At 40.8% G+C, this 60,948-nt stretch overlaps 1 protein-coding gene across 1 annotated transcript; it reads left to right on the forward strand.

Annotated features, from left to right (window-relative positions):
- The first annotated feature begins 30,563 nt into the window (after positions 1-30,563).
- Positions 30,564-51,439, forward strand: FCRL4 (Fc receptor like 4). The gene is made up of 12 exons (XM_069479225.1): positions 30,564-30,594; positions 32,181-32,201; positions 35,754-36,005; positions 37,116-37,370; positions 37,665-37,949; positions 38,745-39,032; positions 44,974-45,084; positions 46,238-46,265; positions 47,765-47,847; positions 48,071-48,139; positions 51,135-51,166; positions 51,266-51,439. Exons 1-12 carry the CDS (start codon positions 30,564-30,566, stop codon positions 51,437-51,439), a joined length of 1,629 nt encoding a protein of 542 aa, XP_069335326.1.
- The last annotated feature ends 9,509 nt before the right edge of the window (positions 51,440-60,948 follow it).

Here is a 60,948-nt window from a genome sequence, read left to right on the forward strand (position 1 = left end):
TAAGGTTATAAATGTGGACTGAGGGAGAGGAGGGAGTGCAGCAAAAGTTGGTGCCTTCTGGAACAATTTAATGCATGCTGGGTTTGAGACAGATGAGCATCCCTTTTCCACTAATTTGTTTCTTATATATGCCAGACACATTTTAAGCGCCTTCACATTTTAGTTCATTTAATCATGATGGAGAAATTAATATTTCTGCTCAAGATGAGAGCCAATAGGCTTTAGAGCATATGAGTGAGTGTGTTTTCAGGGTGTAGAAAATAGAAACTATGAAGAACCACATGGTTCTAAATTTATTTCTAACATAAGTGGTAGATAAGACGTACTCTGTTGGATGACATCAAGTTTTTGGATCCTAACAGAACTATTGAGGGCATGTCATTCTCTATAAAGTCTTTCTCCCCTCATTAGACTGGAAATTACATGAGGGCAAGGATCATGTCAGCTATGTCCAAAACTATACAACCAGTGAGACACAGTGAATATTCAATAGATAACTGTTGAATGAAGGAGACACAGACACAGAAGCTAAGGACACTTGAACTATTATAATATGATAGCAGGTCTTAAAGTCCCTGGATGGTTTCTTGTTTAGTTTAACTATAATGTCACACTGTATTTAAGCAGGCTTATAAACAAGAGAACAATTTCATTTCCTTGGGACCCACAGCAAAGGAAATGGCTATTAGCAAATAGCAGTATCCTTAGCTTTCCCCTCACAAAATCTTCTAGGAAATGCTCCTTGGAGCCATGTGGACAGCCTCTGTCCTCAGACCTGAATTGTACAGTTAATTTCCAGAAGAACCTTCTTCTGGGTCTCCTAGAGCAGAGCCCCATGCTGCTGTGGCCTTTGCTTCTGGTTCTAGATGGGTGGACACCACGGAGCAGGGCCTGGACGTGGTGGCCCCTCAGCCCTCCCTGAGCACGAGCCACAGATGCTCATAAAAGCCTCTGCTGGGCTCTGCCCTAAGGCAATCTCCAGGCTTAAGGGGGACTGGGCGAGCTCTCCTTGGAATATAAGCCTCTTAAATAATAATTTAGCAGCACATCAAAATAAAAATGATAATATGTATTGAGTGTTCGCTAGTAATTTACATGTGTTAATCATTTTAGTCTTTACACTAAAAACTACCAAGTAGGATTTATATCAAAACTGAAGACTAGAGGTTGCTGTGAGCTAGGCTGACGCCACGGCACTCACTCTAGCCTGGGCAACAAAGCAAGACTCTGTCTCAAAAAAAAAACAAAAAACAAAAAACAAAACAAAACAAAAAAACTGAAGACTATATGGAAATTCACTGTTCTTATATTCAAAATAAACACATCAAAATGCTGAGTAGAAAAATAAGAAAGAAAAAATTTTAAAAAAGAAAAAGAAAAAAAGAAATCCTATGATGACAACAGGTGCCAAAAGTATTAAAATAGGCATTAAAAAACAATATTTATTCCTAAAATAAGTATCACTTAAATTGGAAAAAATAATTACTTAACATGATAAAGAATATGTGTTCTAGGTTGACAGCCAATGTTAAACATGACAGAACAAGACTAAAATCGCCATTCGAATTGGAGCTAGAACCAAGATGCTTGTAATCATCATCATTGGGGATAGTTTTTAGATCCTGGCCAACACACTAAATTAGTAACAAAAATAAAAGGCATACACATTGGAAGGTAAGATTTTAAAATTCATTATTCATTCTTTTCATTCCCACTATAATTATTCATCAATTGCTTGTTTGCTATTGTTGCTATGAACTATACATCCTCTGTTCTTGATCATATAGTCTATGTAGTATAGTTAGAAATGCACAAATATGCATTAATTAGGAAGGCTCAAGATAAATATCCAAAATAGTGAAATTCTTGAATATTATCCATTACCAGTTGGAGATTATAATAAAGAAATTCCACCAAAAATAACAATAAGAGTGAAAAATAGGAATAATTAAGAGATTTTTTTAACCTATAAAAGAAAATATATAAAACCGTACAAAGAAAAAGTCAATGAATGAGGGCTGGGTGCAGTGGCACGTGCCTGTAATACTAGCACTTTGGGAGGCGAGGTAGGAGGATCACTTGAGGACAGTGGTTGGAGGCTAAAGTGACCTATGATGACACCAATGCACTCTAGCTCGGGCAACAGAGAGAGACCTATCTCAAAAAAAAAAAAAAAGACTACTGCAGGAAAAGTCAATGAATAAGGACATATCATTAGTCTGGATAGGAGCACTAAAGTAGAAATGTTATAAAAATGTCAGTTCTCCCCAAATTGATTTGTAGCTTCTGTGTAATTTCAATCAAAGTACCTGTGGAATTTTCCTCAGAACTCAATAAAATGTTCAAAAGCATATGTGGAAAGATATATTGGTGAGAATATCAAAAGAGAGTTTTTTTTTTAAAAGAGCCATGTTGGAAATCTAATTCATATATTTTACAAATAGATTCCATATAAATATAGGTGAATGGAAAATAATAGAAACCTAGAAATATATCTAATTATATATCTAACATAAGATAAATACACATCATCAAATAATAAATGTATACAGATTCTGCTACAAAGTTAGAAATAAACTTCAGATAATTGAGATAACTATATTTTTTAATTCTTCACAACATGATGGAAAAATGAAGTTAAGGCTATTTTAATATAGACTATTTCTTCCTAAACATTAAAGTAGTAGAAAAATCAGAGATTTTATAATATAAAAATTAAAACTTTATCTATTATAATAATAACACAACTATAATAGAAGCTAATGTTGCATTAGGAAAATATTTGCAGCAAGTAAGACAAAGAGTTCAGATATGATATGAAGAATTCGTATAAACTGGCAAAATCATGACAGTGGTACTGGGTAAATGGATAAAGATCACACTTATGTAACACACAAACGCTCTCTCCAGCAGCTGCTTACTTGCCCACACGCCGCACAGAAGACATTGTTTATCCCCAAAACATAGCAGAGTGCCTGGCACCTAGCTGGCACTCAGTATAATAATATTTCTTTATACATGAGTAAATTCATTCAGGAAATGCAGATAGAGGTACAATGTACAGTCATTAAATCTGCAGCAGCAACAACAACCCAAAAAGGCTAGATGCCAATTAACCAACATGGGGAGGTCAGAGGAGACTGGCACAGCCACACGTTGCTGCTGGCAGTGGAAATGATGAAGCTCATTTGGAAAACCAGTTAACAAAAATGACATGTATTCTGACTCAGTAATCCCAGTTCCAGGAATCTATAATAAAGGGGTGAGAGTGGAGAAGATAATATACACAATGACATTCATTATAGTTATTATGATAATACTGAGGAAATAAAAGCAGAATACTAAACTGTATCTTAACACCCATTAAAACCAGGTTAAGATCATACACATTCAAGAAAAATAACTGGAAGGAAACAAATAGTAACACCAGATGAGCTACAGAATTGAGAGTATACATGGACTGTTTTATTTTTTAAAATATAAGAAATATTTATAATATTTAAAAAATGATAAAAGAAAAATGAGACACAAGCTTCATCAAAATAGGCTTAACATTTGGACTCTGACTTATTCCCATTACATCACAAGTTACATAAACCATCTTTTCTTATTCAGTAAAAGGGAGAAGTTGGATATCCTCTTCAATGTTCTTACAACCCTCTAAGTTTCCCACTGTCCTACCACATTGTGTTATAATTGCTTATTCACTTAGTATCTCCTCCACTAGATTTTAAGTTTCTTGAGGGTAGAGGCAGTGTTTCATTCTACTTGGTAACTACAGTATTTAGGCAGATGCCTGCTCAGTAATTAGGTCAGATGGGGCCATGAGGGTTGAGCCTCCCATCACTTATGAAATTAGTGCCCATATAAGAGGGACATCTCTCTCTTTTTCTCTCTCTCTCCTCCCACCATGTGCGTGCACAGCGAGCAGGCAGCCATCTGCAAGCCAGGAAGAGAGCCCTCATCAAACCCATCTATGCCAGCACCCTGGCCTCAGATTTCCAGCCACGAGTAGTGTGAGAAAAAAATCTCTGTAGTTTAGCCTGTCCAGTCTATGGTGTTCTGTTATGGCAGCCTGAGCAGACTAAGTCACCATCCTACCTTATCACTCATAGCAAAGGACAGGAACTCCTACTGCTCAGGAAAAAAAATAACAGCAGAAACTAGTGACTTCAAGTTACTACCACCAAACTTTCAACCGACCTGCCTTTATTTATATCTGCCCTGACTCTCTCCTGTCCCCACAGAAGACAATGCACACCTATTGTCTGCAGTGAGTACCTTCACCCATGGTTCAAGTCCCTTTTCCTCCCCCTGTGTCAGGAGCATGGCTCTCTGATGCATTTCCTCTTTCTCTGGTTTGTTCTCCTGACCCTGCTCACTCCTTTGCTACAGCCCTTAAACACTCCCAGTGCTCTCCCTTCCTAACATGCCCTGGCCTCACACCCCAACTACTGCCCTGTTTCTCCATCTTCCACGTCACAGCCACACTCCTACACTGGCTCTGAGACACTCCTCAGCCTTCCTCCTCCAGCACTCCTCAGTTCGTCACCAGGAGACCAGCAGCCACCCAGCATTTGGCACTGTCGACCCCTTTCTCCTTCCTCAGTTTCCCTGATCTCACACTCTCCTGAGCCTCCCCTGTCCCCTCTGCTGCCCTCCTCAGGCTCCATGGCAATGACTCCTCTTCCTCTACCTCTACCCTAACCTTCAATTATCAGGGGTTTGTGACATCCCCAATAAAGATAGGGTCCCCTGGCAGAATGTGTTGCAAGAGATGAAAGAAACACAGAACTAGTATTTAAAAGAGTGGGGAAATCAGGGGAACACCAGCACTCTGGTGCCAACGTGGCAGTGACTGAAACCCAGCACTTGCTTTTTATTCCCTTTGCCATGTTGCAAAATACAATGATCTCATGCGAAAAAATCATAGGATACAAAGATCAATGGTCTCAGGGTTCCCCCACAAATCACAAAGTGTCCTAGCTAATTTTCTTCTCCTTTCTAGAAGTGAAAAACACATAATTCTTCAGTAGGTACAACACTTTTGATCAAGGTAAACTAATTAATTTTATCCCAAGCTCAGGCTATGTACATGGATATCAATCTTCTAACTTCAGAAGCTGTGACCCATTTGATCAAGGAACAAAGAAACTACATGCTTTCCACTGGGAGACTGGTTTTACATTAACTGAGGCATTGTGGAGAGAAAGGGAGAGAAGGAACTTGGCCCAGTGTTCTAACAATGGAAGCCTTGAGACCCTTCTCCCAGGCTGACATATTGCAATCTACCTTTCTAGCCATGAGCAGTTTTCATGTTAAGCCGCTCTGCGGCTTTTCATGCCTGAGACCCCTTAGGCTCTGAGGTTGGAGCATGCTTTGCTGTACTCCCAGATCGCTGATATAAGTCCCCCAACCAAGCAGTTAACATCTGTCCTTATTTCAGGCTTCTGCTCAGGCAATTCCTTCATCTCCTTTCCTCAGACAGCCTCAGATATAGCATCCCTAAGTCCCAGTGATCTTAATCCCATCATTCAATGTTGGTACTTACAAGCGTCTTGTCATCATCCCATTTTTGTCTTATTTTCCATGTTCTCACTAGGACATCTGCTCCCCTGGCTTCACTGATCACTCACATGCTGCTGATGCCCAGGTCTCTATCTCCTCCCCACACCTCTGCTCAGCATCGCACCTGCACTCGGCTACTGGACGTCTCCACCGGCTCCTCACGTCCATGTGTCCAGGGCTGCATTTACCTTTATCTTCTGACCTACGCCAGTGTTCCCATTTTCAGTCAGTGGCCCTATCCAGAAACCTGGCCCTGTCCTTGGCTCCTGCCTCTCCTGACGCCCAGGGGCAGTGGATGCAGTACCTTCAAGATGTCAGATCCATTGCTTAGTACCTCATATCAAAGATTTAATTTATTGTCACAATCTTAAAGAGGGAAGAAAGAAAGAGGGAAAATTCAGCTGTTTCTAGTGCTTATTGGTGAGGACATTGAAGCAGAACTACCTAAGCCATCACACTTTTTCTATTTCTCCCCACACATTCTGTGGCATCTGGAACTGGCTAACCCTGTCTCACCCCTTTCCCTGGCCCCAGAGCAATGGACATGCCTTCTTGTGTCCTCCACTCTCCCCTTATCACACTATCGCAACATGCCAGGTTCCTTGTTTGTATTACATGGAACTTGGGGAGAAGAAAGACGCATTATTCTCTCACAGGGAGTGAAAGCAGAAGCTATTACTGTGTGTGTTACCTGGCAATAAATTGGTTTTCATTTCATGGGAAAAGTTAAAATAGTTTCAGATGATTTAACTGGGCCTAATAAAAAGTATCAATAATTATCTTCTCCTACACAACAAATTCTTTCCCCTTCTTGTCTCCACCACCACAGTTACCTACCCTTCATGCAAACAGAACAGCTTGCTATTTGCTCAAATTCTTAATCCAAACAAGACAAAACTGTGTCTCTTATGTCTCTTCCCTTCAATTTCCCCAGCTTAGCCTGTAGTTCCACCTGCAACAGTCAGATTCTGAGAGATCAGAGGGAACCAGGCAAAGTTAACATCCCTCATCCCCAGCCTCTGCAAAGGAACACATACACACACACACACAAATACACACACCACAGACACACACACAAACACACACAAATACACACACCACATGCACACACACAAATACACACATGCACACACACCAGCCTCTAGCCATGCCACTATGTATGAATTACAACGAAGGGCATCTCAAACTATGCTGATTACAAACTAAAGGAGGATTCTAAGTAGCTGAGAACACTGTCATCTTCTCGATGGGTTGGGGCACAGAGTTGTCTCTGAATAGTGCAGTATGTGGTCTGAACTCAGCATCTTCCCCTACAGGGTTCCAGAAGCTCAGCCTTGCTCATGGGCAGGGAGCAGGTAGGAACCTTTCCAGGGCACACTGAGATGCATTAGCTACAGCAGGCAGTGATGTCATTAACTACTCTCCAAGCAGTCTGTGCAGGAAGTGCCCCCAGCTTGAATGAAAAAAAAAATGGTTCATATTTTCAATTTGTAACGAATGGTAAGGGGGATGAATGAGGGACTGGAGGGAGCACACAAGCCCATGATCATGGCTACAAAGCCTAACCAGAATCCAGCCACCAGTGCCCTGCCCCACCCTCTAGGCTATTTTGCAGACCTGGGTGGATTAATCTCCCTCTCTGCAGACCCTTTCAAGAACCCCAAAGAGCTCCTAAAGCCTGGAATCCAAACTTTGTAACCTGGTGTTCATGCCCTTCACTAGTATATAGAAGGATGATTTATGTCTTACTGTTTGGTCTTGTATCCTGAAATCTTGCTAAAATCACTTATTAGTTCTAGAAGTTTTCCTAACACAGGCTATTTGTTGTCTACAAATAATGATGAGATTTTTCTCCACTTTCCAATCTGTATACTTTTTATATCTTTTTCTTGCCTTAATGTACTGGGTAGGACTTAAAGTACAATGTTGAATAGGAGTGGTGAAATTGGAGATCTTTATTGTTTCCAATATTAGAGAAAAAGCATTTGGTTTTTCAACGCTAAGTGTGATTTTCACTGAAGATTTTTTAAACATACTCTTTGCCAGATATATCAGTTTTATTGATTTCTTGCTCTTATCTTTGCTATTTCCTTCCTTCTACTTTCTCTGGGTTTCTTTTGCTTTTATTTTTCTCTATCTGAATGTGTGAATTCAAAATTTCAATGAGATATTTTTCTTTTCTAATGTAAGCCTTTAATCCTACAAATTTCCCTGTAAGCCCTGATTCAGCTTCATTCCATAAATTTTTATATATTATATTTTCATTTTCATTCAGTTCAGATATTTTCTAATTTCCTTTTAGACTCCCTCTATGACCCACTGAATATTCAGAAATGCCATTTGTAATTTGTAAGTGTTTGGAGATGCTTCCGTTATTAATTTCTTGTATAATTCCATTATGATCAGAGAATATAAGTTATAATATTTCTAATCATTGAAATCTCTCAAGTTTGTTTTATGACCCAAATTAGGACATACTTTAGTGAACTTTCCATATGCATTGAAAAGAATGTGTTTTCTGCTGTTTTTGGGTAGAGTGTTCTATAGATGTCGGTGAGGTCTAAGTAGTTGATGGTGGTGTTCAGCTATTTGCTCCTGCTGATTTTCCATCTACCAGTTCTATTGCTAGGATTGTTAAAGTTTCTGTGGATTTCTATAATTCTATAATTGTGGATTTCTCTATTTCTCCTTTCAGTATTGTCAGGTTTTACTTCATTTTTTGGACTTCTGTCTTAGGTGCATACACATTTAGGATTGTTATGTCTTTTTGGTGATTTGACTCCAACATTATGTGCTATCTCTCTTTTTTCCTTGTAATTGCCTTTGCCCTGAAGTCACATTCTCTAATATTAATTAACCATTGCAGATTCCTTTGTTTTTTCTTTTGTAATTTTTATTGATATATCATAGTTTCACATATTTTGGGTGCACATGTGATATTTTGATACATGTATATAATGTGTAATGATCAAATCAGGGTAATTGGATTATCCATCACCTCAAGCATTTATCTTTTCTTTGTGTTGGGACGTTACAATTCTTCTCTTCTAGCTATTTTGAAATATAAAATCAGTTATTGTGAACTATAATTTCCCTACTGTACCATTGAATACCAGAACTTACACTCTTGATCTATTTTAGTACCGATAAACCAACCTCTCCTCTTCCCCCGCTCCTCTCCACACGCACTTCCCATCCTCCATTAGTTATCATTCTACTCTCTGCTTCCATGAGATCCACTTCTTTAGCTCCCACATATGACTGAGAATGTGTATATTTGTCTTTCTGTGCCTAACTTATTTCACTTAATACAATAACCTCCAATCTCACCAAGTTGTGGCAAATGATAGGATTTCATTTTTTGTTATGGCCAAATAGTATTCATTGGGTATACACACTACATTTTCTTTAACCATTCAACCATTGGTGGGCACTTAGGTTGATTACATCTCTTGGCTATTGTGAATAGTGCTGCAATAAACATGAGAGTGCAGATATTTCTTCGGTAACTAACTTCCTTTCTTGTGGAGGTATATGCAGTAGTGGGATTGCTGGGTCATATGGTAGTTCAATTTTATTTTTTTGAGGAACTGCCATACTGTTTTTCACAGTGGCTATACTAATTTAGATGACCACCAACAGTGTACAAGAGTTCCCTTTCTCTGCATCCTTGCCAGCAATTTTATTTTTTATCTTTTTCATAATAGCCATTCTAACAATGGGTGAGATAATATCTCATTGTGGTTTTGATATGCACTTCTGTAATTATTAGTGATTTTTTAAATATACTTGTTGGACATTTGTATGTATTCTTATAATAAATGTTTATTCAGATCATTTGTCCATTTTTTTATTTCAAAGTATTACAGGAGTACCAGTGTTTTTGCTACATGGATACCTTGTATAATGCTTAAGACAGGGTTTATGGTGTGCGGGTCACCAGAATAGTGTTCAGTGTACCCAATAGGTAAGTTTTGATTTCTCACCCCACCACACATCCTCCCTACTTCTTGGTTTCTCATATCCTTTATATATCACTTTGTGCCCATGTGTACCCATCATTTAGTTCCCACTTATTAGTGAGAACACGTGGTGCTTGTTTTTCCATTCCTGAGATACTTCACTTAGGATAATGGTCACCAGTTCCATCAAAGTTGCTGCAAATGATATTATTTTATTCCTTTTTATGGTTGAGTAGTAATCCATGGTGTGTGTGTGTGTGTGTTTGTGTACTTATGTGTGTGTGTGTATATATATGTATGTATATCACATTTTCTGTATCTACTCATGAATTGATGGCACTTAGGTTTTTTCCACATCTTTGTAATTGTGAATTGTGCTGTGATAAACATTCAGGTGCAGGTGCAATTTTTATAAAATAACTTCTTCTTTTCCTTTGGACAGATACACAGCAGTGGATTGCTGGATCAGATTGGTAGGTCTACATTTATTTCTTTGAGGAATCTCCGTACTGTTTTCCATAGGAGTTGTACTAATTTGCAGTACCACCAACGGCGTATAAGCATTTCTATCTCTCTGCATCTATGCAAGCATCTATCGGTTTTTTACTTTTTAATAATGGCCAGGTGGTATCTCATTGTATTAATAGTTTTAATTTGCATTTCCCTAATGATTAGTGATGCTGAGCATTTTTTCATATGTTTGTAGGGCATATCTCTATTTTCTTTCAAAAAAATTCTGTTCATGTCTTTTGCCCACTTTTGATGGGGTTGTTTGTTTTTTTCTTGCTGATTTATTTAAGTTCTTTTTAGATTCTGGATATTAGTCTTTTGTCAGATATATAGTTTGCTAATACTGTATCCCATTCTGTAAGTTTTCTATTCAGTCTTTTGAATCTTTCTTTAGCTGTGCAGAAGCCTTTTAATTTAATTAAGTCCCATTTATTTATTTTTATTGTTGCTGTCTTTGCCTTTGGGGTCTTAGTCATAAATTCTTTGCTTAGGCTGATGTCTAGAAGAGTTTTTCCTATGTTTTCTTCTGGAATTCTTAGGTTTCATGACTTAGGTTTAAATCTTTTATTCATCTTGAATTCATTTTTCTATATGGCAAGATAGAGGGGTCCTATTCTATTCTTCTGCATGTGGCTATCCAACTTTCTAAAGCCCTTTATTGAATAGGGTTTTCTTTCTCCAGTGTATGTTGTCGTCTGCTTTGTTGAAGATCAGTTGGGTGCAGCCAGGTGGTTTTATGTCTGAGTTCTCTACTCTGTTCCATTGGTCTGTGTCTCTACTTTTACACCAGCACCAAACAGGTTTTTTTTGCTATAGTCTTGTAGTATAATTTGAAGTCAGGTAATGTGATGGTTCCAGATTTGTTTTTTTGTTGTGGATTTTGTGTGTGTGTGTGTTTTGTTTTGTTTTTTGTTTTTGCTTAAGATTGCTTTGGCTATTTGGGCTCTTTTTTGGTTTCAAATAAAGCTTAGGATTATCTTTTCTAGATCTGTGAAATAAGACATTGATATTTTGATGGGGATTGCATTGAATCTTCCTGGCTTTAGTATCAAGGTGATACTGGCTTCGTCGAATGAGTTAGGGAGGACTGATTCCCTCCTTCTTGTTGTTATGGACTAGTTTCTGCAGGATAGATACCAGTTCTTCTTTGTGGGTCTGGGAGAATTTGGCTATAAATCCATCTGGTCTGGGGCTTTCTTTTTTTTTTTTTTTTTTTTGAAAATCTTTTATGACTGTTTCAATCTCTCTGCTTCATTATTGGTCTGCTCAGGATTTCTATTTTTCCTGATTCAGGCTTGGGAGGTTGTGAGTTTCCAGAAATGTATCCATTCCCTCCAGGTTTTCTGGTCTATTTGCATAGAGGGTTTCATAGTATTCACAGATGATATTTTGTATTTCAGCAGTATCAGTTGTAATGTCTTCTTTTTCTTTTATTATTGAGCTTATTTGAGTCCTTTCTCTTCTATTTCTGGTTAAACTGGCTAGTGGTATATTGATTTTGTTTATCTTTTCAAGAACCAACTTTTTGTTTCATTGATACTTTGTACTGTTTTCTTGGTTTCCATTTTGTTTAGTTCTGCTCCTGAGCCTTGTTATTTCTTTTCTCTTGCTGGCTTTGGGTTTGGTCTGTTCTTCTTTTTCTAGTTCCTTGAGATATGACATTAGATTGTTAATTGTGATCTTTCTCTTTTTGATGTAGGCATTTAAGGCTTTGAACTTTACCCTTAGTACTGTTTTGCTGTATGGCATAGATTTTGAAAGTTTGTGTCTTCATTGTCATTCAGTTTGAGGAAACTTTTGATTTTCGTTTTAATTTCCCATTGACCTAAGGATCATTCAGCAGCAGGTTTTTTAATTTCTATGTTTTTGTTTATATTTGAGTGTTTCTCTTGGTATCGATTTCTAATTTTATTCCACAATGGTCTGAGAAGATACATGGTATAATTTCAATTTTTTTGAATTTGATGAGCCTTGTTTTGTGACCCAAGATATGATCAATCTTGGAAAATGCCCCATGAGCTGATGAGAAGAATGTATGTTCAGTAGTTTGTGGATAGAATGCTCTATTAACGTCTGTTAGGTCCATTAGTTTTAGAGTCCTGTTTAAGTCCAGTGTTTATCCATTTTCTGCTTCAACGATCTGTCCAGTTCTCCCAGTGGAGTTTTGAAGTCCCTGGCAATTAAGATGCTACTGATTATTTCTTTGCTTAGATATAGAAGAATTTGCTTTATGAAAAGTGGAGTTCCTGTGTCAGGTGCCTATAGATTCAAATTTAGGATTCTTATGTCTTCTTTTCATATTGCTCTCTTTACCATTATATAATGACCGTCTTTGCTTTTTTTTCCCCCCCACTGTTGATTTAAAGTCTATTTTATCTGACATGAGAATGGCTGCACCTGGTTCCTTTTGGTTTCCATTTTAATGTAATATTTTTTTCCATCCCTTGACCTTGAGTCTGCGTGAATCCTTTGTGGTTTAGATGTGTTTCTTGGTGGCAGCAAATACCTGGGTTATGTTTTTTCATCCATTCAGCCAGTCTTTGTTTTTTAAGTGGGGTATTCAGACCGTTAGTGTTGAGGGTTAGTATTGATATGTGGGATGCTGATCTGCTCACCATGTTGTATGATAACATTGTTTTGTTTTCCCTCTTCTGATACTGTTTTGTAAGAACTATTAGTTACAACTTTTGGGGTTTTTACATTGGTGGATATCTATTGTGCTGTGTATAATGCACTTTTGAGCATTTCCTGCAGGGCAGGTCTAGTAGTGACAATTCCCTTAGTCGTTGTTTGTCTGGAAAAGTCTTTATTTCTCCATCATTTGTGAAATTTAGTTTTATAGGATTCAACATTCTTGGCTGACAGTTGTTCTGTTTAAGAAGACTAAAAGTGGGGCCCCAATCCCTTCTGGCTTATGAGGTCTCTGCTGAGAAGTCTCCTGTTAGCCTGATGGGTTTTCCTTTGTAATTTAGTTGTTGTTTTCATCTTGTAGCTTGCAGAATTTTCTCCTTCATTTTGACTTTGGCCAGGATGATTAGTATGTGTCTTAAAGATGTCCTATTTGCATTGAATTTTCCTGTTGTTTGATGACTATCTTGCATCTGTATATCTGAATCTCTGGCAATACCAAGGAAGTTCTTCTCCTCAGTAATTCCCTCGAATAGATTTTCCATGCTTTTTCTTTTTCTCCCTCTGTGATACCTGTAATCTGTATATTGGCTCATTTCACATAGTCCCATATTTCTCTGAGTGATTGCTTCATTCTTCTTTATTCTTTTTCCTGCATTCTTCACTGACTGAGTTAACTTGAGAGCCTTGTCTTCAAGATCTGAGATTCTTTCTTCTCCTAGGTCTAGCCTGTTGTTGAAGCTTTCTGCTGTATTTTGTAATTCCCTAAATGACTCTTTTCTTTTTTAAAGTTTGTTATTCCCTTTCTTATGTTGTCTATCTCTTAATGAGTTTTTCATATTTTTCATTTATGTCCTGAAAAAATTTTTTGTTGTTGTTGTTGTTTTGGTTTTCAACTTTCTTCTCAATTCCAGTCATCTTATTTGGCATCCATATTGTGAATTCCAATTCTGACATTTCTATAATTTCCTTCTGGTTGGGGTCCATTGTTGTGGCTCTATTGTGATCCTTTGAGGGTGGAAAACTAGCTTGTTTTTTCATGCTGCCAGAATTCTTGCTGTTTTCTTCTCATCTGAAACTTCTTCTCTCAGCTAAGGGCTGATAAGTTTGTGGTGCACCCGTTCTACTTTGCTGGGAAGTCTCTTACTCAGTGAGAAGGAGGAGAGGTCCCTAGATAATGCTTTTATGTCCTGTGAAGGACTGACCCAGTGGGAGAGGGGTGGATGCACTGAGAGTCTGTAACACAGTCTCTTATGTCATTTCGATCTGCTGTGGTTGTCACAATCTAAGCCAGTGCTGGGGGATATTCATTTGGATTGGTGGGTTACTACCCAAACGACTATTGGAAGCTTGGGCAAGGGGCTGTGCAAGTCCCTCTACTCAGAGGTGGGTGGTGTGACCTTGGCTGGTGCCTGGGCAAGTCATGGGACTGAAGTCAGCAGCAGGGCATCTCTCAAGACCTTGCAGAGAGCCTAGGAGTGTGATGAGTCCTTGGCCAGCGCCTGAGTGGGTTGTGTGACCTAGGCCAGTGCTGGGGGCTCTTCATATGGAATGATGGGTTGGTCCCTAGGCTGCTGTTGGAAGCTTGGGCTGGGGTTGGGTGAGACCCACTGAGGCAGGCATTGTGCTTGATTGCTCTGCCCGAGTCTCCCCAGTGTGGCAGCAGTAGCTGTTTGTGAGGCTATCTAGGCAGTTGCTGCTGGTGTCAGGGCTATGGGCATTCACTCCATTCAGGTCTAGGTATAACTGGTCCACAGCAGAGGTCGGGGGCAGCTTGTGGATAGTGGGTCAATGATGGTGAGCTGTACCATAGATGTGGTTTCACACCATGCCACAGGCACATGGTCCACCTATCTGCTCACAGGGCTGGGAGCATGGCCCACCACATGGAACACAGATCTGTGGGGGCACAGACCTCTGCATGGCATGTCGGGCTTGGGGGCTTGTGCCTCTTGTTGGCACTTGGGGCTGCAGAGGCATGGGCCTCCTCTTGGTGCCTGGGTCAGCAAGGGTGTGGACCTCAGCACGGCAGCACATGGGACCAGTGGGCTTGTTCTATTGGTCAGCTGGCATGGCTGTAGGGACTGGGCTGCTGGATGACTGGGGCTCTCTCCTAACACAAGTCCCACTGAGGCTGCTACTATGGGACTTTTCAAGCTCTGCTCGAGTTCCCTAGTGGGTGGGGTGGCACTTGGCTCCCAGTCACAGGAGTGTGAGAGCATTTGCTCACCCTGTTCTCTCCCCAACCTGGCAAGGGGTGATGTTGGGGCAGTTGCAGCAAAGCTGATGACTGTGCAGACCAGGTGCTCCAGATCTGAGGACTCAGAGTGGCATCAGTCATGGCAACCCAGGAACTAAGGCTGATGGGTCCCTGCTGAGCCTGCTCTCTGATGCAACTTTACTATACAGTCTCCAAGCAGTTCCCCAGTCAGCACAGAGGCCTGCAGTAGTGGTGAGGGCCCCTCACAGCTTGAGTCATGGTGCCTATGCAGGGAGTGTGGGGCCCCGGGGCTGACTCTTTTATCACTTCCCCACATGTAGCCGTCTCCCCCAGGTACCTTCTCATCTTTGCAAGTGGATCTCCCTGTCCCCATCTCCTTCACTCTGAGTGTCTCCTTTTGGTTCTCTGATGATTTGCAATGCTCTCTCCAATAGGGTCCCTCCAGAGGTGGGCATCTACTTGCAGTTATTGATCCTCTCTTGGAAAGTGGCATGTGCAGGCTGCTTCTAGTCCACCTTCTTGGCCCTCCCCATTATTTGTCCATTTTTTTAATTGGATTTTTGTTGTTGTTGAGTTGTTAGTGTTTCTTGTATATTTTGGATATTAATCTCTTGTCAGACAGATAGTTTGCAAATATTTTCTCCCATTCTGTAGGTTACCTCTTCATTTTGTTAATTGTTTCCTTTACTGTGCAGAAGCCTTTTAAATAGATGGAATCCCATTTATCTGCTTTTGATTTTGTTTCCTGTGGTTTTGAGGTCTTACCCCCCCAAAATATGCCCAGATCAATGTTTTCTTCTAGTAGTTTCATAGTTTCAGATCTTACATTTAGTCTTTAATCTATTTGGACTTAATTTTTGTATACGGTGAAAAAAAGCAATCTGGTTTCATTCCTCTGTATATAGTTATCCCATTTCCCCAGCACTTTTATTAAAGAGATTATCCTTTCCCCAATGTATGTTCTTGACACCTTTGTCAAAATGACTTACCTGTAATTGTGTGGATTTACTTATGGATTCTCTATTTTATCCCATTTGTTTATGTATCTTTTTTAATGCCAGTATTATACTGTTTTGTTTATGATAGTTTTATAGTATAATTTGAAATGAGGCCAGGTGCTGAACTCACATTTGTAATCCTACTACTCTGGGAGGCTAAGGCAGGAGGATTTCTTGAGGTCAGGTGTTCAAGACCAGCCTGAGCAAGGGTGAGACCCTGTCTCTTCTAAAAATAGAAAAAATTAGCTTGCCATGGTGTCATACCCCTGTAGTCCTAGCTACTCAGGAAGCTGAGGGAGGAAGATCGCTTGAGCCCAGGAGTTTGAGGTTGCAATGAGCTATGATGATGCCACTTCACTCTAGCCAGGGTGACAGAGTGAGATTCTATCTCAATAGTAATAATAATAATTTGAAATCAGGTAGCGTGTAGCCTCCAGCTTTGCTCTTTTTTCTCAGGATTGCTTTAGCTATTCGGGGTCTTTTATGGTTTTGTATGAATTTAAGGATTGTTTTTTCTATTTCTATGAAGAATGTCATTGGTATTAATATTTTGATAAGGATGGCATTGAATCTGCAGGTCACTTTGGATACTACTGTCATTTAAACAATGTTAATCTTTCCAACCCATGAGTATGGGATATCTTTCCACTTTTTGTGTCCTCTTCAATTTCTTTCATCAGTGTTTTATAGTTTTCCCTGTAGAGATCTTTCACTTTTTTGGTTAAATTGATTCCTAGGTAATTTTTTTATAGCTATTGTCAATGGGATTTCTTGCTTTCTTTTCTTTTCTTTTTTTTTTTTATTTTCTTTCTTTTTTTTTTGTTGAGACAGAGTCTCACTCTGTTGCCCAGGCTAGAGTGCCGTGGCATCAGCCTAGCTCACAGCAATCTCAAACTCCTGGGCTTAAGCAATCATTCTGCCTCAGCCTCCCGAGTAGCTGGGACTACAGGCATGTGCCACCATGCCCTGCTAATTTTTTTCTATATATATTTTTAGCTGTCCAAATCATTTCTTTCTATTTTTAGTAGAGATGGGGTCTCGCTCTTGCTCAGGCTGCTCTCGAACTCCTGACCTCGAGCGATCCTCCTGCCTCGGCCTCCCAGAGTGGGGATTGCTTTCTTGATTTCTTTTTCAAATTGATCGCTGTCAGTGTATAGAAATGCTACTGATTTTCTAAGGTTGATTTTATATCCTGCAACTTTATTAAATTCATTTACAAGGCCTAAGAGTATTTTGGTGGAGTCTTTAGGTTTTGCTAAATATAAAGTCATGTTGTGTACAAACAAGCCTAATTTGACTTCTACCTTTCTAATTTGCATGCCATTTATTTCTTTCTCGTCTAATTGCTCTGGCCAGGATGCCCAGTATGATGTGGAATAAAAATGGTGAAAGTGGGCCTCCCTGTCTTGTTCTAGATCTTAGTGGAAAGGCTTTCAATTTTTCCCCATTCAGTATATTAATTGTGGGCTTGTTATATGGCTTTTATTATGTTGAGGTATGTTACTTTTATATCCAATTTCTTGAGAGTTTTTATCATGAAGGGATGTTTAATTTTATCAAGTGCTTTTTCAGCATCTATTAAAATAGTAATGTATTTTTTGTCCTTGATTCTGTTGATGTGATGTAGTCTTAAGTCTGTTGATGTGATGCCAGTGTGTGGGAATGATAATGGTTTCCTTCTGGCTAAAGTTCCAGAAGTGGACCTAAGGGGGAGGAGAGAAGTGGGGAAGGTACCAAGGGGTGAAGATTGGAGATGTCTCTTCACCACTCCAGTCCTGCTGAGATTCTCAGGACAAGAATAGTGACAAGTGATATTGATTTAACTCATCAGAGTTGATTTCCATTGGCAGAGACCAAAGATATATTTCTTATCGTGTCACAAACACAAAAGGCTAAATCATATTCAAGAGCTAGAAAAATAGATTGTACCTCTTTATGTGAGGTGCTGCAAAGTCACATTATGAGGATATAGATTCAGGGAGAAGAATTTGTGGCCATTTTTACAATCTACAAAAAGTCTTAAAAAGTTGAATATAGACTGGACAAATTAGTAAACAGAGCATAGATGTGCCTCTATTGTGATTTGTGCTAACAATTGAAGGATTATAAAATTTAAGCTCAAGTTCAAGATGATAATGTTTTGCAGTGACAGAGAACTTAAACCCATCATCATATCATTCACCAGCAATCACTCTGTGCTAAAAAGTTAGAAATAGAACACAGCTCAAGGCCGGGTGTGGTGGCTCACACCTGTAATCCTAGCACTCTGGGAGGCCAAGGCGGGAGAATCGCTTGAGCTCAGGAGTTTGAGACCATCCTGAGCAAAAGTGAGACCTCCGTCTACTAAAAATAGAAACAATTAGCCAGGCATGGCAGCACAGTCCTGTAGTCCCATCTACTCAGGAGGCAGAGGCAGAAGGATCGCTTGAGCCCAGGAGTCTGAGGTTGCTGTGAGCCAGGTTGATGCCATGGCACTCTAGCCTGGGGGACAGAGTGAGACTCTGTCTCAAAAAAGGAAAAAAAAAAAAGAACACATCTCAAACTCAGTCATTAAAACCATGAGCTAGATAAGTTTCTGAGAATAGAAGCACAGAAAGGTTAACACTTGACTTGATGAGTAAGATACAGAGTATGGTGATCAGCTAGCTACACGTGAATTTTCGGTGTCTTGCTCATGACATGCTTAACTGAAAGGAAATAACTTGTTCCTATCATCCAATGAACAATCTTGGCTTCAGCTCCTGACCAAAGATTAGACCAAATACTTGGCATTTTAAACAAACAATACAACCCTTTTAAACACTTTGACTCTTTCTCAGATAAGCAGTTTTGAGTAATTACCCAAAATTACGATCCTATTCACTGAAATCAGTTTCCAGAAATAAAAGAGTAAGATTGAACTAAGTATCCCAAATTATGGAATTGAAAAGAGAATTTGGGAAATAAACATCTAAAAATAAACCAGTATGGTTAAATTGGTTTTTAAAATTAACACTGGTAGTGGGGCTGAAGAGTTACAAATAGCAGTAATTGTAGAGTAAAGCAAGACAACACTGAAAAACAATATGGTAATGTAGGAATGCCAGAATGCCACAAATAGCTCTGAAGAAGTTATCCTAAATATAAAAACTATTGTGCAAAGTTTCTAATCACGGTCAGAGTGCCTACATTTGCAAATAGCTGTTTGCCCTTAAAAAACAATAAAATTGAATATTGTAACCATTTAAAGCATGCAAAGCTGAATCTTATGTTGCACGTACAATGTGAAATGTAAGTTCTAACACTGATTTTTTGGTGCAAAAGAAACGACATCAAGTTTTCAGTTCCCAATTAAGAAATAATGAATAATGAAGGAAAAATTAATAATTAATTTTATCTTCATTCCAATTTCTCTTTTTCAAATTTCGGTTTAAAATATAAGCTCCAATACATGCTTGTATTATGTTACATACATATCCAATTTAATAAAATTATTAAATTTTATTGCACTTTGGTAGTTGATTTTTCTAACACCTCACTCTCCTCACTCTACCTTGCCTAGCTGGCTCCCATAGATTTTTGAATTTGCACCCCTGGAAATAGGCTGATTCAGATTAAAACAGATGTCAGGGCACAAATCGATGAAAAGCAATCAAACCAAAGTACATCAGTACAATATGAAATTGTTGTACTCCCATAAAGTAGAGCCATCATCCAGTGTAGTTTTTTAAAAATATGCCCCTCGAAAGCAGACTTCTCTGTTCAATGTTTTTGTGATGTGCAGTTCCAGCTAAAAATGAGGAGTCACAGGTGAAATTCAGAAGCCATTTAATGCATAGTTTAATGTTGTTTACCAGTGGATGGCTGATTTAACTTTAGTACCTAAATTTTAAATTATTTAATATACAGCCTTTCAATAGATTATCTGGTTGAGGAAATCCCAAAATCTAATTAAAAGTTATGATTTAAAAATTTTTACTTTTGGTGATTCTTTTTCAAAATGCTTATTCAATTTTGGCTAACGGAAGTGAAGTAGCAGAAAATCAGTTTCTACATAAAATGAAATTGATGAAAGCATACTATCTCCTTTCCCCTTCCAGATAAGTGCTATGTGCCTCCCTAATTTTTTTCAGTGACCAGAGCAAGAGTACAAATTGAAGACTTTTTTTTTTTTTTGAGACAGAGTCTTGCTCTGTTGCCCAGGCTAGAGTGCAGTGGCATCAGCCTAGCTCACAGCAACCTCCAACTCCTGGGCGAAAGCAATCCTCCTGCCTCAGCCTCCCGAGTAGCTGGGATTATAAGCATGCACCACCACATCCAGCTAGGTTTTTCTATTTTTAGTTGTCCAGCTAATTTCTTTCTATTTTTAGTAGAGATGAGGTCTTGCTCTTGCTGAGGCTGGTCTCGAACTCCTGAGCTCAAGCTATCCTCCTGCCTCAGCCTCCCTGAGTGCTAGGATTACAGATGTGAGCCACCATACCCGGACCAAATCAAAGTCTTTATAATACTCATCTGAGGATTTAAAAGTTTTAAATCAATCTAATAAACTAACAAAATATGTTTTATCCTCCTACTTTGACAAGTATACATTCATAATGACCTGGAAGTCCTGATTCAAATATAAAATTCTTGGATCTGTGGAAGTTTATATGAGAAGGTGACACACAGTAAGGAAAGCAAGCTGCTGGTCTTTGGTCCCAGGCCTGCAGCTTCTTCCTTCCCTCCCCAGTCCCAGCTCCATCCCATACACGATACGGAAAACAAGCCAGCCTGCATATCCCAGCTCCCAACACATCCTGCAAACAGCAGTACTTTGGTAATCCCTCAGATAAAATATAACCACTGGAGCTTCAGCTCCAGTGAGGAGAAAGCAGAAACCAACAAAGCTGGCAAAAAATGTAAGAATTTCTTACCAGCAGGCTCCTGACCGCTCTCTCCACACAATGCAGTTGAACATATGGGAAAGATCATTTTGCCCTTTTTGATTAATGGGAGAAAAAAGATTTGTGTGATTAGTCTTGGTACAGCAACTGTAGTATAGTTTTGGTAATTTGTGATATGAATTCATATTTTTTTATCCCTTTCCTCCTAGAAATAGTGTTTTCTCTGTCTTTCTGTGTTGTTCTGTCAGAAAGAGTAGTACTGGATAAAGTTTTCTCCTGTCTTGTTTTATGTCCTTAAGAGCTTGCCTTGTGGCCTCATGAGAGCCCTTCCTCTTGATCTTCACCGCTAGGGAATGCAAATTGTTGGGTTGTATTCAGTGGCCAGCATAAAAATGGCTGAGAACCTGAGAATTTTTTTGTTCTGAACATGGCAAACTCTCAGGAGTGTTTGTCATAAGAAGTCTCATTCATAAGGGAGTTTTGCTGTCTCAACCTTTGTTGCTATCATAGCCTATTTCTGGGAGAATGAGGGGATCTTTGGGGCTGCTCTTCTTCTAAACAGTTGCCTTATTTGTATTAGTAGAGGAATTGGATTAAAGGAACGGCACATAATAGCTTTAAAAATTCTCTTGAAAAAATTAAAGAGCAAAATCTGACCTAAAAGATAAAAATCCTTTGTGCACTACCCCTGAGGAAATAGCTGTCCCTGAAAGAACAATAATAAGAGCTGGTTTACCCTGTAGCCTAATGGTTAAAATTTTGTCTTTCTATCCCAGTAGCCTGGGTTCACTTCCCACTCAGGGAATAAGTCTGTTTGGTTTGATATTTGTGTAATTTTTGCCATTTATGGATTCTTTTCCTTTCCAGGTACAGTTTTTGATTTCCTGTATTCAGTGGGGACATACTACAGGACTTTTAGAAGTGTATATGTAAATGGTCAGCTCAGAAGCTGAGACCCTGGAGAATATGGCCGGAAAAAATGTGGGTTACACTCAGTTTACAGCTAGCAAGGCTTTTCCTTCTTTGAGCTCTTTTTGTGGCTTTTCTGGATCTTGTAAACACTGTTTCCCACCTCTTTAGAGACATCTCTTGCTTCCTTAAATTATACCTTTGGTTACACCTTACTGGTTTCACTTAGAAGGGTACTTCTAGTTAGAAAGTTCAAAAGCAAAAAAGCTCAGCCATTTGTCACTGCTAAAGTTTGCTCCACTTACTTTTACACCCCGCCCACCCCAGCCCACTTCGTCTTTGCTGGTCTTGGGTACCACAGGGTGGAAAAACCTGGAGGGAACTAAGGTTTTTCTCAGACCCCTTAAGGAACTCAGAAGAAAGGTGCTGCTACTCATCTCATTTTCAGGGTCTTCTGCTTTCTTTATGGAGTCTAAAGTGTCATAAACATATTCCTCTCGGGTATAAAACTCTACTCTCTTTTGTATTGTTATCTGATCTCTTTGGCTTCAGGGGATACCACAAATTACTTTGTATTGTGAAAAAATTTGACCTTAATGTGTATAATGGCTAGATAAGAATGACAATATTAGAAGCAGCTAAATATACTACAGGAAGCTTCTCCTTTCTCTGGCCCTTAGATAGGAAAGGGTGTGATTTAAACACTTAGAGAAATGTCTTTGTAAGGAAGTGAATTGTAAAAGCATTGCGTGACTTGGTCCCCTGTCAGTCCCATAGTGTCTCTCTCTTTCGGAGGCCTGGAATTCAATGCTACTTATCTATATGAATTCAGTCTCCTTATAAAGTCCTATGGTGAATTCCTGTGATTTTATGTTGCCTGGTCATTCATTTGGTCTTCCTCCAACCCACCCAAATTCCTTCTTGAAAGGCTTGGCTTTCCTCTCTGTGCTTTGACATATGATTCCTACCCACTTTTCTCTGAGGCAAAATGAGGGCTTGGGCAACATTGTACAAGTAAGCTCTAACTTGGTCTGTTTTCTGGGACACAGATTAAATCCAGCTGTCTTTTGGGGCTAGTAAGTTTTACCAGTCTCATGGCTAGAGTTTTGAAATCAAGGCTTTAGGCTCCTTATATGTACACGTGTATGCCTTTATGTGTGCCTATGTGTAAATCTTTGTCTATTGTCTACAGTGCTAAATTGGCTTATAAGTGAGTACTCATAAAGTAAACAGCCCAAATGCTTTTCAAGTTCTCATTGCTTAAGCAATCCTTGATAAAAAAAAAAAAAAAAAAAAAAAAAAAAAGATAGTTTTAAAATTATTGGTAAAATAAAATAAGAACATTTTCAAAATTTAATTTAGACATTTTTACCTGAGCCTACTGGTTTAGGCTATTTCTGCTGGATGGTTTAAAGTCATAAAACTGTTGCTTCTGGAGTACTTTTAATACTTGCTTAATTTGTCTGTGAGTTAAAGCTATAAGGGCTGACTGCTGGGCTCTTCCAAAGCCTTACACACATCTTACTCTGAGCTTGTTTTCAGTTTTGAGCCTTTAGATTCTGAGGTCTAACAGAGTGATTGTGGTGAGGGCTCAGAACAACTTCCAGGCCTCCTGTGCTCCTTTGTCCAGTAGTGTCAAATTACTCACTTCCTGGGTCTTTCGCTGAAAATTAGAGTTACTAAGAGTTAATGTCATAATTAATATATGTAATTAAAACTAGTAAATATAAGAGAAACAATTCTATATTTAAAACTATATTTAAAAAGTAAGATTTTTTTCTTTTTTGGTGAGAAAGGTCATAAGAAGACATAGAAATGCGGTTTTTTAAAATGGAAAATAATTTTGCCTAATTTAAAGGTTTTAGAAATTGTTTTAAATTAAATAAATGAAAAAGTGATAAAACTAAATGGATACAAAAGTTGGGGAAAAGTTGGTAAAAATTATAAGAGGTTTATAGAAATCTTACCTCATGGTCAAATTAGTTAAGATTAAATAGATTCATTTACAAGGTTTTATTAAAATTAGCTTTACCATTAATGATACACTAATGCAAAGGTAAAATTTGGTTTTCTCTTTTAAACAAGACTCTTCACTTCTTATTAATAGAGCTAATAAAAGGTTTTAGTTTACCTTTTGAACAAATTCCATAAAAAAAAAAAAAAGAGGGAAGAAAGACAGTTTGTTTCTTTATCAGCTTGTTTTCCAGTTTGTCTTTATTAGGTCTTATGATTGTTTAGGAAACTGAGTCTCCTCTCTATTAAAGAGTAAAGGTTTTGCTTTGTAAAATCTTTGAATTATCACTTTGGTTGAATAAATGACTATTATTTTATAGTAATATACTGTCTTGTTTTATGACAAGTGTTTTAAACCTTTAATATTTGGCAAACTTTCCAAAATCAAAATTCTAAATTCAGCCTTTTTGACTTCAAACTAGCTTTTCTGTAGAGCCACTGAAAATCCAAGAGAGACATATCAGGCTTATTTGATATATTATTAATAAAACCACATAGGAAGCATTATTAAATATGAAATGGTATTTAATTTTCTTTGGGTTATATTTGTATAAACATGTTATTAATATGTGATCTAAAATTGTATGAGATTCCTAAAATTTTGATGTCTTGGTATATATTAATAATAATATGATTATGTTAAATTGTTGTATGCCACAAAAATAAATTTCTTTGTCAATTGTCTCTTTAGCCATGGCTATTCTAAGACTTTTTGTCATCCACAGACTATTATTATTTTACTTTGATTCTTCTCAAAAATCAGTTTTTAGTTGGCTACAGTCCAAAATTTTCTTCTTTAAGAAAATTTATAGAAAAGAGTTATTTGTAGCTTACAAAAAAATTGGTAAATTATATTTTTCTGAGCAATTTAAAGCATTTATTTTTCTCTCTACTTGATTTTTCCAAAATTTGGAAACTACTTGTAAGTATTTTTATTTTATGGCAACATAGTTATTTGCATAAGTTCAATAAGAATATATTTTCTTTTATAACAGGGTAGAATTAGTGATGCTGGCTATTTTACCAAAGCTTTGACTGGAGTGGTAAATTTTCAGATGTGCCCAGGCTGCTTTGAAAAATTAGGCTGACTTTATAAGGCCAATAGAGAGCACTTTGGAAAAACTGGCCTCATTTGTAACATTTGTAACATTTTTAACATTTCCTGATGGGTGGTAAGTGAAAAACCTCACTTTCTGACAGGTCCAGAAACCCCTTTGGGACCTCAAGAAAAGAGGAATTTACCTAATTCATACAAGTGTCTATAGGCACAGATAAATCCTTGGCTTGACTTGATAGGCTTTTAAGTCTAACCTGAGATTCCTTATGAAAAAGTTCCAGCAAAGCCAATTTAAACAAAATGTCTATATGGCCAATGACTATATCTGTTACACTTTATGCAAATAATCAAGCCAAGTATGAGACTAAAATTTATTTTGCAAATAAATTAGTCCTACCATGACTTTTCTTTAGTAGAAATCAGAAACTGGAAATAAATGTTTCAGAAGAAATTATATTTAATACTAAACCCATTATTAGATTCTAGGCTTGTCCATTGTTTTTAAGTTTTATTTGCCTACACTTTGAACTAAATCCTAAATTCTTTTCTGGGTACAACTCTCCAAATAACGTTTTCAAATTTTTCTTCCATTTTTCTAACTTGGACTCAATGAAATTGCCACTACTTTCCCTTGAGGCCCTGCAAACATACCTTGCAACATACAAACTCCAAGCAAGGAAAATCTGTGAGATTGCCACTGCCTACTTCCACTTTAAGTGAAGATGCGTCAAGTTTAAGATCTAAACAGTTCAGCTGGATGCCCTACAGACTCTAAGAAAACTGGTTTATGAAACATTCCAAATATTAATCTTTGTTTTCCTTCTATTTGAAAGCTCATCTGCCAATGCCAGCTCCTGGAATGGGACACAGGTCTTCAACTGAACTGATCTATTCACAAGACTGAGAGACTTACTAAAGAAGATATGGGATGGTATGTTTCAATTTGCTCTGTTTCCATTTATCCCAATTTGTTTTTGTTTTTGTTTTTTTAAATCACTCCTTTGTCTATCTCTGTTACAGCAGGTGTTACAGAGGGTGGTCCCGAGGACAAATCAAGCGGCACACAGAGAGTCGGAGAATCAAGGTTTATTCGCCAGTGGACTCAGAGAGGTCTCACCACGAAATTCTGAGCTCCGTCTACCCAATTTTTCCCACTTTATTAAGTTGGGGTGGTCCAAGGGCTGGGGTCTCAGGTGACTAATGCCCTCCAGGTAATCGGTTAGTTGATGTGTCAGGTAATAGGTTAGTATTATGTTGATGTACCGGGTAGTTGATGCACCAGGTAATAGGTTTAGTGTTATGCTTATGTGCCAGGTAATAGATTAGTTGATGGGCCAGGTGATAGGTTAGTATTATGCTGATGCGGGTCTTCCATGAGGGGTTGGGGGGTGGAGGGGGGGTCTCAGGTGGCTGCTGTGCCAAGTAATAGATGGGGGTTTTCCTTATCATCTCTAACAACCTCGAACCCAAATTTCTCTAAAGGATCAGTTTGGCTTCTAATATGTGAAACTTTTTAGTTTCAAAATGAGGACTGAAAGAAATTAGAAACATTTTACCCCAAAATATATTTCTTTGACATATTTTAAGATGGATGTCATGAGTCTCAAGGTAGAAGTAACACTGCAAAGCTATCTTTTGTGAGGGGAAATTTATATCTGTAAAGACTGCAGCCAAATCTTTCCTTTCCTGATCTAGAAAAATATGAACTGAGAGCCTGACACCTTTAAAGGTTTGATTGAAAATATTTACCATCTATTCCCTCTGAGGGCTGCTGCCAGTAAGGTTTCAATTATATAAGAAGACGACCTTTGCTAGCTAGTCAAGCCTCTTCCTTTCTCCCTCCCAAAATCTGTTTTTCTGCTTTGAAGCCCCCGTTCTTTACAAACATCTTTACTTCATCATGAGGATTCCCCTGTATATACGTTAAGTAAATAAATTTGCGTCTTCTTCCTCCTGTTAATCGATCTGTCTGGTGTCAGTGATTTTTCAGCGAACCTTACAGGCGGTAAGAGCTGGTGCTCCCTGCATTCTCCACCCCTGCTGCATCAGTGCGGGTCTGTGTGCCTGGAAGAGAGGGTACTAACAATCTGTGATTCTGCTCTCATTTTGGCTCAGTTTTTGAGCAAAAAGACATGTATGTTTGCAAAGTGGAAGAGTCTTAACTTTGAACAAGAAACCATCCCAAAAAAGTCTCTAAAACCAAAAAAGATCATATTTTACCACTGGAGATTAGAAATATTCTTAACTGTAGGCAGGGAAAATGAAATAAGACTGGCAGATAGCACTAGCCTACACAAAAAGTCTAACTGATCTTACTCATTGCCTTTTCTTTGAAGTTCAAAGTTAATTATTCCAAGAGATTTTTCCTCTATCACTAACAAATGGCTATAGAAATCATTATATATAGAGAGAGAGAGAGAGAGAGAGAGAGCGCCACTGTTTTTGGAGTAGAGGCTATTACAATAACAAGAACAACAAATTTATCTGTCTAGTATTCTTCCACTCACAAAGCACTGTCAAGACCACAGACTCTCTGTCAGTTATTTTAAAAGGTATAATTTTCCCCCCCATAGTAAACAACTTAGTCAGTGTCCAGATTTTGTTTTCTAAATATTATTCTCCACTGAAGGGAATTGGGGCTTCTTGGAAAAATGGCCAATTCTAGAGTTGAGGAAAAAAAGTACAAGGTGAGTCTGGAGCACCTGGTGGTACCAGAAAGTAGGGAAGTGCTCCACAAAACAAAAGAATGAGGGCACGTCAAAGGGACAAATGAGCTAACCTGAAAAAACTTTTAATGACCAAAACTGGAACAATTTGAGCAACAAAATAAATTAGCATTGTATTATTACCCACAGTATAAAATAAATATACATGAGTCCATAGTGATATAAATAAATGCTTGAATGAATGAATAAATAGATAAATAAATAAGAAAAAAGAGACAAAATCTCCACAAACACCCCAGTCCCTTGGATGTGGGCTGGACCTGCTTCCAAACAAGAGTATGGAAAGGGACAAATAGTAGCATTACATTGAAACCTGGCAAGCACTATCAAGTGATCCCGATTGACATCACCAGTGATAAAGTCATGTTGAGATCACATACTCCTTGACATGATGTGATGAGAAAGACTCCACGTCTATGGTATTTTTTCTGAAAACCCATAATCCCAGTCTAATCATGAGTAAAACATCAGACAAACTCAGAAGGGAAGACATTACAAAATACCTGACCAGTACTCTTCAAAACCATAAAGATCATGAAAAACAAGGAAAGACTCAGAAACTCAGTTTCTCAGAGGAGACTGAGAAGAAATAACTGAATATAATGTGCTATCTTGGATGTGGTACTGGAAAAGAAAAAGGCTATTAATGGAAAAACTGGCAAAAGCTGGGTAAAGCCTGGAATTAAGCAATCTTGATTTCTTAGTTTTGATAAACTCACCGCCATGATATCAGATGATAACAGTAGGGGAAACTGAAACTGAGTAAGGGCTCGGTGGGAACTCTCTGTACTAGCTTTGCAATTTTCTATAAATCTAGAATTATTCCAAAATTAAGATTTAATTTTTAAAATGTAGAGTTTTAAATGCTTCTTTATATATATGAGAAAAAGTTCAGAATTTTTAGTTCCTTACATTGTCACTAAAAACAAGTATTTCTGTCCTTCATTGATATATATAAAATCTAAAAGTTGACCCTGATTAGTCAAGCAATTTCTTAATAAATCATAGTGTAACCTATGCCATGCATGGCTGATGTTTCAAAGTGCAACCAGACTTTTGGCACCAATAACTGAGACATTTATGTCAGTGACTTAAACACAACAACAAAAATGGTGCTTGACTTACTTAAACTATTTAAACCTTTACACAGTGGTTGTAAACAAATTTTTGTGTTTGGACATTTTGTATGTCATAAATATGAAATTTTATTTTGCTCATTGAAATTCATTCATTCAACAAAATTGATGCTAGAAACAAGAAAACAGACAATGTGATTTCAACTTCCCCTCAACCTCATTCCTTATTGGAATTCTAAACTTATGTACAATATTGTTTTCCAGTGTCATAGAGATACAAAAATGTTGATAGACTAGTATGTCAATTATAAAGTGCTTTTCAGTTCATTATAGTTATTAGTTCTCATATCACAGAATAGTTCATCATATTTATTACTGGTTGAGTGTTCACATTGTTCCAAGTGCTGGGCCAAGAGTTCTGCAATCATTGCATTTATACATACATTAATATCAACATCGCCTTCATGTGGATTATTTTTATCCCTTTTTTACCAGTGTGAAGCTGAAGCCTAAACAGGCCAAGTGTCTGATCATAGCTACACAACTAATAAGAAGGTGGAGCCAAAATTTGAATCCAGATTCATGATTCCACAGCTCAGGTTCTGAGCTGTCATTTCATACCCTCACCCCTCATGGGACAAATGAAGGTGGCTGAAAGATGACAGCAAGGTCACAAGGTGAGGAGACAAAGGCCTTGGTGTCACTTTGACACATTCATGTCCTTATGGTGCCTTGAATCTATGTCTACCGTGGGCCTTACCACATTGATTTATTTTTAAGTCTTTAAAGGAATTGCATTTTATTCATCTTTTTATTCTTCTAATGGACATTGCCTGGAATATAGTTGATGTTCAATACAAACCCTAGTTGTAAAAAGAAACTATTATAGAGCTATAGGAAAATGTTATATGATAAAATTACAAACTGCTCATAATTCATCCTATATCTGTTATCCTCCCCCCATAGGAAGATCAAGGGTCATTTATTCACCGACATCATAGAGTGACGATGATGGCGATGGTGATTGCTTTCTACCTTAGTCCATGCTAATCTCTAATGATATCCCTTCAGCTTGGGTATTACTGCCACTTGGAAGCCTCTCCTGCTTCCCCAGAACTGGATCAGATTTCCTTCCTATTGGACCATCAGAGCACTTTTCACTCTGTATGTAATTCCCTATTGACTTTCTGTCTTTTCCACTAAATTGAAAGCTTATTGAGTCTTCATTACCACTATACTCCTAAAATCTAGCACCATGCCTAAAGCACAGTTATATAATCAATATATATTTGCCAAGACAATCCTATGACAAATTTTAGATTCTAGGACCTTAAGTGAAAATTGTGTGGTCTGTGACCTATTAAGAAGGGCATGATGGAGCTATAATTACTCACCAGTTTGCCTCCTACTCAGGTCAAAAGTTGAGGCTTCCCCGAGAAGAACGAGTGAGGAGATTTTCATATATGTCAGGCAAGATGTGAGTTGTCTCGTGATGGAGATGTTTCATAACGTATAGAGATGCCCAGCTGGAGGTGTTCCAACAGAGGCATCAGTGGTCAGAGGAGGGCATTTCTGCATTGAATGAGAAGTTCTCCATCTCTGGGGTGATTCAGGTACATCCTTGGATTATGTGAACCTCAACAGGACTTCAGTCTTGCCTGGTGTCTGGCAGCAGAGAGAATAAGTTGTTATTTCCTTGCCAGACAGAGGCTAGAGAGCTCCGAAAATATGACAGCTAAAGCCTTGAGAAGCTATTCACACAGGACATCGGAGCAGTACTTAAATAATTCCATTAAATTTTGATTTTTGTCCTCTGGATTTTCTCATGTAGGGCAACATGTTATTGGGTGTTTTAAGAAAGATTCCTCTACTTCCCCCTTTCACTTCATTAATGTAACTAGCGATATTCAGAGAAGCACCTTACTGAACTCTCTGCCTGGCACTGGTGTGGACAGGTGCTGCTTTGGTGATCCCGGCTGACCTGTCCTGTCTCCTAAGAACTCCTCCTCCTCCGGCCCCTGGAGCAGGCTTCCATGCTGCTGTGGGCGTCCTTGCTGGTCCTCGGTAAGTGGTGGAGAGGAAGCCTCTGCTCCCTGTGAAGCCTGAGCCTCAGCACGAGCAAAAGGCCTCTCCTCTGGGCTGCTGAAATCATGGATTTCAGAATAATAGCAGGAAATGAACAAAGGGGGAAGATCTTCATTAATGGTAAGAGAGAAAAAAATAACAATTTATTTCTAAGGTATGTTCTTCATCTACTTTTTCTTTTAATTGCCTATGGAAAATTCCTCCTACCCCAAAGCAGGCTTAATTCATGTTTAAAAAAAAAAAAAGGCATCTAGATTCAGTTACCTTCCTAAAGCACAGATCCCGAGGACCCAGAGTGAAAGATGAACTGAGTCCCTTGTGAATGACCATATCCTAATCATGAGCTGAGGTAGAAATAATCTTCTGCTGAGAATAGCTATTTCCTTCTCTGTATCCTAAGATCAAACCTGCTCTGATGTTTGCAAAGAGTAAGAGAAGAGAAGAAATAAGATGGTTTACCTTTGATTTTTTTCTCCCTGCTCCTGTAAAACTTGTCCGTATTTGTCCAAATGAGGCACTGATTTCCTAGAAGCTGAAGCTGGGGAATTAAAGAACAGCCAGTCTTTTGTACATTAAGTATTTATTGAGCATGTTTGTCTTTTTCCCACTTATATCCCCAGACCCTAACTAAGAGAAGAGTTGTTGGTGTGATTGGCACATGATGGGAGCTCAGTGGATAGTGACTTTATACTTAGTGTAGCACAGTGCTGGGCACCAGGGAGGATGCAGAGACCTGGAGGAGACCTCCTCTGCCCTCAAGAGCAGACTGAGACATCAAAGTACAAATGCGAGAACATTTTACTTGACAATACAAGAAAAAAATTACATAATGGGTCTTAGGATAATGTGTGATGATAATAATTTTTGCAAGAGATTTATTGGGGTTATAGAAAAAAATAATTAATTTTTGCTGAACACCTGACCATGTCCCAAGTATTAACTTACCCAATTCTTTAACAATCAATGAGCTCGAGCTGTTATAACTTCCATTTACAAAAGAGGAAACTAAGGCACAGGGACTTCAGCATTGTGCCTAAGATTCATGCAAAGGCTAATACAGTGGCCGAGTCAGGGTTTAAACCCATAATCTGACTTTGGAAACTATGCTTTAATTACTACTCCCTGCTGTATGTCTAATTTTGAGTTCCAAATAAGCTACGGTAGTAAGTGTCCGAGTCAAGAGTATAGGGAGGTTGCTTCAGCCCAGAGGCATCTGAGGTGGCTTCACAAAGGAGGTGTGATTCATCAGGGCCTTAAAGCATGGGTGACTTGACTTTGCTTGGTGCTGAAGGGAAAGAAGACTCTTCCAGGCAAGAAGATAGTAGAGCCAGATCCCAGCAGCGGCCCTATATTTAAAAAAAAATAATACTGATGGCCACCATCAAGAACTTACTAATTTAACTCATTACAGGAATACCATAAGGAAACTGAGACTTGAGAGTTCATGTGGTTTGCCCAGGGTCACACAGCTAAAATTCAAACCAGGCTTGAGTCCACAACCTCTCAGGGTGAATGTTCTGTGCCTCCTTGCCCGCACTGATGCCTGCCTCTCAATTCTCTTGCAGCTCCAGTCAGTGGACAATCTGGTAAGTCCCTCTTTGCTGTTGTCTTTTATGTCTCTAGATAACCTAATAACCATCTTTTATCTCAAATACTTGTAAGAAGAGGCCTTGTTATCCTTTTCCTGAGAGCTGAGAGATGTGAAAACATCAGCTGCTTTGGTGACTCTGAACCTAAGAATCAGGCAATTGGGACATCACCGTCTGGGAGCAAACCCACCATTGTGCTGCATAAACATAGAGGGCCTGGAACACGTGTCACAGAGTCCGCAGGAGGAGGAGGTGCCACCCTGCCTGCTGTGGGATTCTGGCCACTTCTGATGGAATGCAGGGAGTCCTGGGAGGGAAAGGATAGAAGCAAGCTGTTCCTTCCAAGGGGGAGGCTGGGGCCCCAACAACTTTGCCCCCAACCATGTGTAACCAATTTATCCCAAGCGTCAGCATTCTATGTAGACGCTCTTTTCTGCTATTAGCTCAAATCATGATGCCGCTGAGCCCCCGTGTGTCCTGCTGCTCAGCAGAAAGCCCAGTCTGCCACTGGGGGTCACCTCACAGGTGTTTTGGCCATCCCTGCTGGGAGCCTCCTGGGAGCTGCTGGCTGTCATCCTGCCAGAGCCAGCAGGTACCATGGCCCCTTGACACACACCGTCTTCTGCAGTTTCTCAGTCTGCTTGCTGGTCTCCCGCTCGGTGCCGTGGACACAGACCGTTTCCCTCACATTGCTGCCTAACGGCGACAAGACTGTAACTTGGCAAGACTTTGCTAATGGTTCTAGGGTGAGGAAATGAAATACAGAAAGTGTCTTATGTCTGCTATTAGATATGGTTAATCTCAAAGCCCATCAGCTCTGTCCCAACCACAAGAAGGCCCTGAAAGGTGTGTCTCCTCCCGGCCATAGGACCACTTGCACATAGGAGGGGCAGCTTTCTCAGGCCAAGAGCAATCTAGCTGCGTGCCCCAAAGGAAGGGATTCTCCTTCGCTCCAGCAGAAGACCTACTGCCCGCACCCCCCTCCCTAGCCCCAGGTGCTTCCCAGGACCGTAGCTGGTGGGGATTTCTGCTCTCTTCAGGAGAAACACAACTCTATTCCCACTGGGAACACAGAAAATTCTGTCCAAACCTTTAAAGAGAAAATTCTTTTAAAGTCTGCCAAGACACATAAATGTTTTATATTTCCAAACAGACATTTAGCATCTTCATTTAAAACACTCATTCAGGTTACTTTACAGTCTTTGCTCCCAAACAGAGGGAAGGCAAAGTTCTTCCAGAAAAAGGTAAGAATATCTAAAGTCTGAAGTTTTAAAAAGGCAATTGCCTGTAAGCCCTTAAATGTAGACAGTCCTTATCTGAGTATAAAGGGTCCCAAGAAGAAAATACACTTACAGTGATTCTATTTAAAATTTTATAGTAAACCCCACACCCCAAAGTTGAGATTTTATTTTTGAAAGTTAATACAGATGGAGAACAGGGAGACAGCGTGGCATCCCAAAGAAAGAGAAGCAGTAGGAGCCAGCCCTGAGGCCAAGTGGCTTGCTGATTTTATGGGGACAAAGCGAAAGGAAAAAAAAATTGTGATCATTGTGAGAAACTGCTGCATCCGTTCCTTTCTTTCTTCTTGGCAGCAAGTTGATAACAGAAGCCAAAGCTGCGGCAGGATGTCAAAGTGCAAGAGTTGGCTCTCCTGTCTTTCCTTGGAGAAGGGATTATTGCAGGAGATGTGACTCTGCCCTTGAGATATGGCCGAGGCCTGAAACTGCTGCCGCCCAGCCAGCTTCATTCGCCCGCTGCACAAGAAGCAGCCAATACGCAGCATCAGCAGGTTTTACGGCAGAGAAAGAGCCTCTATTCTGCACAGGGCTAAATGGGGAGACAGGAGAAATTTCTCAAATCCACCTCCCGGAGAATTTGGGAGACAGGGTTTTTAAGGATAGTTGGCAGGCAAGGGATTAGGCAATTAGAGTCATTAATCAGGGCAAAATTATAGGGGTGTAAAAATCATTTGTTTGTGTTGTTTCAGTCCCTGGGGTCACAATTCCAGTTGAGTCGGTTTCTTGGTGTGGTCTGCTGGTCTGGGTGGGCCAATCAATCCACTGGAATGCAGGGCCTCGAAGATACCTCAAAAACTATGTGTAGGTTTCAAAAAGGTGATATTATCTCAGAGAAAGTTAAGAATCTTTATGGACACAGGTATGGGGAGAAGTTAAGAATCTTTATGAGCACCAGATGTGTGGCTTTAAGGTAGCAATTATAGAGAAGCAAAACAGGGGGACAGCGACTAATCATTATCATTATTTTTAGGTAGGCCCTTACCACAGTTCTTGCCCTGCACCCTGTTTTTGACTTGTGTGAAGGGCGGTTTCAAAACTCACAACCTGCTGTTCACTCAGGAACTCTGTAAAAACAGATCCTCAAAAGTAATTTTAAGAGAGTAAGATTTACATGTCTTTTCCATCTATTCAGCTCTTTTCAGAAGTTGTGCAAAACAAAACTCCTGCAGGGTGCCTGTTAGTGAGAGAACTCACAGGATTGATCTTTAACTGTCACTAGGAAACTGCGAGATTAGATATTTTCCTGTTAATTTTGTAAGGCCACCCCTTGCACAAACCCAAAAGGAGTCCAGCCTGTGCCTTGCTTGCGGCTCAGAAAGCCAGTTACTGAGATGGGTATTGCCAGGGAAGGAAGGGTTTTATTGCAATTGATGTCACCCAGGAGATGGAGATATTTCTCAAATCTGTCTCTCTGACTGACTAAGGGCAAGGGCTCTTACAGTAATTTTGAAATGCAGATCAGGTCGCATGGGGTTTGAAGTCATGGGGTCTGCAGGTGGTCTGGTTCGAGAGTCAGCTGTTGGTGAGGACGGTGAGTCATCAGGAAGTCCCGTGGAGAAGTTAGTTAAGCAAGAAGATTAAAATGTTTTATTCATTAGGCTTCACTGATCTGAAAGTCTGAGATATTGGGGAGACCACAAAAAATAATTTAGGGAGGACGTCATTTTGTAAGGCCAATGACGACACCTTTACAAACAGAAATTGTCTTTGTAAACGAAAATTTTCTTACCAAAGAAAAACTTGTGCTCTGTTTTTAGAGCTTTTCATGTTTCTGGTGCTTCTCAATGGCCTTTAGCTCAAAATAATCCATATGCCAAAGAAGCAAATTTGGGGGAGGCATATTCTGGTACCCTGTACACACAAACCCTCATCTTAGAGAGGTATCTGTAGCATGAGGAGCCAGAGCGGGAGTCCAGATGAAATGCCTTTACCAATTATCTACCTGAGGACCAGGTCTACCAGAGAAGGTGAGAGGATTTGTGAGCCTCCCATCATCGATTAATGATGAGTAGATCCTGCTAGGTTTGCCCTCTGAAAGGCCAATCTGCTCCTGCAGACCCCCTGAGCAGCCGATGTACCCAGGGTTGAAGTGAGCACACCTGGAGGCTCTGCAACCTGGGGAAACAGCAGCCCTCCCTGGGGGCCTCTTAGGGGTTCTCCAGTGCCAGATGCTCCAGTCTATCCCAGACAAACCACTGTGGCTGGGACTGCAGGCACCTCTGCCTCACACCCATCTCTCCTTTCCTCTCAGCAACTGCACACAAACCTGTGATTTCCCTCCATCCTCCATGGACCACTGTCTTCCAAGGAGAGAGAGTGAATCTGACTTGCAATGGGTTTCACTACTCACCACAGACAACAAAATGGAAACATTCGTATTTGTGGAAAGAAATAGTAAGAGACACACCAGGAGACACCCTCGAGGTTCGTGAATCTGGAGAGTACAGATGCCAGACTGGGAGGTCCACCCTAAGTAACCCTGTGCGCTTGGTCTTTTCTACAGGTGAGAAAGAAGGTGAATTAGTTAAAACTTTAGAAATGGTTTTGGTTCATCTTAGCTCCCTGGAGGTTCCGACAACTGGGGTCCTTCATTCCTCTCTAACCCTTGACTTCAGCTATTAATACTTTCAGTTTCACATTCTCCCTAATTGTCTACCAGCATTTTCCGAACTACTATTGGAGCTTGAGTTTAACTGTTTAATATTAATCTGCATTCTTGTAGACGTACGTAGGCAAGGAAATGAGTTAGTTTTGGGGATACAGAAATGAAGCTGTCTGAGATCCCGCCCTGTAGGACTTTACAGCGTCATCAGGAAGAAGGTGACACATGTACGGATGTGTAATGTGGTGAGCACAGGCAGAAAGTGAAAAGTGCCATCGGAATTGGAGGAAGGAAATCTCCACCCTCAGGCCTTTCATCCCCACCTGTCCTGCTATCTGTGCCTTCTTTATTCCTTCCTTTCTGTCTGACTGGCATCAAGTTCCCACATCTCTTCCCGTCTAGTTTTGCCTCATTTAGAGACAATGGTTTGTATCACCTCCAGGGCAGGGCTCTATAGGAGTAGGCATTCAACACAGTCATCTAAGAGAGAAAGGACAGGGCTAACCTCAAATTAGAATCTGAACAGCATGAGAATTTCCATAGCGGACCATATTCACCGTCCCTTGAACCTAGACTTATGTCTCTGACAATAATCCTGCTGCATAGAATACTCCAATGCATCGAAATGCTTTCTTGTAAAGTTCTCCAAATGCTACTTTGATAGCTCCTGCTCTGAGATTTGGTGAGCAGGTTGGTGTTAAATTTTGCCATATTCTGTAATGTCGGGGATTTTGATCATACCTCCTCTCAGTTTTTTTCCTTCCATATCAGAATCTTATATTTTGAATCTGACCTTGAATGATTGAATAGATGTGTTTGGGATTTATTTAGGAACTGTATCTGAAGCATGTCACACTGATTTGCAAGGAGGTGAATGAGCTTGGATCAGGAGACTAAATCCTTTGGCACAAAAAAAGAAGAAAATATAAAGCCTTTGTAATTCAAGAGACAGAGGAGGGAGGTAGCAGGAGTGCCCTGAATGTTGATATCTTCTCTTTGTGTCATTTCCAGAACCCCTCATCCTGCAGGCCCCATATTCTGTGTTCGAAGGTGACACATTGGTTCTGAGATGCCAGAGAAGGGGGAAAAAGAAATTAACTGCTGTGAAATACATTTGGAATAGAAAAACTCTTTCTATTTCTAATGAAAGCCAGGATCTTCTCATCCCACAAGCAAGTTCAAATAATAATGGCTCTTACCAATGCATTGGAACTGAGAACAAAAATTATGTATTTAGATCAAATTCCAAAATGATCAAAATTCAAGGTAAACCTTTCATTTCATATAAATTTGCTCTGTGATGTCAGGATGGGAAAACTGAGCATGTAAGGAGGGAATTTATAGGTTAATATTGAAACTATGGCTAGATGAGAAGCATAAGAGACAGAGGAAGTGGGGTGATGGAACTTGAATAAACCTGGGGAAGAGAAAGGTGATTGAGGGCTTGGTAAGCTTGTCTCTCTGTATGCTGAAGTTCCCTGGGATTGAGAATCCAAGCCTGTCTCTCCCAGAGTGCTCAATACTCTCATGCTGAGAATCTGATTTACCTTTTCTCTCTAGAACTATTTCCACATCCAAAGCTGAAAGCCACAGTCTCTCAGCCTACAGAGGGGAATTCTGTAAACCTGAGCTGTGAAACACAGCTTCCTCCAGAGAGGTCAGACACCCCGCTTTACTTCATCTTCTTCAGAGACGACGGGGTCGTCTTGTCAGACCGGAGCAAGTCCCCAGAACTCCAGATCCCAACCATATGGAGAGAAAACTCAGGATCTTATTGGTGTGGTGCTGAAACAGTGAGCGGTAGTGTCCACAAACGCAGCCTCCCACTACAGATCCAAGTGCAAAGTGAGTGTCGGAGAGCCAGGTGGCAGAGCAGAGCTGTGGCGTCTTCCCTGCCTCTCCTTGTCCCTCTGGTCTGGTGGGCATGGCAACTGCCCACCAGAGATGGATTTTGTCATCCTGACAGAGGCACCAGGCTTAGGCTGAGAAGTGCTATAATAAAAGCAATGCGTGATTTCTTTTCCACCTCTATTTCCCTAAAAACTCAGTCTTCCTTTGGAACTCTGTCACCTCGGAGTGAGAGCGGATTTGAGAGCTGAGGAAAACAAAACAAGAAAACGAGATGCCCTGCTACTGAGTTGGCAGATTCTAGAATGCCAGCTCTTAGGACAAACTACTTAGAAGACAAGTGTCATCTCTTACTATTCTGTAGCAATAAACAATGTGAGTGCCTGCAACTTGTACAGTGGAAGAGGAGATATATACACAGAAAGACAAACACAATAAAAACAGCTTTTGTTAAGTACCAAAGCAGAACTTCTGGAAATAGGTGTGGTCTGGCCTAGTGCCATGATAGCCACTATTGCTATCACCTATCCCTCAAAACAATTCTGACCACCCGCTAGGACATCAGACAAAACCCAAATGCTTCTCCGGGGTTAGTCCATTTTTCTCTCCTTGGGCCTCGTGTATCAGGATGGAAAGCTTATCACATTTAGTGATGCTCTAGGTCCAAAATCCATAGTCTGTTGGCCTCAATCCTAGTATATCTTAAAGTCACATAAAAAGTGACCCCATCCAACACTCAAGCCCTGCCTACACTCACACCTGGCCCTCACCTGTCATCTCATTTTTACGTAGGGATCCCCGTGTCTGGAGTGTTCATGGAGACCCAGCCCCCGGGGGACCAGGTGGTTGAAGGGGAGGTGCTGGTCCTTGTCTGCTCTGTGGCTGAAGGCACAGGGGACACCACGTTCTCCTGGCACAGAGAGGACACAAAGGAGAGTCTAGGGAGGAAGACTCAGCGTTCTCAGAGAGCAGAGCTGGAGATCCCCATCATCAGAGAGAGCCATGCCGGCGGATACTACTGCGCCGCTGACAACAGCTACGGCCCTGTACAGAGCGGAGTGGTGAACGTCACTGTGAGAGGTGAGTTTTAATCTCTACTGACCTGATTTATTCTCAGCAAACTCTCTCAAATTAGGGGTGGGCACAGCTAACGATACTCTTGTGACTCTCCTTTTTCTGTTTCCATTTTCCCATCCTCCACTGAGATAGACAATGTCTTCCATTAGAGTATTAGTAACTCAGCCAGGTCAGAGCAAGGTACCACAGTGAGGTGATGCTGGCCAGGAGCCGTTTTGCCCCTTGGAGGTGATGTTGTGTGTCTGCACTCTGATCCACGGCGTGTTATTCTCAAAGAGGAGCCTTCCCTCGCTAGCAACTACACCTCTCCTTTCAGTAAATCATCCACAGCACAGCAGACCAGTGTCCTCAGGTTGGACAGAACCAAAGGCATGAGGCATTTACTTCATTACTGTAGGCTTGAGGGATTCTGCGTAACCAAACTGTGTGCAGGTCAGGGAACTTACAAGTATGAGAGAGGACACAGAGTCCAGTTTCGTCCGTTTGAGGAGATAAGCTTTCCAAAGGGATCCCCCAGTCCTAGCTCATATCCTTCTCATCCTTTGTCTCCAAGAGGCCACACTGGACAGCAGACAACACCCAATTGCTTGTCCAGGATTAGTCCAGTTTTCTCTCCTGGGGCCTTCTGTGTGAGGATGGAAAGCGTATCACATTTACTGATGTTCTAGGTCCAAAATCCATAGTCTGTTGGCCGTTCTCAGCTGTCATCACTCAGCAACCTCAGCACTAAGGAAATGGTCTCTAGTGGGCATCAATTCCTTCTTTATCTCAGGTTTAGCTGCATCTGCTATCCAGTAAAGCTAGCTTTTATTGAAAAGTTACTGGAAAGCTAGATTTCCCTGCTCTCTTTTACAATAAAACTCCTCAAAAAAGTTTTCTCTGCTCACTCTCTTTACTTGTCTCATATTCTTTCAAACCTACCACCACCAGGCTGGCCTTACACTCCGCTGAAATGACTCTTGTGAGGATCACTAATGATCTCTGTGTTTGTTGCTAAGGCCAATGGAAAATTCCCAGTTTCCATTCTACTTGACCTATCTGTAGCTTTTTGTTTGTTTGTTTGTTTGTTTTTAAAGACAGCGTCTGGCTCTATAGCCCAGGCTGGAGTGCAGTGGCACAATCATAGCTCACTGCAGCCTCAAACTTCTGGGCTCAGGTGATGCTCCTCACTCAGCCTCCCATCTCAGCTTCCCAAATACCTGTGATTACAAGTATGTGCCACCATGCCTGACTAATTTTTTTATTTTTTGTGGAAATGGGGTCTTGCTATGTTGCTCAGGCTGGTTTCGGACTCTTAGTCTCAAGCGAGCCTCCTGCTTTGGCCTCTCAACGTGCTGGGATTACAAGTATAAGCCATGGCACCCAGCCTCCAGCTTTTAACACAATTAATCCCTCCCTCCATCTTCAAACACTTTCCTCCTAGACTTCTGAGACACAACTCTCTCTTGCTATTTTACCTATTCATCAGATGCTTCTTTTATGTTTCCTTTCTGGATCCTCATCATATTTCCAACCTCTACATTTTGGGGACCTCCAGGGCTCTGTCCTTAGACTCTTTCTGTGCCCACTCTCTATATCGTCTCATCTAGTCTTGTGACTTTAAATGCACTTATGATTTCTATATGCTTATGACTCCCAAACTGGACCTCCAGCCTGAACTCAAGACCCATATATCTAAGTACATAAATCAAGAACTCAGCACCACAAGAGTAGCTAATTAGCATCTCAAACAACTCATCCCAAACCAAGCTGTTGATTTTTACCCCAGATAAATTCCTGTATAAAGCCTCCTCTTGGTAAACATAGAAATCTCTTCTCCTAGTTGCCCAGGCCAACAATCTGGGCATCATTCTTGGCTCTTCTTTTTGTTTCATCCCCTGTATTCAATCCACCTGCAAGTCCTGATGGCCCTACTTGCAAAATATAGCCAGAATCTGACTACTTTTTGCCACCACTATTACCAGCACCTGGTCCAAGCCACAAGCATCCCTTGCCTGGATTATTGCAATAACATCCTAAATTGTCTTCTGCTTCACCTGTTACTCCCAGTCTATTCTCAGTACAGCATCAGTGGGGACCCTTAAATCATAAGTCAGATCATGATTCTCTTCTGCTCAAAATCCTCCCCTGGCTTCCTATGTCCTACAGAGTGAGAGCCAACATCCTCTTAATGACATACCAGGCCCTGCATGATCTAGCCCCCTGTCACCCTGACCTTATCTCCTGCCACTCTCCCCTCACCTTCTCTACCCCAGCCACCCTGACCCTTTGTCTCTTCCTCACACTTTCCAGGCACATTCCCACCTCAGGGCCTTTGCACTGCTCTTCCCTGATATCCTCATGTTCACTCCCTCACTTCCTCCAGAATGCTACTCACCTTTTCAGTGAGTCTTTCCCCAACCGGCCTTTGTAACACAGCAGCCCTTTACCCCAGAGCTCCCTCTCCCAGTTCTTCTTGGTCCCCTCCCACAGCACTTATTCCCACCTACCATGCCATGACACCCTTGTTTGTTTGCTACATTCTCCCACTCCTCTCAGATTGGCCTCATAAGGACAGATCTTTGTTTTGACCACTATTGTATCCCAAGTGCCCAGAACAGTGCTGACTCAGGCATTCAATAAACATTTGTTGAATGAATGAATTTTGTATACATCTTCTCTCTTGTGATTTTCCTTTTTCTGTTTCTATGTGTTTTTTTTAACAGAATAGCAATCCTATAAAATAAAGATATCATTATTTCTATTCTACAGAAAAGGAAAGTGAATCTCAGAGAGATTTGGTAATTTGCATAAGGTCACAGAGCAGCCTAGATTTGAGCCTTGATGCAATCATTTAGCTCAGAGAGAGAGAGAGAGAGAGAGAAACAGTGCACACATTGTCAAAGTTCTCCAAAGAAACACCACATAGTCAAGTACTTGCTGTCCACTAGCTAAATAAGCAGAGAGCTGTGCTGTTTATATCAGTGGTGAGCTCTGACGGAGCCATGAACCTGAATAGCTTAGTTTCAGGCTCTGGGAAGGGGTTTCTATGCTAACGGCCCAGCTGCTGCTCAATTTTCCCTTCAACTCCCTTGAGGCAAGTCCTGTGATCAATGGGGCCCTCCCGGGTCAGGAGATTGAGATGTTTTCCCAGAACCAGGTGCCGCAGAAGGGCCTGCATCTCAGTCTGGGAACAGCTTGGGGAAAGGTGACATTGGGTGTAATTCCCAGCAGGGAAAGGCTGAGACTGAGCCAATGGCATTCCAATGGCATTTCAAGAATCAACTCAGGTCAGGGGAGAAAGGATTAGCAAAGCTGAGAGCTGCCAAGGGCACCCTAGAAGATCGCTGAATGCCCTGAAATCCAGAGTGACACTGGAGGCGGAAGGCTCCTCCCGCAAGGCTCTTATGCTGAAAAGTTTCCCTCAGGGAGTACAGAGGTTATAGTCCCTGAAAGGGGTAATAGTGAATCTGTTGGTAGTTCACACTTAAGTGTAAAGTATTCCTCTTCCTTTTAGGGATTAAGGTCATTAGAATGGCCAGCCTCTCTGATGTGGGCAGTGAGCTGGTCACTTCACACGTGTGATTTCATTCTATTCTCATGACAGCCCTGCAAAGCAGGTGTCATCATCCGCTAAGGAAACAGATGATCTCAGAGATTAAGCAGACGTCAAGGATTCAGTTGATATTTAGGGGATGGATATTTCCTCTTAGATCTGTTATTTGTGGACTTTATGCAAAATCTCTGTGCTTAAAAATCAAAGATTTCATAACAGGAGAGGAACTCCATAATAACCTTGAGCACGGGGCTAAAGTGGCCTGTCTTGGTCATCTCCAACTGCCGTAAAAAATATCATAGAATGGGTGCCTTAAGCAACAGAAATTTATTTTCTTGTGGTTCTAGAGTCTGGAAGTCCAAGATCAGAGCACCAACATGGTTAGGTTTGGGAGAGGGCTCTCTTTCTGGCTTACGAAAGACTAGCTTCTTGCTGTGTCCTCACATGGCAGAGAGAGAGAGCAAGAACAAACGTTTTGGGGTTCCTTCTTAGGAGGGTGCTAACTCCATCTTTACAGCCCCACCCTCACGACTTTATCTAAATCTAATTACTCCCAAAGGCACCATCTCCAAACACCATAATATTGGGTTTAGAGCTTCGCCATATGCATTTGGGGTGGTGGGACACAACTCAGTTGAAAGCATGGGCTGAGGTTGGCAGGGTGATGCTATGTAGGAGCAGGTCTAACTTATGGGGTTGTCCGCTAAGCTGACCAGAGAGCAGCATGAAGTTCCTTAGAGCCAAGAGTATAGTGTAAGGACACCAAATAAGAGCTAATATTAACATTTACATAGACATAGCACTCACTTATGTGCCAGGCACTGTTCAAAGCACTTTACATATATTAATGCATTTAATTCACCAACAACCATAAGTAGCTACTATTAATATTATCCCCATTTTACAGATGAGAAAACTGAGGCACAGAGAGATTAAATAATTTTCCCTGGCCACATAGCTAGTAACTGAAGGAGCTGGGATTCTAACCCAAAAATCTGGTTTTATAATCTGTGCCTAACTAAGACAAATTTCAATTACTATCCCCAAACCAGCCATTTCTTCTAGGAAATACGGATAGCAGGAAGGGGAAATAACTTGCTTTCTGTCCACTGAATCTGGAAGCCCAGGCCCAGGAACAGCTGATTCCAATTTTGCACAGGTGGGCGCCACAGCAGACAACGGGGAGATTCAATACGGGACGTGGCGGCCAGGCTGTTCTGCCCTGGATACCCCCTGCTCTGCACCCCCAGGTCAGCCGTCACGGTGCGGAGGCTGGACCGCTGCCCCTTGAACGCTGTTTGTAGATGGAACCACTCAGGCCAAACAGCAGGTTTGTTGTTTTGTCAGGAAGGGGAGGATAGAGACAGAAATGTCGCCAGCCACTGCTGTGCCAGAAATCATGGATGAAAATAAATGGAAGTGATCGTCAGTGTTGCTATTGTTCTAATATCTGGATCTCCTCTGTCTACTTCTGTGATACTTGTGTCTGGAGTCAGAATTTGGTTCACCTGAGGACCAAGAATCTGTATGAAAAGCACCACTGCCCCCTAGTCTTGGTCTCTCTATCCGGCTCTTGCTCTGTAGCCCTTATCAGCACGGGACATGCTGTAAATTTATTTGCTTATTGCCTGTCTCCCCACCCTAGACCATAAGCTCCATAAGGGCAGGGACTTCACTGTCTTGCTCACTGTGGTATCCTCAAGGTTTAGATCAGCACCCAGCACAGGGTAGCTTCAGTAAGTATTTGTTGAATGGATGAGTGGAATTAATAAAATCTCTCTTGCTATGGATGAGAGGAGAGGAGAGGAGAATGGACCTAACGGAAAAATCAGAACCCCCAAACAATTTACTTGATTGTTTGTAATTTTCCATCAGTTTTTTTCTCCTCTGCCCTTCAGAGCACATTAGGCGCAGGCTTCTATGAGGAAGGAGGCTGGCACCCTTTCATGGTGATGTCCCAATATGCTTTCTTAATGGACAGCACACTCAGAGTTACTGCTGGTTCCACCAATGCCCTGATCAGTGGCAACATTTGCTTTCTATGCCAGGCAGACTGCTGTTCCTGAGTTAAGTGCTGCCAAACCGCCGTTGCATGACATCTTTCTGGTGTCCGGGGGAAATTTCCAGGAAGCTAGATTATAAAAATCCACAATAGGATTTCTCCACCATCATTAGTTTCTGAAATGATTCACTGAAGTTGTTAGAGGGAGCTATCTCCTGTGCCACTCCAGCCCCGGCACACCCAGAGTGAGCTTCTCTGGCTGTAACCCGGCCCAAAGTGTTCTCATGAGTCCCCATCCTTTAGATTCCTCCTTCTCCCAGGGCTTGGGATCCCAGCTAAGCTGAGGAAAGGGCAATTCCAAGCCCTGAACCTCTCCGCTGGGGCTCACACGGGTTCTTTCCCCTCAGGGACTTTGGGCAACAGAGATGGCGTAATTGCTGCGGGAGCCACTGGAGGGCTGCTCAGCACGTTCCTGGCTATGGCTCTGCTGTTTTCCTGCTGGCACTGGGGGAAATCAGGTTTGTGCTCCACCCTTACCTTTGCTAGGGTCCCTTCCCTGTCCCTGACCCAGACACCTCAGCTGCTGGCCAGCCTCGTGACCACCAGGCCACCATTCCCCACTGGCTATGCCCAACACTCATGTCCCTTCCTTAAAGGGTACTTTCCCACATGGGCGCAGTGGGTGAGAGCTGCTGACATCTGGTCTGGTTTATTAAGTCAAGTGAAAGGAGGGAAGAGTGAAATTTTTAATGCAAAGTTTCAACGACTTTACCTGAACAATTTACTTGGGCAGTTTCTTTGATTCATACAAACTGGCCAATTAGATACTTCAGTCCATCCTAAATCCACCATAAATGGAGATTTGAAATAAACTGAAGGGCTCTGAAGAAATGATTGAGAATGGGAGCTGGCTAATTTCTATCCTTCTGCCTCCTCAGAGACTTCCCTGGGTCCACGCTTGAACCCGCTATCTCACGCTCCATCAACCCGGATCTCCACAGGTCAGCCTCCCCACCTCTGAGGAGGGTCCCCACCTTGGGAGAGGGTCCCTCCTAGGCACTGTCTGCCATGTGCTTCCAAAGGCTCCTTGCCTTAGCCCAGGTCAGGCAAGCTTCAGATGCCAGAAAACCTGGTGTAGAAGACAGGCACAGAACCTTTTCAGTTCTAGAATAATTGCCTACATCCTTCAACTCTTTCTCTTCATTCAATTCAGTTTAATTCAGCACCTCTGCGCGCCCTGCGTTGGGCTGGATGTAGGGAGCTCTGGACCTCTGACCACGAGTCTCTTTAGTAAGGCTGAGTCCGAGCCTGAGGTTCCTCTGGCATGGCCACAGAGGTTCCTCGAAGCCCACCCACAGCTCACTACTGGGCAGGAGTGATGATTTCGTTATGTTTAATATTTCCTGAGGTACTACAACACAGACTTGAGTCCTAATAAAGTCTCAAATAATTGTATATTTAATAATAATTGCAGGATTGTATGGCCTTGGCCCCAACAAGTTATATGCTTTGTTCAATCCTTTTTCACATCATTTTCATAACAATCTGGGACTGGCCCCATGTTTAAATTGACTTTCTTGATGAATTCTCTTATAAGGGGCTCATGTGTATGAAGTCTTTGAGAAAGAGCTCCCTCTGCTGGCATAAATGCGCCTTTGCTTTATTTTGCAGGAGAAGGTTTCCGGGGAAATGAAACCAGGTGAGTCCTCAGCTTCTGTGCGTGCCTTTTTTGTTTCCCAAGTACACAATATGCAAAACTGTGGGGTTACAAAATTAGGTCAAGTTATTTGTCTTTGACCCTGTGGCTAGATGCTCCTATTTTCGCATTCCTTGAATCAGCCCCAAATGAAACTTTCTAGAAATGTTTTTGTCAGCTAATAGTATTTTAGATTTTGCAAATATTTAGATCATTTTCTTATTTGAAGCTAATCAACGCATTAAATGGATGATACTAATGGTTATAGATTTTCTGGGTTGGCACAGAATATTTCTGGTACAAATAGTCCTATAGCTAGATAATGTGTTGTTATTATTACTATACATACAATGACGAGAGTCTAGATTTTCTATAATGTTCTAGATTTTCCAGGGAAGTCTAATATTCTTTTTGCTCAGACATGCACATATACTCATTAGACTGTGTGTCCTTAACTTCCATTTGGAAAATATGGTCCTCTTCCTCAGTCTGTGTCAGTGCTCCAGGGATTGGAGCATGAATTGTGTCTAATTCCCTCTTGAATTGTCCAGACACGACAATGGAAAGACATTTAGTCACTACTTCCTGATGATAAGCCTGGTATTTTTAACCAACCAAGAGTGACTATTCCAACTATGAGCCAATTGTTACTAGGACGTCAGAGACTCTCTGGCCTTATTCCCAGGCAGCCGGCCCAGTCCACAGCCCCAGGGTTCCTTTCAAAAGAACCTCTGTGGAAAGTAGTATGGAGATACCTCAAAGAGCTACAAGTAGAGCTACCATTTGATCCAGCAATCCCATTACTGGGCATCTACCCAAAGGGAAAAAAAGACATTCTATAAAAAAGACGTCTGCACTAGAATGTTTACAGCAGCACAATTCACAATTGCAAAGATGTGGAAACAACCTAAGTGTCCATCAATACATGAGTGGATTAATAAAATGTGGTATATGTATACCATAGAGTTCTACTCAGCCACAAAAAACAATGGTGATCTAGCACCTCTTGTATTATCCTGGATAGAGCTGGAGCCCATTCTACTAAGTGAAGTACCACAAGAATGTAAAAACAAGCACCACATGCACACACCATCAAATTGGTATTCACTGAAAAACACTTATGTGCACATTTAGTAGTAACATTCATCGGGTGTCAGGCAGGTGGGAATGGGGAGGAGAGGATGGGTATATTCACATCTAATGGGTGCGGTGCACACTGTCTGGGGGATGGACACGCTTGAAGCTCTGACTCGGATGAAGCAAAGGCAATATATGTAACCTAAACATTTGTACCCCCATAATATGCTGAAATTTAAAAAAAGAACAATCTGACTCTATGTAGACCTATTAAAGCTTCAGTTAAACCACTCAGGGTTTCCAGTTCCCTACTGACTGCTGACTTTCCCTCAACCCCCTTTCTCCTCCACCTCTCTCCCAGGCCGTCTCCCTCTCCTGCATGTTATAATGTTCCAGGGATTGCCATGTGTTTCTATGTCTCACAGGAGCCCCCCCACCGCTGGCCCAGGAGAGTCCTCCCATTCCATCTGCCCTGTCCAGGTGGAGCTGCAGCCGGTGTACGGTAACGGTGAGGATTCCCCTGTAGGAAGCTTCTCCTGGCCTCAACCAAGGAAAGATACTGTGCTGGGAAATGCCCCTGGTCCTCCTATGGTATCCCAAATCCAGATATTCCCAATAAATAATTACTCCATCGTGTGTCCAGGAAGAGTGGAGGGGATGCTTGGGAAGGGGCATCTGCAGCATGTGATATACTAACAGGGGCAGCCTCAAAATTGTTCCTTTCTTTCCAGTGCACCTCAAAGAGGGAGACTTGGTATATTCTGAGGTCCAGACTATTCAGCTGGGAGAAGAAGGGGAAGGTACGTCTCTGGGAAGAGATTCTGGCTGCAAACTATATTCATTCCTTCAACAAATAGCGACTGAGCCCCTCCTTTGTGCTAGGTACTATTGTAAGTATGGGAAGTCGGTCAGTAAACAAGGCAGACAAAAATCGCTCAGCACGGAGCTTAGGTTCTAAAGAGGGAAGACAGACCATACCCTTTGAATGGTAGAATTAGAACTGCCACCAATTTTCTTGGGTTAATTGAGCACATCTTATAGATAAAAGATCTCTACCTTCTTTTACAAATCTTTTTGCTGTTCTTTGTACTCTGTCCTTGATGTATTTGTCAAAACACCATTTAAGCTGAGCATTCTGTTGATGGACTAGTTATATTTTAGGCACTTGAAGTATTAATGATCTGTAGAAATGTTTCTTCACCCATTCCTTAAGGTTTTCATGAAAAATACATATTTTTGCTAAAAATCAGAACAAAAATTAAGTGTCCTTCTGATAGAAATCGTGATCTCAATGCTGTACGTACTAAGGTTGCCCTTAGGTCTGAAATGAATAAATGCTTGTAAAGTACCTACTATGTGGTAGGCATTGTGGTGAGAACATTTATATATAACATTACATATATATGTGTGACAACTTTTTATTAAATGCTGAAAAATGTAAATTTTACATTATTTTATTCCTTTGGTTAGTATTGGATTTTAAATTTTGTTTTTAAATTTTGTTACTTGGTGTGAATTGGATCTTTTCAAGGCTTGCTTTTAAGCTTTGTTAGGGCAAGCCCTGAGCAACCTTTAGAGTAGGGCTAACCTAGCCCTAATATTAAAGCAGTGCATTCCCCAGGATTCTACATCAGATGGCCCATGTATTACAAGACATGCGTGAGTGTCAGGTGTTATTCTGCCTTTTCTTTCCTAATGGTTCTTATCCTGGCCTAAGATAGTTTCCTCTCACATATGGGACTATCAGTATTCTGCCAAAGACTTGAGGAGAACTCTCTGCAGATCTCTGGAGCTCTCAATCTACGTTGCTGCTATCTCTCTGCTACTATGTCCTGTGATTCTAGCTGCTTTAGCGTAACAGGACTGTTGGTTTCTGTTGCTTCAAGTCAGCAAGGCTTCAAGTCAGAAGCCAGGCTCTGGTGGGCTCCCCAGTCTGTGCTACAGCCTGGTCCAAAGCCGGCACCACCGTAAGGCCCAGCTTGTCCTGTACTGCCTTCTGTCCAATGCCTGAAAACCATTGTTTTGTCATTTTCTCTGGTTGTTTAAAATGAGAAGGTAAATCCAGTCCCTGTTATTCCACCTTGACCACAATGAGCAGTTCTATTTCATTTCTTTAAACTTATTCAGACCCCATTTCAAGACCTGAATCGAGATCTGCTGTTAGAAAAACACTGCTCTGGGTACCTACAACCTATGGTCCACTTTGGCTTTCTGAGTTAGGAGCTCTGTGTCCCAGTATCAGGGAAATCACTTTATTTCAGAGGTTCAAGAGGACCTCTGAGAGCTTCCTCACCAAACAGGGAGTTATATATAATGTAGCAATCCTCCCCTCAACACACACACTCCCCTGATAAAGTTTCTAGGTAGAGACACATTGCACGAGAAGTTATCTCTCCTCCTAAAGAAATCTCTTCAATGAATCTTTCTTTCCCTGCTCACACTTCCTTAATGTGGTTGATGAACCCAGGCTCTTAGAGTCAAAGAAACAAACAGTTCTATTTCATTTATAAATCTACATATGGTACCTCACTTGAGAATTTAAAATCTCCAGTATCTTTGTGCCTTGTGGGAATTTCAGCTATAACCTGATGCTGAACTTGTTTTACAAGTGAAGTACTAATACTGTGCATATGACTCAGAGAGGTTAAGAACGTTCTCACGGTCACAAAGCCAGTAAAAGACAAAGCCAAGACAAGATCTTCTGTTGTGCTACAATATTTGCTGCTTGTACAGCCTATTACTATATTTGACCAACATATATCACCTGATGATCCTCTGCTTTGTCTGTCACTTTGCTCCATAATCCACCTCCATTAATCGGGACCCTTTGAATGGTAGAATTTGAACTCCTATTAATTTTCTTGGGTCAATTGAACACATCTTATCTTACAGAGCTATCTTGATCATTTTGCTGTTCTTCACACTCTGTTTTTGACATATTTGTCAAAACACCATTTGAGCTAAGCATTCTGTTGACAGACTAGTTATATTTTAGGCACTTGAAGTATTAATGGTCTGTAGACAGGTTTCTTCCCCTGTTCCTCAAGGTTTGCATGAAGACTTTGAAATCATATGCAAAGATCTGTGCATGTGACCAATATTCTGGGGAGAGAGTACGTAGCTTTTATCATATCATTAAAAATATCGGTAGCCCCAAAATATTTATGGTAAGAAACAAAGAGAAACCTCAAGTGTCCCAGGGTATATCTTCTTTTCAAGCTCTATCTCACCATAAAATTACTAAGTTGCTCTGATAATTCTACCTTTTTCTCTGAGACTCTTAATTTCTAATATGCATGGTCCAACAAATCCTACCTGCCAAACTTTCCTCTCACTGTGGCTCCATCTCTACGCAACTATGGCAATTAAATCAAAAACTAGAACATGCTAATGTAAGAGGGAGTTTTTCTCACGGGGCACACACATGGACAGCTCTAATGGGAACTTGCCGAACACTTGGGGGTGGAGAGATGGATGTACTATAAGTTAAAAGAAGAATTAAAACTAAGAGAAAAATAATTTCTCAGCATCTGGTAGAGGAAGGGAGTGTGGTTTCTTAGTGTGGTATTGAGGGAGGACTTTACAGAGCGGTGGGGGTTGAGAAGAACTTGCAGAGGGTTGGGTTAAGAAATGGTGAAATAGGAAATCAAATGTGTTGTCAGACATGTTGGGGGAGAATCATGACAATGAATGGAAAGGACCTATTGGCTCCCAGACACTAAGGAATAAGGTAATAGACTGGGTTCTAAGTGGATCCTTATGCCCATAGTTCAGTGGTTCCCTTTCCCTCCACAGCCAGTACCTCCAGAACACTTCTCGAGGACAAGGTAAGTTTCATTTCCCCGCTGTGTTCTCTACCACTATTACTTACAGCCTCATACTCCCTCTCTCCTTCCACTTCTTCTTTTATCTTCTTTCTGTTCCAGCTGGCCTCAGTAGTCTACTCAGAGGTGAAGACACAGCTCCCAGGTAACTCAGCTGGAAAGGATGAACTCATCTCCAAGGATGAAGATACCATGGAAAGTTATAATAATGTCATACTCATGCACCAAAGCCCCAGGCCCAGTGCAGTCCTCAAGGTCCCTGGAGTGACAAACTAGCTCCAGATTTCCAATTCTTCTCAGTCATGTGTGTTCAGTCCCAGGACTTCTCATTCATCTGCTATGAAGTGGTGACAGGATGGCCTCTGAAAGAATTTTCCAGAATGACCAGGATCCACAGTTAAGAGAAAACCCTGTATTATCTGCTCTGGGCCTGACCTAGTGTATTCCCTAGGGTCTGATTCAGGGAAGCAGAATAAGGAGAGAGAAAGACTGCTTTTGAAAAACAGAAGCACAAATTTTCTGTGAATTGGGATTTTCACAGAAATAGAAAAGACTCGGTGACCCAGATCTCTGTTTGATACATTTATAACCATTCTCTCACTGGAGAATCCATGCCTAAATATCTAAATTTGCATAAATTGGTTTAACTGTGAGTGGCTGCACAGGTACTGCGCAGACAATGCTGAGCTCTTGCACTCCTGCCCACACAGTTTACACTCAGGATTCGATGGCAGACAAAAGAATCCACCCAAAGTGGTTTGCAGAGGGAGGCATTTAAAAAAAGAATGTTGAGAGCTTTACAAAATCATCAGAAGAGCTGGAGAAGCAGGCTCCAGGCTGAGCTTCTAAAGGCAAAAAGTAATTATGGTAATGTCATTAGGGACAAAGACTTGCAACATTAGAGAATAAAGATATAAATATAAAATTTTAAAGTTAAATAACAGCTCTGCAAACCTAAATTTGAATTGGAAATATCAGCATAAACTCATTATAAACTCTGCCTTGTTTTTTTAAAAAAAAAGATATCTATTTCTTAGGTCTCCCTACTGAAAAGGCCTAGAAATGATCACCAACCCAATAGCAGTAATCGCTCCTTGCAAAGGCTGCAGTCTCTAAATTCTATCCCCTACTTAAAGAAAATAGGGAAGCCTTTCTTGTAGAAATTGTGTCTTTGAGTTGCCAAATAGTTAATGTGAGAATAATTCTTCCAATAAATGAATAGGGATAAAAGAAATAGGAAAACACTATTTTGTTTGGATGTTTCCTGCCATATATACTGGTTAAATAAAAAATAGACAGACAAACAGTGTGTGCTTCCTGGTGGAAGGAAACACTACCACCTACAAAGTATCCATGCCACAAGTATCTAAATGGAATCCAATCAAGTCTTTAGATCTAACTACCTGCTTATAGGAAATACAAGGGATAAAGGAACATGTTAAATATCACCATGTGATTGCAATCAGAAAAATGCAAACTGAGGAAAAATTCTATAGGGCAACTGACCTGGTTTCTTTAACAAATAAAGAGCAAAAGAAAGAAAAAGAGAGAGGGAGAAAGGGAAAGAGGAAGAAAAGAGAAGAGAAATAAAGCAATTCAAATGTTTCTAGCATAAAGAAAACAAATATTTAAGGTGATGGATATCCCAATTACACTTATTTGATCTTTACAATTGATTATAAATGTATTAATTTATTACAAGTATGTTCCCCCAGAAAAAAGGAAAGGGGAAAAGGAAAGACCTATAAATTAAATGAGACTAGAGACATATCAGCCAAAAGGAACAGGCAGGCCTTGTTTGGATCCTGACTCAAACAAATCAATTTAAGAAAAAAATCACTCACAAAATACTAAGGGAAATTTGTACACTAATATTAGGAAATAATTGTATGTTTTGGATATCAGTGACAGTATTGTAGTTATATTTTTATAAAAACAAAGGAATACTAAGTTTTAGAGCTCATACTGAAGTATTAGATTGAATGTATTAAATGTACATGACTAAATGTCCACTAAATTAGTAGACTAAGTGATGTGATTTGGTTCGAAATAATCCAATGAGTGGAGGGTGGGTAGGAAGCAGGTAGGAGTATGGATGAAACAGGATTGGTCATGTTGGCCCCATTTCTGGGGCTGGGTGATGGGTACATTGTGGGAGGAAGTGGGGCTTATACAATCCTCTACTTTTGTATGTTTTTAATTTTCCACAATAAAGAGTTAAAATATCTAAGCCCAGAATAACCCCTCATTTTCTCACCTCCAGGCTTCCAGCCTTGTCTGAGACACCTCTCACTCCTGTCACAGCAGCAGCTCTGTGGCGCCTTCTTCATCCCTCTCCTCCCCACTGCCCACTCTCAGCACTGCGGTCATTGTGCTAAGAACCCTGCAGTGAAAGTCAAAGTCAGAGGCCCCAGGTGCCCCCTGGCTCCACCTGCCTGGCGCCCACACTGCCTCTCCAGCCTCATCTCCAGCCGCCTTTCCCCTCATCTCTTCAGACGCTCTGCTTGCTCGTGGCTCTGTGCACACACCAGGCAAATGCCCACCTGAGGCCTCTGCCCTGGCTGCTCCCTTCTTAAACGCTCTTCCTCCCAGATACCTGTCAAGGGTTTCAGGTCCACCCGGAGTCACATGTAAATCTGGAAACCACTTCCCCCATCTGCAGCACTTCCAGTCGCCATTACCCTGCTTTACTTTGTTTCACCATAGCGCTTATCGCTGTCAAACATACTGTGAACTTGGATTATTTATCATGCTTACTGTGTGTCGCCCCTCTAGAAAGTAAGTTTCTTAAGGGAAGCTACTTTTGTCTTTTTGTTTGCTGATATATCCCAAGTACCTAGAACTATGCCTGGTATAGAGTAGGTACTTAATAAATGTTTTTGAAAGAGTGAATTATCTATTCTGGTGAAGAGAATCATTGCCTTTTCCATGATGGAAGAGATCCAAGGTAAACAACCCACCACCACATAGCAAACTGGCTCAAGGATCCGACACTCCATTAGAGGTTCGGGTTTGTCCTCTCTGTCTGTCAGGTTGGGCACTTAAACAGTGGGCAGAGAGGCCTTGGTGAATGGATGCTTATGTAGCTGAGCCCATGCATAACCTCTGCACCTTCCACCAAAGCACTTCATCTGTGAGCCCTTTGAGCAATCGCTGGAGCAACTACAGAAAGAGGCTGCCTGACATTTACCCAGGGCAGGTCATCCTGTCCTCCTCACCATTGAGATCCTCCTCTGTGGTAGGCCTCGGTTGAGTGTTCATATAAGACACAAGTATTGTCATGCTCTGGGTCCATTTGGAGAGGTCCATAAATATGACTCTCCTAATCTCCCAGTTTTGTTGTTTCCAACCCCCTGATCATATGGCTCCAACCACTAGCCACTGCTCATGAATCAGAGTAGATCACCACCTCTGGATATCTTCCAGGTAAAGTGGACCACTGGGAATACCCCTCTTCCTCACAATTCTCCAGGGACTCCCCTGAGTGTGACTATAGTGTTGCCGTGGTCACCTCTAGGTGATGCTGGCATATTTAAAGCAGGACAGATTTTTTTTCCTCTTTTGTTCGCTGGTCATAAGTAACTTACCATTAAGTGGTAGTTCATTGAAAGAGTGTGGGAGAGCAGCAAACTATGAGTCAGTCATTGTTTATTTAACTTACTGTTACCATCAGAGCCAGATCTTTTGCAAATCACTTCCATTTAACAACATCCTAGGGAAAAAAAAAAAAAAAAAGCAAACATAATTACTTGAAGAGGGCAAAGCTTTTCTCCCAAACTGTAGGGTTCTTGACTGTGATTCTCCTGCCAAGGCTTGTGACAGACTTGACACAACATCCGGATAGCCCTGGTACTTTGGGCCTTTGGATATGCTGGATCATAAAAGCCAAGGACAGAGCTCACTGTCCTGTAGCCTAGACAAGCTGAAGACCTGTTGCTTGCTCATGGGCCCACTCAAAGACCTTAGCTTCATGAGTTGTTTTGGTATTGAGTCCAAACAAGGCAAACAAATGTCTAGTGTTTCCAAAATCCAAAGGCCTATCAAGTGTCAGGCTTCTTTCTTAGTAGAATAGAAGCAACAACTTAATGTACTTTGAAAAGACTATGCCAACATGTTTCAGATGGCCAATTACACAGAAGAGGAAAAATTAGATGTTAGTAGAAACAAAGACAAAAGTTTATAACAGCAGAAACCTGTACATTTTGCTGAGGATAGTAGATCAGGGATGGAGGAATGTAATTCTGTTTGGGGCTAAATAAATTGACATAGGTACACTTGGAAGAGATTCTAGATTCAGTGTACAAGCAGCTGGGAGTGGTCCTAATTAGTTACTCCTTGGTAGATCAAAACCTGTACTTAACAGTGGCCTTGGATAAATGAAGTTGAGATAATGACAATTCTTTGGTATAATGTAAAGGAAGGAGTCAAAGATTTATAGAGATGAGATTGTTGAAGGGGATTTATCATATATGTCCCACTCACATATACGCTATTTCTCCTAGGAAGATACTCCTTTCCACACAGCATTGAAAATACATTAGTGATAAAAAGTACTAGCACCTTTGAAAAGTATCATGGAAACAGCTCAAGGACAAAGGTGAAGACATTACTTCTGAAATGGAGTATGATGGAGTCTTAGGGTAGCAGAGACCAAGGAAGGTGGGGGTACAACAATAGGAAACAAGGCCAAAGTGATAATCACAATACAATACTATGACTAACGGGGACATAAAAATAGGCAAGCAGGCCATATCTGTGTAACTTAAACTGGATGCCTGGTTGGAATCAGGACAAAAAGAGTCATGTCCACCTTTTTTGTTGTTGTTGTTCCAGTTACTCTGTCAGTCAGGGTTTGGTGGCAGACAACAGAGTCCACTCTAGCTGATTTATGAAGAAAGGGACTAGTGTAAGGTGTTAGAAGAAAGTCTGCAAAGTAAGGCTCTAGGCTGAGCCTCCAGGAACAACTCCCAGAAGCAAACTGCCAAACCGGCCTGGCAAGAGAGCAGCCACTGTTACCACGGCTGGCTCAAGATCCATATGGCCTCTGCTGCTACTGGGAAAGTCCCCAAGTCAAAAAGCTGCTGTTAACTGCCACTCTGCACTATAAAATTAAAGACTGAACAAAGGCAGCAGCTCAGAAAAATCAAACTACCTACTTGCATCACTCAGCTTCCAGAAGAGTCACACCATCCTGACTTCATTACACTCAAGCCCACCTCTGAGTCTTGTAGGTGGTCTGTTTAGTGGAAAAGAGGCTACATGCGGGGACCCTGGCCTCACCCTTCTAGTCACTATTAAACAAAAAGTCACTTGAGAAAGAGGTTGGATTAGTATTAAAACTGCCATTCTTTTTTCTTTTTTCTTTTTTTTTTTTTTATTTCATCTTATTATGGGGGATACAGAATTTGAGGTTACATACGTTGCCCATGTACCGCCTGCCTCCCCAAGGGAACGGACACGCCTGGAGCTTTGACTTGGGGAAAACTGACATTCTTTAGTACCTACCACAATAGTTCTTTTAGAATGGTGTATGGGTATACCTTTAGTGTAACTAGTAAAACTTGCACACAGAAGGAATGTATCGAAATAGAATATGGATTTTAAAATTCAAGAGATTTCAGTTCAAATCCAAAATGTGCCACTTATTAGCTTTAAGTCCTTAGACAAGTTACTTAAATTTTCTCCGTTCAATTTCCTTCTGTGCAAAATGAAGATAATATTCACCTTGCACAGCTGTTGTGAGCATGTTCCCACCTCAAGGCTTTTTCAATTGCTCTTCCCTCTGGCTGTAATCCTCTTCCCCTGACAGCCACCGCTTGCCCCCTCACAGTCTTCGGTGCCTATTCAGATGCCATCTCTTCTATAAGGTGTTCTGTTTCCACCTGTTTAGGAGAGCAGCACGCCCCAACACCCATCCGCTCCGCTCATCCTATGATACTTCATATTTCTTCAATGTGCTTTTTAACATCTGACATTCTAAATTTTTTCTTATTTGTTTATCTGACTGCTCCACTTATAATTTATGCTCTGTGAGGACAGGGACTTTTATCTGTTTTGTTCACTAATGTATCCCCACTGCATCTTACAGAGACCAATATACGGTAAGCACTTAAGTAACACTTGTGACTTATGAGGATTCTATAAAGCAATGAATGTAAGTGTCTGATAATGTGCTCTTCTTATATACATACTCAATACATGTTGATTATTAGTATTAATATTTATCCCACTGATATATTTTCTAGGTCAACAAACATTTATTGAGCACTTAGTATGACAAACACAAAGATTAATCAGAAAAAGTGTCTCTCCGTAAGAAGTTTCTGAAGTAATGTACTAGAAGAGACAGATACATAAAGAGATATTTTTCATACAACACGAAAGTGACATTACCAGTGCACTTAGCCCTTGTGTTGGGGAAGGTAACACTAACGGTTGTAACAGATGACCCCAGAACTCTCAGGAGCTCTCCAAAACAAAACATCGTCACTTGCTCCCAGGGTGAAAGGGAAGGCTCTGCTGCACGGAGTCATTCAGGAACTCAGGCTCCTTACATTTCATGGGACCACCATCTTCAAGGCTTCCAAATTCTCTGCAAAACGACAGAGTGTGGAAGGTGATCCATGAGACCTCGCATGCATTTATTCCTCCCACATTGCATTGGCCAGAACTCAGTTCCCGCCTACTTCAGGGGGTGGGAAAAGCAATCCAGCTATGGCTCAAGAAGCAGAGGATACAGATCTTGGTTATCATCCTAGAAAGTCACTACCACACTCAGGCAAGGGAAATTTTTCAGGAGTAGATAGCACACAGAGAGTGTTTGACATGCAGAACCAGGAAAGTTTGAGTTCAAATCCAGATCAGAATTAGTAGGCATATGACTTAATTAAGTTACTCAAACTTTCTGACCCATTTTTCATTCCTGAAAAATGGGAAAAACAGTAGAATATAATAAATTTGAATGCATAAACTTGTTGTGAGGATTAAATGTGCGAAATCTTAAGCACAGTGCCTGGAACATACTAAGTATGTAATAAATGTCAGCCATCAGGAAAAGGAGAAAGGAAGAGAAGGCAGGGAGGAGGGGAAAGGAGAGGAAAAGCAAACAGAATGGGAAAACTAGACAGAGAGAGAATGGGCTGGGGAAATAGAGAATGTGCAGCGGCACAAAACAGCTAAATGTATTCAAGAAATTATAAGCAGTTTAGTATATTTGCAGAATAAAATTCCCTTTATGGAAAATCATGTCAGCCCAGAGAGGGTGAGATCTCGGTGCCATAATCAGGAGTTTTATCTCATGACTACAGAGAGTCAGTGAGGTTTCTAACCAAGTAACGTATTCAGATTTGTCCTTCAGACAGACTCTTCCGTGGTTGTGTAAAAGATAACTTTAAGGTGGGTGAGACTGGCTGGTGGCAGGGAGGGTGGTTAGGTGCTCTGATTGTCATCTAGCGCCTGAGCTGCAGAAGTGCTAGGGTGAAGGGGTGAGAAACTTGTTTTGTAGGAAACTCAGTAAAAGCTGTGATTGGAGACGAAGGAGGGAGTGAAGGCTGAGTCCCAAGAATTTGGCCTGGGCAACCAGGGGAATGATGGTGCCATCAACGGAGAGAGACGGAAGCATATTTTTAAATCTCCTCGGCCATACTGCAGTCTCACTCATTTCCTCTTAATACTGCATTTTACGCACCAGGATTTAATTTTCCAAATCTGCTCCCAAAACAATTTCTAGAAACTTTAAGATTCACATCAGCTTTTTTTCACTCCAAACCTTCACTTCGTGGCCTAATTTTTTTTTTTTTTTTAAGCATATTGCTTTGGACAAGTCCTTGCCTTTACTCTGGAGTCAAGGTAGAAAGTTTACCTGTATAATCTCTCTGATCCTTCCAGCTCATACGTTTTATGATTCCCCTATACACACCATCCGCTCCATCCTAGATTCTTCTAGTCATATTTAACAAGATCTCCAAAGCTGAGTGTGAACTTGAGATAAGATGTAAAAATAGACCCCACCCAAATGCCACCCAAGAGGCACAGAAAGAGGAACCTCAAGATAAATATATCTCTTATGTTTATGCAAAAGTGTGTCGGGTCATTGGACTTTCCAGAGGCATGGAAAAATAATACCTCAAACATTTACATTAGCTGGCGGGGCAAGGGGAAAGCCTCAAACCAGTTGGCTTCTGCTATTTTTCCATTTAAAAATGAGTGTTTTCATTACAAGAGGAAGTTAGCTCGTCTGCACAAGGCCTTCCTTCTCTGAAAATACATTTATTCAAGAAGCCAAAGTTCTCCCCTGGAAGCTGGCCCTGGGTAGCCAGGGGAGAACCAGGGGTAGCCAGAAAAGAGAACAGAGTTAGATGCAAAACAAGCTATATAATATGTGGGCTTAGTGCAAAATGAAAATGCAAGATCCCTTGTTCAAAAAGCAAGGAAAGAAAGTGCCATTAAAAGTACTAAAACATAAAGCTTGTTCCTTTCTTCTGTGGTCTCTGCCTCAACTTGTCATGATGATTTTTATTCTAAGGAAGAAAAAATTGATGTTATTCTAAGGAAGAAAAAAATTTTAAATTATTAGCATGAATTTTACTGTTCATCTTTTTATTTTGCAATGCCAATTTTACCCCCAAATAGAGAGCTTTTAATTAATATGTCTAATCACCAAAATTAGACAATTCACATTTCATAGCTTGTACATACATATACATTTTGATCTTATCAGAACAGTGGAAACATTGCAAAATTTTTAAAAATAATCACTTGTCTTTATTTCATTTCTTGATATGTGCACATCGTACCAACACTTTCTACCTTTGGCTTATTGATGAGTGAGGAGAACTGAAAGGTAAGGCAATTCTAGGTTTCCCTCTTTCCCTTTCCTTCTGTTATTTTCAGCATAAGTGATCAGCTAATATAGGGCAGTAACGTAAGAAAGGATATGATAGGGTTTCTTGGTTGTTCATGTTTGTTAGAACACCACCGTCTTCTTTCTACATCAAAAGCAAGTTCTGGCTTTGTGGATAGTGGTGGTTTCTTGGGGCTGTCAGTCATCAACATAATGCACTTACTTTGTACTTTTTTCTGAGTCTCACTGCACTTCCACTCATGAGTCCACCTGAAATTCGGTGATCATGGGGTCTTGCCATGCTATTTGCAAATAGGCAGCAGGGAAGGCAGACATGCATATTGCAAGTATTAATATCTCCTCAGCTCATGTGCAGACTCTATTGTCCTATCAGACTTCATTTACAAGATATAAGTTCAATGATCAAATTATTAGAAATTTCAAGATGCCTGCAGCAGAGCATTAAATCAAGCTCAAAGACCTTCTGTGCAACTGCACAGGTCATCGGAAACCAGCTGTGGTGAGAGATGTTTTCATCAAGGCACGAGAGGCTGGTCTGAGGCCTCTACAAGAGAACTGATCTACAATCAAACAGGCCTAAGGCAAGTTCTAACTCTCTTTTTATAAATTCTTTGTAACTATTTGGACCTATCATTGGAATTTCTAATCATGCTAGTGCTAGGCTTAGAAGGCCAATGGACCTGAAATCCCAGACTAAGAACAGCCTTGGTGAAACAGTCCCCATATGAATGGAAAGAGGAGCTGGGGCTAAAGTTCAGGGTGGCAGGCTAGTAAACATAACTGCCGTTCATGCAGCTTCTGTTGTGTGTTTTGTGATATATACTTTATAAAAGTTTATGAATGAGGAAACTGAGGCTCAAAATCTTGCAAAGTTTGCCTAAGGTCACCCAGATGGTAAGTAACAGAGCTAAGATTCAGTTTC

The sequence above is a fragment of the Eulemur rufifrons genome, chromosome 8, assembly GCF_041146395.1.
Source record: "Eulemur rufifrons isolate Redbay chromosome 8, OSU_ERuf_1, whole genome shotgun sequence".
NCBI lineage: Eukaryota > Metazoa > Chordata > Mammalia > Primates > Lemuridae > Eulemur > Eulemur rufifrons.

Bases quoted from the DNA above. Each gene is read 5' to 3' on its own strand.
- FCRL4 (XM_069479225.1), top strand. From the start codon at position 30,564: ATGCTGCTGTGGGCGTCCTTGCTGGTCCTCG. The intron at 39,033-44,973 runs GTGAGTTTTAAT...CTTTCCCCTCAG, and splicing joins GGTGAACGTCACTGTGAGAG to GGACTTTGGGCAACAGAGAT. The intron at 47,848-48,070 runs GTGAGGATTCCC...CTTTCTTTCCAG, and splicing joins GCAGCCGGTGTACGGTAACG to TGCACCTCAAAGAGGGAGAC.